At 42.4% G+C, this 70,838-nt stretch overlaps 4 protein-coding genes and 1 pseudogene across 12 annotated transcripts in view; 2 read left to right on the forward strand and 3 right to left on the reverse strand.

The window, feature by feature from the left end:
- Positions 1–3,328: 3,328 nt before the first annotated feature.
- Positions 3,329–19,465, reverse strand: Ddx25 (DEAD-box helicase 25). 6 transcript variants are annotated; one of them, XM_087563509.1, is made up of 12 exons: positions 19,262–19,465; positions 18,625–18,668; positions 18,328–18,372; positions 17,716–17,851; positions 15,357–15,449; positions 15,087–15,189; positions 13,544–13,658; positions 12,573–12,750; positions 7,980–8,217; positions 6,903–7,065; positions 4,782–4,970; positions 3,329–3,531 (listed from the first exon to the last, which is right to left on the reverse strand). In XM_087563509.1, the coding sequence occupies exons 5-12, from the start codon at positions 15,416–15,418 to the stop codon at positions 3,470–3,472; spliced, it is 1,110 nt and encodes a 369-aa protein (XP_087419635.1). In that variant the 5' UTR covers positions 15,419–15,449; positions 17,716–17,851; positions 18,328–18,372; positions 18,625–18,668; positions 19,262–19,465; the 3' UTR covers positions 3,329–3,469.
- A 974-nt stretch (positions 19,466–20,439) lies between these two features.
- On the forward strand, positions 20,440–27,775 carry Pus3 (pseudouridine synthase 3). 2 transcript variants are annotated; one of them, XM_087561861.1, is made up of 4 exons: positions 20,440–20,470; positions 25,581–25,988; positions 26,094–26,659; positions 27,055–27,775. In XM_087561861.1, the coding sequence occupies exons 2-4, from the start codon at positions 25,614–25,616 to the stop codon at positions 27,551–27,553; spliced, it is 1,440 nt and encodes a 479-aa protein (XP_087417987.1). In that variant the 5' UTR covers positions 20,440–20,470; positions 25,581–25,613; the 3' UTR covers positions 27,554–27,775.
- Hyls1 (HYLS1, centriolar and ciliogenesis associated) lies at positions 21,776–30,783 on the reverse strand. 2 transcript variants are annotated; one of them, NM_001398961.1, is given in 4 exon segments: positions 21,776–23,040; positions 24,924–25,042; positions 29,032–29,082; positions 30,563–30,783. In NM_001398961.1, coding segments are annotated over 2 exon segments (942 nt in total). In that variant the 5' UTR covers positions 24,938–25,042; positions 29,032–29,082; positions 30,563–30,783; the 3' UTR covers positions 21,776–22,112.
- On the forward strand, positions 30,262–31,725 carry LOC148004026 (uncharacterized; annotated as a pseudogene). The gene is made up of 2 exons (XR_015628262.1): positions 30,262–30,275; positions 30,367–31,725. The product of XR_015628262.1 is annotated as an uncharacterized LOC148004026, transcript variant X2 (transcript).
- A 36,763-nt stretch (positions 31,726–68,488) lies between these two features.
- Pate4b (prostate and testis expressed 4B) overlaps positions 68,489–70,838 on the reverse strand; it is a 2,740-nt gene continuing 390 nt past the window's right edge. Inside the window, 2 exon segments of the mRNA NM_001402191.1 lie at positions 68,489–69,279; positions 69,605–69,724. Coding sequence (NP_001389120.1) covers positions 69,158–69,279; positions 69,605–69,724 — 242 coding nt within the window. The 3' untranslated portion in view covers positions 68,489–69,157.

Genomic DNA, 70,838 nt, shown 5'->3' on the forward strand with positions numbered 1-70,838 from the left:
TGTGGATTTTAAAAGTTAGCATTCCTCAAAGCATATAGCTAGGCTGTATTTGACGGGTTGTGGAGCAAAATGACACAGGTCTCAGCTATTCCTGATTATTCCGTGGAAGTGGCTGAGGGATGGAGTGGTCAGGACTGAAGAGGACAGAACCTTCTGCAGCTCCCTTGGAAGACTAATAGACACCCAGTGCTAGTTCCGTGAGGCCCACTGAGATTAGCGTGCATAACTGACTGTTTAATGGTGCCAGACAGAAGGAGGACCAGGCCCAGCCTGAGAGGCCCTAGGTCCGCACTTGTATTTCTCTTTTCAGCCCGGCAGCAGAGCTCTCTGCTTGGGTTCGCTTTCTAATCTAGGTACCTGCATGAACTAAGAAGCCCAAGAACCAAATGCAGGTTTGGTACAACCAGCGCTTTCCTGTGTCTTGTAAGGAACTGCTCACTTTCCCACTCCCAACCCGCTCCCACAATCCCCTAAGGCCTCCCATCAATGCTCATATGTGCAGACTGTCAGTGGCTTTCCTGGTGACCAAGCTCCACCGAGGAGGATCAACACTTTCCCTAAAGATAATACTGTGCCTTGAGCTGTCCCTACCAGACCATGGGCAGCTCTTTTACTTCTCCAATTAACAGCTGCCTTGGATCCTGCACCTCATTTCACGGCAGCAGAACCCAGGCAAGGTGATCACTCACCGGGCTCCGGCAAATCACAACCCTGCCACATGTAATCACCAAGTTCTGTAGGCTAACAGTACTGAGCTGGCCAACATAAACCTCCTGGGTTTGGTTCAGTCTCTGGTGCCAAGGAATACACAGCTGATTAAGCCGGCTTACAGATGCCTGAAGACCATCTGGCTATTTCTTGCTTCTCCGTTTATTCCTTCCTCTAGCCAGCATTCAGGGAGATGACCTTGGCCATGCCATTGGGGTGGTGAGAAAACTGTTTACAATTCTGAGCAAGGGGCCGCTCCTGCAAAACAGTCTCTGGATTGTGGACTCACAATGACAGTTTAACAGAGCTGTGACCTTGTTGCCTCCTAGGTGGTGAGACAAGGGGGTGGGAGGAGAGGGACGAAGGGCAAGACAGAAGACTGTCTAGTGTTTGCAGACCCTGTGGGAAGTGCTGCCGCTGAGCTTACCAAAGGCTCTTGTGGTTATGGGGACCTGCTCTGAGATCTACACTGGAAACAGTGTATATGTGGGGTTTATACAGGATACACCAAGGCTGAGCTGAATAGGATGGAGAGCCCAACTCCTTTCTCAAATCCTAAGACAAAAATACTGTATTATGTGTCTCATGCTTATCATGTCTTACTGTTGCGGTTCAAACTAGGAAAAATGCTAATGAATGAGGAGACGGCAGAAGAAGAAAAAATGTTTCCTTATTAAGAGAGTTATGCTCATGGATTTACTATCGTGGGTGCCATCTTGCGTGAGGTACTGAGTTCACAGGAATGACAGTTTCTAATCATAGAGAGGAAAGCAGATCCAGTGTAAATAGTGGAGCGGGGATTCCCGAACCATGATGGCTCCCTTGGCAACCTGTTTCTGAGAAGCTCTCTGACTCCACGTCTTTAAGTTAGACAGTGGTCTTTCTACTCATCACTCTGCCAACTTTCTGCTCTCTACCTAAGCACTTCCGGATCCTGTCCTCGGCATCTGGCTTTGTTTACCCAGGACAAGGGACTGGTAGGGTTTTCCTAGGCTCTCTTAGTAATTCCCAGAATGAGCTGGTCTGGAACATTGCCCCAGGAAACCCATAGTAGGAGACTGACATTACTAAGTATGTCCCACGCCTCTGTTGAAGGCCTGGTCTAGTCTATCTACAGCTGGCCTAGAGGCCGTGAGGGACCCATTGCTGTGACGTCAGATACATGCTCCTCCCCTTTAGCTTTTTTGATGCTGGCTTATACTGGGTCCCCGCCATCACACTCTCTCTGCTCTGGTGTCTTCTGTCTTGTTCATTCCCCTTTCTGTGCTGGTTAGCACAAGGTTGTACGATACATACCAGGTGTTCATGAGGAGTCTGAACCTTAGGGATTAACTCAGGCACATCGATGTCTGAGTGGACCATCCCAGGAGGGTGGCAGTGACACCCAGTGGAGGTACTACTGGCAGTTTGGGGTACGGTGGACCTGTAGGTTTCTGGCACACGTGAAGTGGCTTTGTGAGAATCTAGCCGTTCATGTTTTCAGGCTCATGATTTAATTTCTAAGTAGCAAATGTGGAAACTAAGAACATTTTTGCTCATAGAAATATGTCCATGGAAGATTAAAATTTTTTTTGAAACTAGCTTTTTTTTTTTTTTTAATTTTGGGACAGGTCTTGCTGTGTTGACTCTGCTGGTCTCAAACTTGTGGGAGTCTGCCTGACTGGGCTCTCTAAATGCTGGGGTTACAGGCACACCTCAGCATGCCTTGCTACCATAAGATTTTTATACACAAACTTCTGACTCCCTTCCGTTGTACTCTTAATTTTTTGGTGGATTTGTGTGATGCATGCATGTATGTAGGTGTGCATGTATGTGGGTGTGCATGCCTGCGGGTGGGTGGTCCATGCCTGCAGGTGTGCAGATGCTGTGGGGACGTGGAGGGCAGAGGCTCATGTCACCGCTCTTGACCTTGTTTTCTGGGACAGTGTGCCTCACTGGCCCTGGAGCTTGCCCTATCGGACGCACTGACTTGGTCTCTGGCCCCCAGCTCTGTGCAGTGCTGTTCTGCTAGGTCTGGCTTTTCCATGTGTGCTTGGGATATGTACTCGCACACTCATTCTCGCACCACCGCTGCGCCGTCTCCCCAGGTCCTGCCCTGTTGCTTTTAAAACCTTCATTGCTCACTTTTTGGAACTATCTAGGACAAAGCCACATTTTTAAAGACTATGAGATAACATGACAAAATGGATCTTCTTTTAATCTGAAGTTAGTAACAAGCAGAAGAGGGAAGTATTTAGAGGTTCTGATGTCACCCGAAATATTAAAAGACAAAATGCTCCCTCTTTCTCCAGATGTTTTAGAGTATGCTCTCATCTGAGAACACGGGGTGGGGGTGGGGGTGGGGGTGGGGGTGGGGAATGAAGATGCAGAGAGGGTGGTCTGTGAGTAAGGCCTGGAAATGAATGGCTTTTCTATCTAGCCTGCCTGGTTAAAGTCTAAAAGTTGGTGGCATTCTACTGCCCCCTCGTGGCCAGATTTATAAATAGGAATGATCTACGAAACAGAAAGCCCTGTGGAAAACACTGTTACCTAGAAACAGGTTGGAAGGACTCTTGTGCTCTCATTTAAAAGGATCCCATGCTGCAAATCAATTTACTTTCAAAGAGGCCCAAGTCCGAGGTGAGGAGAGCCATGGCATTTATTTGTTATCTGTGACAGTTTCACGTGACAGAGCCTCAACATAGACCATTATCTTCAAACTCTGCTCAAACATTCTCACATCAACTAGGACAGCCCACAAACAACAAAGGCCTCTCTCTCTTCAATATTCGATCTTTTCAATCTCATCCATGTCTTCTGGGTCCAGCTGCTTAATACTGCTATCTGAAAGGATGAAAGAGAAGGAAACCAGTGTCATCCTAGCTCCCGGACCTTCATTCTGCCAGTGATGTTTCTGAAGAGAGGGACCCCTTTGAAAATACATGTTCTTAAGCAGGGTGCCGTGGTGCATGTCTCTAATCCCAGCACTGAGGAGGCAGAGGTGGATCTCTGTGAGTTTCATCTCTGGTCTACACAGAGTGAGATCCAGGACAGCCTAGGCTACACAGAGAAATCCTGTATAAGGGGGGAAAAGGCTTCTGTGAATTTTGTATAGACATCCCAAGATAAGTAAGGGACACTCACCAAATAGCTGGCCCTAATAAACTAAAACAGCATCAAATGGACTGAGTCCGGCATGTACATATCTAGACACCTTGTACAAAAGACAGGCTCAGAGAAAAAAGCTAGTGAGGACTAGGCCTATTCACTGTAGTCACTTCCCAGGGCTCAGATAACAGTAGTGGCCTTCACGGGTACTTCTCACCCTGCCACCCCAAGTAGGTTAAGATGGTGCCCAGGCCTGTAAACCTTTATAAATTCCATTCCAAACGCTCTGTGAATCCACTTCTTGGGGAGCATTTCCACTGCTTCCGACAGAGTTCCATCTGAGAAGATGGTACCTAATGCCTCTTTGCCATGCTCCTACCCTACATCTGTGCTCTCTTGGGCTTGGGGGGATTTTTTGTTTGTTTTCTTTCAATGCAGAGTCTCAGTATGTAGCTCTGCCTGTCCTTGAACTCACAGACTCCTGCCTCTGCCTCTTGAGTGCTCTCATTAAAAGCCTGTGCCACTACACTTGGCTTTTGAAAGCACGTGCAGGGGAGGAGGCAAGCTATCAGGTGGTGAAAACCTTGAGGCTCCCATGTGTGCATTCTGCTAGTTTGGGGCCCCAGAAGGCCAGCTGAACCTGCTTGTTTAGGTGTGGGGCTTTAAAAGGGTTGCAGAGCTCAGAAGTCAGGCCTGTCCTATCTGAGAGGGTTAGACAAGAGGAGGGGAACTATAAATGAGAGGAAGTTGGGACACAATAAATCCTACTTTGTAGTACCATTCACTCTACAGGCATAAAATTCTACAGATTGCAGAATGAGCTTCTGTGAATTCTACTTGACCCTTACCTTCTATTTAACAGGCAGAAAGGAATCATGTAATCCCTCGGCCTGTGCTATGGCTCTGAGCCTATGAATTAGCAGCGTTTCCCTCACTGTCCGCACAGCCTCTGAGCTCCTCCTGGGATGTGCAAGCCTGCTACTTACTGAAGTGGTCTTGTATTTTCATGAGCAGGGGCAGCTTATCCACTTCAATCATGTTGAAGGCGAGACCTTTTTTCCCAAAGCGTCCCGTCCGCCCTATACGGTGGAGGTAGGTCTCATAGTCTGGCTCTTCTGACTGGTTTACAGGGAGGTCAAAGTTCACAACGATGGTGACCTGCTTCACATCGATTCCTAGGGGAGGAAAGACACTGTGACGTGTTGTGATATTTTCTTTAGGACAAATCCACCAAGAACTGGATTTGCCAAAAGAATTTTTGCTTGTGGGAAAAAAAACCTGGAAATCAAAACTGGTTTTATGACATAAAATATGTCAGTTTGCTTATACACTATAATGTCTGTGATGCTGGTAAGACTGTTAATAAAGGCTAATTCTGCAGAAATCTAAATGGGTACAAAGCACGTTATACATATAAATGAACGGGGACGGGGGAGAAAGAGGGGACCCCTCACCAAGCCTACAGGCCAAGCTCTTCCCTACTTCAGTGGGGCTGAGCCATGGGTCCAGGGTCTTCTCATCCATTTCAGGGTGCGGCTCCCTCCCTTCCATGGCTAGGTTCTCATCAGGTCTTTTATTTATATTTTAAATCTCTTGCCTCCACCATTACAACTTCCAGAATGTTTCCCCCACTATCTCTTCTCCCACTCTTCTAAACGTCTCATGGGATGGTCACCACAGCTAAGGCCAGGCCACTTGGGCTCAGGACCTAGGTTACAAGTTCCTCAAGCCACCTCTGGGCTCACTTCTTCATGTTCTTCAGTTACAAGGGCTAGTCATGTTCCTACCAATTGAACTGTTCTCCTGGCTAGGGACATTGGATATGTGGTCAAGTGCCCACCTAGCAAGCACAAGGCCCTGGGTTTTGTCCCCAACAGAAACCAAAACCAAAACAAACAACAGCAATAACAACAACAACAATAACAAAAACAACAACCAAACAACAAACCCCAAACAAACAAACAAAAACCCCTGAACTGTTTTCCTTTCTTCAATACCTATCCATCTAGTGCTGCCTAGGAGACTTCCTTGCTCTCTGAGCCTCCCATCCCCACACTGACGGGCTACCCATGTAAAGATCCTGCCCTCTCTACTGTCAGCTTTCACCCCACCTTTTACCCCAGGGTCTGAGATTGTTCTGTCCAGAAAGGAAACCATGAAACTTTATATGGCCATTCACATTTAAATAAGTCAAACTTAAAAAAAAATCCAGTTCCTCTGTCATACTATGGTTGTTTCAAGTGGCCAAGAGCTGATATAGTTAATGGCCACCATCTGAACAGCCCTGAGTCCCTCTGGAGAGCCCAGGCAAGAAGTCCAGCCAAGGGCCATGTGCTTCACCCCTTTTCAGGCAGGCTATGCTTCCAGAAGACAAAGGCTGTACCTGCTGTGAATACAGCAGGCCTTTCGTTCTGCTTGTTAAACTCCCAATGACCTAGAGAACATGGTTTGAGTATAGGGTCCAACCAAGGACATGGGAAGGATGAAGAAAACAGCCATTCCCTTTCTTAACACTCCCCGTCCCACGGCTGTAGATTTAGAACTTGAAACTCTGAGATACTAACAATGTTGACATTGTCAGTGAACTGCAGATCAAACCATGTGGACATACTATACATGTCCATCTGAATGGATGAAACAAGGAGCTGATGTGCTTAGTGAGTGCCAGGGATGTGGGACGACTGCTATGGGAGAGCACAGTGGTGGAGACACAGTCAAGAGCTGTGCAGTTTCTTAGAAGGCCGTCCCACTGCTGGTATCCACCCAAGAGAAGTGAAAACGTGTGGACACAGGACCTGCACATGAGTTTCCATTACAGATGCATTCAGAGTTAGCCCCTTGCTGTAAGCAACTCCAACAGCCAACTGGTAAGTGACTGAACTATCAATGGAATCCCAAGGAAAGTTCCATGTAGCAAAGCTGGGGAAATTCGGCAGCAGCATGTCAGGTGAAGAAGTCAGACACACAGGCTGTACACTGTGTGAAAGGTAAGGCAAGGCAGGGGAGGCGGCAGGGCTCTGATTACAGTTGTGTCACACGACTGCACGGCAGTCAACTCCAAAGGGCACTGTGCATACGTTTCACGGCCGCACCTAACTCTGACATACCTCGAGCACAGACATTGGTTGTTATGAGAACCTTCTCTTTGCCATCTCGGAACCTCTGAATGATGGAAGCCCGCTGCTCCACCGTGAGTTCTCCACTTAGCAGGGACACCTGGTGGCCATCCTGCATCATCTCCACTGTCAGCCACTTGGCATTCCGACGCGTCTGTGTGAGAGAGGCAGGCAGTGGTCAGAACTGGCTACTCCTGTTCTGCCCATGGGTGTAGAGCTGTGGAAGGATTTTTGCTTCCTCCCTTAGCTTGCCAAGAAGTCTCAGATCATTGCACGGGATTCGCCAACTGTGTTTCTCAGAGTCATGTTCTCTTACACCCGGACAAGCTTTGGCCTTCTCTTCCACAAGCTGATGACAAAACCAAGCCAACAAACACTGCAAGAGTTCTTTGCAGGAGCCATCTGACTGACATCTTTATGTACACAATGAAACAGCTACTCAACTTCCGGCTCCTGCTCCTGCTCCTGCTCCTGCTCCTGCTCCTCCTGCTCCTCCTGCTCCTCCTGCTCATTCTCCTGTTCCTCCTCCTGCTCCTCCTCTTCCTCCTCCTTCTGCTCCTCTTCCTGCTCCTCCTCCTCCTTCTCCTCCTGCTCCTCGTCCTTCTCCTGTTCCTGCTCCTCCTTCTCCTGCTTCTCCTCCTGCTCCTGCACCTCCTCCTCCTGCTTCTCTTCCTCTTCCTCCTCCTCCTTTTGTTAAGTGGACAAAAAAGAAGACAATTCTAAAGCTAAGTATCTCTCCTAGTTTACATGGCTATCCAGGAGCAGAGCTGACCTTGTTTTTATGCTACAAAGGATTTCAGTTCTGTCCACATGCCAACAGATGCCAGTCTAGTGCAGGAATATGTCTCCAGATCCTGCTTATGAGGCTTGGCATGTTCACGTGGTAGGGACAAAACCAAAACATATCAGCATGTGACATGACACCAAAAAGCACAGCACCCCTCAAACTCACATAAAATAAAGATGGTGGGAGGTCAGTATTAAGCAACATCCAGGAAACCTTGATAGGAGCAGGAGCTTCAGTTTAAGGTCCTGTCTCACACTCCCACTTGTCTGCGGCAGGCTTACCTGGCAGAAGATGATGGCTTGGCCAATGGTGATGCCACCGTAGATATTACAGAGGGCTTGGTATTTGTCTTTCCTGTTCTCACACAACACGTAATACTGCCGGATGTTGTTCAGGGTCAGTTCCTCTTTTCGCAACTTGATAACATTGGGGTCAGGAATGATTCGTTCAGCAAACTGCCACACAGAGTCCTCAAAGGTTGCTGAAAAGAGGAGCATCTGGCATTCAGAGGGTAAAGCTCTGAAAGAGAGGAAGGAAGATGGCTGTCACCAGCTACCAGACAGTCACTCTTCGGCCACTGCCATTAGCTGCTCTATGCAGACTTGTGGATACGCAGGGCTGTGTGCTGCGATCAGCTCCATGTTCATGCACAGCGTCAAACGTCCTGTCAACCACCTGAATGTGAACCTCAGAGCAAAAAGCTTAGGCAAACATTCTGGAAAGTCAGCAGTCATTCAAGTCAATCTCCTCCTACTGTACGATTTAGCAATCTCACCCTGGATATGCATCCAAACGGAATGAAATAAATCACTTATTTGTTTTACGCAAAAGGAAGGAAAATGGGATGGGGTGTGGGTTGTGCAGCCAACATAAATACTTGTTATACAGTATTCTCATGAGTAGAAAGTAAAAGGGACCGATTCTGAAGCCCCCCTTGACTCTCAAACCTTTTACTCTAAGCTGGACCACACTAACTTACTGGTTAGAAGACGGCAAGAGGGGAGTCACCCTTGACCTCTGGCCATAAGGAACAGCTGGATCCCTTACACTGGGCAGCTAAGGTATGAGTGGCCAATGACCATCAATTAATTCAAAATCAAACATGTAATGAACCAAAGGTGTTTCTAGCAGATCCTGCCTGTGTTGCATAGTGTGACTTCACTGGAGTGTTTCCAAGCACGTGGAATGTGCACTTTTGTGCTGTGTGTGCCACTGAAGCCATACGAGGTGCCTACGCATGCTACTTGAGGTGCTCAGCTGGAACTGGTCACCACTGTATGTGTACGAGCTCTTACAGAGATTTCTGCTCTTATAGGAACATCCCTTAGCATGTTCTCATCAAATTAGCATGTTGTAATTGCTGCACTGTTTGATTTTAAAACTGCCGAGTTGCTGATTTGAGTTTCATGAGAAATCATTCTAGCAATTTCCAAAATGGTATGAGATACATTCCTGCTATTTGTACCACACACTTATACAAAATGTATGTCTAGCACTGACAATTTAATAAAAAAAGCAACTGATCCCAGAAAATATTGAATATATTCTGTTGCAGACAAGATTAAATTCCTGATATAAAGATAGGAGGCATGTCCATCTCATCATTATGTAAATTGTCTCATATGCACTATTAACAAACTGTTTAAAATAAATCTGTTTATGGTTCATTTTCAGTAAATACTTGATATGCATGGTATTATGTATGCCATGTACCTAAATATCTGGGAGTCATATAAAATTTTCTTTGGTGAAAATGAGTCCAAGTAGAGAAAGTCTAAGACTTGGTTCAAACTCTTAAGTGGGACATCTCCATCAAATCTGTCAGCTCGGAGTTTAGGGAACATTTCAAGAGAGGATGTAGAAAGAATGTAAGGCTGACAGGGACAGAGGACACCGGGAGAACAAGGCCCTCTTGAACGAGGCTCACATGAACTCAGAGACTGAAGCAGCAAGCAGGGCTAACACGGGTCTGCTCCAGCCCCTCTGGGTGTGTATTACAGCTTTCGGCTTAGTGCTTTTAATGGGACCCCTGAGCATGAGGACAAGTGTCTCTGGTTCTTGTGTCTACACTTGGGACTCTTTTCCTTCTGTTGGGCTGCCTTGCTTGTCCAGCCTCGATGTGATGTGTTTTACTTTATCCTATTACATTTTATTTTGTCCTGTTTGGTTGTTCTCTCTTTTCTAATGAGACAGAAATGGAGTAGATGGCTGGGGGTGGGGGGCAATGAACTGGGAGGGGTATATAGGGGAAAAACTGTCATCAGGATAGACTGTGTGAGAAAAGAATCATTTTCAATAAAAGGGAAAAAGGAGACCTGACTTATAGGTCTAAATAAAATGTCCTTCGAGTAAATGCAGAAGTGCTGGTAACAGATGGCCCAGGTCTTCCAGTGTGGAAGCTGACTCTTTCAAATCTATACTCATCAATAGACCACACTTCAGACATGCTTATCTCATGCACACATATCCCAGCAACAGGCACATGCCCATGTCAAGCATACTGGTTCATGCCTGTACTCTTAGCCTTAAGGAGGCTGAGGTAGGACTGCCATGAGTCTGGAGTCTGAGGTTAGGCTGGACTACATAGTTAGTCCTGGTCAGCCTGGGCTACAGAGAAAGAGTCCTTCTCAATGCACGTATGCATGCACGCACAGTAAGAGACTTCAGCTTTAAAAAAATGGAGATGATAGCTATGAAATTCTCATAAAGTAAAATAAAACACAGATCTGCTCATATCTTATCCAAATATAGACTAACAGTAGATTATAAATATAAAGTCTGGCAAATTCTATTTGTCCCATAAACCACTTATCAAAACAGAACAAAAATGGTGCCAACAGCTCCATGGTTTGCATACTTTACAGCTGACACCTTACAAAGCAAGTAACACCCAACCCACATTCCCCACAGTCCTGAGCCTTTCATTAGCAACGTCTTCGGCTACTTTCAGGTTTCAAGTCTGCTCTTTGTAAGACCTTTAGCTATGAAGACATGTGCTCGTATGGTGACCATCATTGTTGGTGGCTCTGGAAAGATGCACAGCAAATGAAAACCCATGTTGTCATCCACACTGGAAACACGGAGAGATGAGACTGGAGAACGGAACAGCAGAACTTGCACCCTGCCTTAGTACCAGGTGCATAGTTACTTCCATTTCAGATGCTCATTGCCTGTGCTGACTGTGCCTACGACTGGCTCTCTCGACAGGTGGTCACTCAAGGACAAGAAACAACTCAGAAAACTTCCAAAACTTGCAGGCACAAGCTTTGAAAATGAAGGCCCAACAAATGTTAGTGGGAAATTGCAGGACATGGAGAAGCAGGGTACCCCAACAGTGGGCTAAAACACTCAAACCCGGGAGAGCAGGGTGACATGAAACCTCTCAGTCACAGAAGTGGAAGCTAATAGTGTTGCTTGCATATAAAGTAACCGAGGAAAAACTTTTGTTTCCAACACTGCAGGGGGGAAAAGGAAAAGGAGAAATAGTGTAATTATACTATAATCTCAAAAATAAAAGAAATTAAAAATTATAAACATAATAATCCATGAATTGACTACATGAAGAGACCACTTGATGTGATGAAATGGTTAGGGAAAAGCTACAGATCCCCACACAGGGTAATGCATGGGAAAGGACAATAGAGAACTCTAGAGGAAGAGTGTGTAATAAACACTACACTGCTTGGCCCAGAAGTGAACAGTGTGTTTGTGGGGGAGGGAGGAGGGGTGCACGCACACACGTGCACGTGTACTCAGAACGATATGACCCGTGTCTGTGCAATCAAATTCTTATGATTTAAGCACTGAGAGGAGACAGAGGGAATGGGTAAAGGCAGAGTGTAAATGAACTCAGGCCTACTTTCTAAACTGGGAAGTCAGGGGACAGTAATGTGAGCATATTATTTAAGGTATGAAAGGTCACCATCAGAAAAGACGGGCACGTTCTGGGAATGGGCAGGGCAGGGGATCACTGTTCTTCAGTATAAGCATTCATTACTCTTGAGTTTAACATTGAGTAAATACTACTTCATTTAAAAAAAAGAGCAATGCGGACTGCTAACTTCCTTCCGCAAACACCCTTCAGTGCATGTGAGGAGGGGCCCAGAAACGTGTTAGCTGAAGACTTTCAGGTGACTTGAGTTGAGAAACCTGGGGAACTGGTAAGATTTACTCACAAATTAGAAGTAGATACAGGCCTAGACCTGTTCCAACAGCACTGTGTTTCTAGTCTACCCCATTAGCCATCACACCTCCAAGGCAGCTATGATGGTTTGCATATGCTCGGCCCACGGGGTGGCACTATTAGAAGCTGTGGCTCTGTTGGAGTAGGTGTGTCACTGTGGGTGTGGGCTTTAAGAACCTCATCCTAGCTGCCTGGAAGTCAGTCTTCCACTAGCAGCCTTCAGATGAAGATGTAGAACTCTCAGCTCCTCCTGCACCATGTCTGCCTGGATGCTGCCATGTTCCCACCTTGGTGATACTGGACTGAACCTCTGAACCTGTAATCAGCCGCAATCACGTGTTGTTGTTTCAGGAGTTGCCTCAGTCATGGTGTCTGTTCCCAGCAGTAAAACCCTAACTAAGACGCAGCCTTCAGCAGATCCTGCCTAGGATGTAAAACATGATTGGCAAATCTTGGTGTGACTCGGGACACACCTTCATCTGGAAGCTTGTGCTGCAAAGGTAAAGCCAAGAGGCAGGAAGCACAGTGGTCTGAAGGCTCCCTGGGCTAGGGGAAATGGTGTCTACCCACAGTCAACGTGGAGGTGAAGACAGCAGGAACCTTAGCAGGGAACACAGTTAGGAGGAGTGGAGACCCACAGTTCGTCCTTTGGACTGGAAATCTGGGAGGAGAGGATAGATGTGAAGATTACCTTTGGATACGGATGCTCTGATCGGAGAATCCTTGGGTGTCAATCATCACATCTGCTTCATCCAGGACAAACACACGGATCTTTGTCAAGTCAATCAGTTTCCGCTTGAAGCACCAGTCTAGGACAGTCCCAGGAGTGCCGATGACAATCTGTTTGGTGACGTCGGTGCCCCTAGGAACTGTGGAGAAAGAGGTTTTAAGTCTCCTGTAGATATAAACAGACCCCCTCGCTCTAACAGGACATGGGCCAGGGTGACGCGACGTATTCCTTGGTGACAGGATCATAGTACAGTATCATTTTTCAAGTGCAGACCCTGAGAGTCATGGTTGTATTTAGAGTATGCAGAATTTCAGGCTAGATCCCAGAGTTCTAGGTGTATGGTGACAATGGCTATATATATTATATATATAAAATGGTACTCTCTGTGCTCTTTAAAAACTGTACTTGGCTGAGCTGGATTCAGTGCAGTCCTATGGCTCAGGCATTTAGGAGGCAGAAGTGAGATGATTGTGCTCACGTGAGTTCAGGACCAGACTGGGCAGCATAGTGGGACACTGTCTAAAACAACCAACCAACCAAACCAAAGCAAACAAACAAAACCACAGCCAGCATTTCTGTTGGCCCATGGAACAATGGCACAGTCGTGGTAAAACTGGTTAGGTGTGGGAGCACAGGCAGGGACTGGCAGGGTGGGTGAAGCTGGCCCTGCTATTGCATGAGCTGGGCCAAGTCTCAAAAAGCAGAATGTAAAAAAAAAAAAAGGCCTCTTCTTACAAGATGTGGACATGGGACATGTTGTACTGTTTGCTGTGTCCTCATTATATTCCGGCCTGCACCACTGCTTAGCCTGGACCACTTCCTTTACTATCTCCCCCACTTTAGAGATGAGAAGGCCAAGGAGTTACAACAGCCTTGTTAGGTGTGAAGCCAGGATTTAACAGAGAGCCATGACAGGCTAACTGGGTACATACTTCGGTTTCCTCGAATGGCGTACATCACTTCAACATCCACACAGAATTTCCCCATTCTTTCAACCACGCGGCCGGTCTGCAGAGCCAGTTCATAGGTGGGAGCCAGGCAGAGGCACTGGGAGATAGAAGAGAGGAGGAAGAGGAGGGTTCATACAAGCTGCTGTTCAGATCTGAGATCAATTAAATGTTGCCCAGGAGGAGGCATACAATTGACGTTCAAGATTTTGGCTGAACGAAACATTTTAATTTGAACATAATTTGGCAGACTGGAGATGGGAGGTGCTGAAGGACTAAGAAATAGTTACTTTATTTTGGGCTATATAGAAGTACAAGTTACCGCTCACTGTCTTTGGTTGGAGAAAGGGATAGAGGAAGCTAGGATATAAGGAAGGCAAGAGAAATCACAGCTGGTACAATATATATCACTTCTTGCTTACTCTTAAGAGTCTGCCTGCTTCTAGCATGCTCTGCTCAAATCATATTACGAAGATATACGATCCTGCTAGAATGATACACGCCCCCCCCCCCCCCATTGGCTAGGCCATCTCCCACAGAAGCGGCGATTGTTGAATGAAGATGCTGTTGGTAGAAACTCGAGATACTTAATGGGTCATGCGCAGGATATACGGTAGAGAAGGCCACTACAAAAGTGCTAAAAATAGTTTCCACACATTTTCAACACATGGGCTCAAGCACGGCTCTCTTGAATAATTTTGATCGACACCACACTTGAAATATAAATTTCAGTAGCCTTATCTGGAAAGTATATTTTGTGCTTGGCCTCCGCCATATGCATCTACAGTCTATGGGAGTCACCGGAAGCTTCTTGAGAAAGACTTTTATTTATTTATTGTTTTAAGCACATGTGAAAGTCAGCCTGTGAAAGAGCTTGATGAGTGCCCTTTGGAGGGAAGGAGTATCAGATTGTTTTTGTGAAAAGAAATGAGGCCAGGAGAACGGTGAGTGGAGTGCCTTGACCAGCCACTCTGTGTGACCTCAGGAAGACACTTTTCTCCCCAAGAGCCTTTGACAGAGCAGTGGGGTGCACTGGATGCCCTTCTTGCCCTGGAACCAAGCAGTCACCATCACTATGTGCTTACTTATCCCAAACACAGTACTGAAACTGTATGTGGCTTCTCTGAATCCACACGCTTACCTTAGGAGATGAGCATTCACTCACTCATTCAATGCCTAATGAATCATCTACAATGTCGGCTCTCTGCTAGGTGTGAGGAGTGAGGTGTGAACAGTCAAGGGTGAGCCATGCCTTTGGAGTGCTGTCTTTACAGACAGGAAACAGACTCACATTTACTAACGTGCCCCAGACACTTGGCTCAGTGGGCAGTGGTGGCAAGGCTGGGATGGGAGGCAGTGGTACCTGGCCAGCGCTGGGTACCACTATCCCATATTCTACCCAGTGCTCTGGGATTTTATGAAGCAAGGCCTATTCTACATTTCACTGCAGTAATCATATATTTGTAGAAGGACCAGGCCTTGCTTAAACATTGTAGTTACAATCATTTCCACCACAGCCCTTCCTTACCTGTGGAAACAATTCCAAGGCATTCACTCTGCTTAGCATCGCTAAGACAAAGGCAGCGGTTTTTCCTGTGCCGGACTGGCTCTGTGCTATGAGGTTCTGGGGACTGTGAAAAAAAAAAGAGAGAGAGAGAGAGAGAGAGAGAGAGAGAGAGAAAGAGAGAGAGAGAGAGAGAGAGAAGACAACTGGGCATAAACTGAATACAAGATCCTGGCTATAAACAGAAGAAACGAAAAACAACCAACTTGGAAGACCACTACCCTGTAAACTCACGGATGTGCGAGCATCATGGGGAGGGCCATCTCTTGGATTTTGGATGGTCGGTTAAATCCCATTGCATAAATCCCTTTTAGTAACTCTTCCTTTCTGTAAAAATAGGTAGGTAGGTAGACAGACAGACAGACAGACAGACAGACAGACAGAATTAATTCCTCAGCACTTGAAAGGTGCTCTTCTGAGGAGCCACTTTGCAACTGAGCATTGTCACTGTTCTGTGACACCGTGCCTGACACTTAAGAAGGAGCAAAGTAGGGCTGGAGTGATGGCTCTGGTTAAGAGCACTGACTGCTCTTCCAGAGGTCCTGAGTTCAATTCCCAGCAACCACATGGTGGCTCACAACCATCTGTAATGAGATCCAATGCCCTCTTCTGGTGTGTCTGAAGACAGCTACAGTGTACTTATATATAATAAATGAATAAATCTTAAAAAAAAAAAGAAGGAGTAAAGCCCACTGCGGTGGGGAGAGCGTGCTGGTGAGTGTAAGGCTGCTGGTCTCATTGTGCCTGTGGTCAGAGGACGGAGAGCGACTCTGCTTGTGCTCGGCTTGCTTCCTTCCTTCTTGTGTTTTACTCAGGCAGAGACTGCAGGCTGCAACAGTGGCAGCCACATGTAGGATGCCCTTTCTTCCTCACTGAAACCTTACTGCAAACACCCTCAGAGACACACCCAGATGTGTGTGACCTGGGCCATTCCAAATCCAGTCAAGCTGGCCATCAAGATTAATGCTTTATAAGCACGGAAAGTAATGCTTAGAAATACATTATTTATACATCAGCCCTGTCCCCAACTATATACAGTCATGCCTCTAAGTTGGACTACTAAAATAATGACGTAGGCTAGAAGCTTTGGTCAAGGGAAGGAGTAATGGCCGGAAGCAAATGTTCTGTTAAAGAGATGTGGGGGGGGGGGGAGGATGAGGATTCATCTGATAAAAGGAACATATCCATTTACTGCAAGCGTTTTTTTTTTTTCCCATTAACCTTGGAAACCAAGTGGCATTTTTGGTTTAATTCCTTTTTATGAATGACAGAAATTTTCAGAAAAGAAAAAAAAAGATCAAGGTGACTCTTTTATCGTTTCTCTTTGATTCAGTATCCTATAATCCCATATTGCTGATGCAGAAACTTTTAATGCCATCATTCCTGTGCTCTTCTGCAAAAATGTGAGAACAGCCCAAATGGGCTGGAACGTTTACACTTTTCATGAGTCACTGGTACATCTGGGTGTTCTTTTCTCATTTTTTTTTTCTTTCTAGATAGGGTTTCTGTGTAGCCAGTCTGGCCGTCCTGAAACTGTCTGTAGACTGGTCTGGCCTTGAATACAGAGATCACCTCCTAAGTGCTGGAATGAAAGGAATGCAGCACCATACGCCTGGCTACATTGGATGTTCTTAATTTGGTATACTACTTGGTGGATGACTGGAAGCCATGTTTGAATCATAGGCCTCTCTACCACTTAGAAAACATCTGGGCATCGGGATGTTGGATATTTTCCTTTATATAAGTTCATATGTTACTATATCTTCCTCTTGGAAACCAAATATTGGGAGTTCGTGATTGAGAACCTCGCAACAAGGGTCAAACAAGCATCAGAAACCCAATCCTTCGTAACCAACGAAGACATCCATAAACCATTTGTCTACTACAAAGTACAACTGTGTGCTATGTACGGATAAGTAACACTGAGCCACAGCAAAGTCCTGGGACGAGTACTCCAGAGCCGTTCACTCACAGGCTCTTGACTCACGCAATGGGCAAAGGGGTTGTCTAGAGTTGTCTAGGGTAGCTAGCTGGCTGCTACTAACTAGGTCCATTCTGCCTAGGTACACAGCAAGCAACGTAAGCCAGGTTTGGCCTCACATATCTGTCGCCTCTTCTTTTCTTTTCTTTCTTTTTTGTTGTTGTTAGAATATGTTCTGTTCATGGCAATCTTAACCCGAGGGGATGAAAACTCATTTGAGAAAGTCACTCATTGTAATACCACTTGGAATAAAGTATGGCTGGAAAAGTAAAAGCTTGTCACTTTTTAAGAAGTGCTAAGGGGATAATGTTTAGGCCATCGATGCCTGTGTCTGGATTCTGATATGCAGAGAGTGACTCCATGGCTGTGCTTGGCTGGGTATCCCCAACTCCTGCAAGATTAAAATATTTTCTACCCAAAGGTGCTCAGGTTGCTAGACAACCTAGGTATCCAAGGGTTCCCTGAGATATACTTTAATTGCATGTAAAATTATACCATCTACTTTAATATGACATGCTAAAAATGAAGGAAATGCTGATGGTAAACTAGCAGAGTCATTTATTAATGTTAGTAGCATAAGCATACTTCTACACCGAGAATTAAGATACTCACAGTCGTAGCTCTTCAAATGTTTTCACCGAGTAGAGTGGAGAGCTGGGATCCTTTTGTAAGACTTCCACTCGGTGGCTGGATTCTACTAAGGACTGGCGGATTAACTTGTTTAAGAGTGAATTGGCTGCCAAATCCACTAAAAAAAAAAAAAAAAAAAAAAAAAAGGAAGAAAGAAGGGGGGTCATCAAACCTCCAGAATATCATCTAGTTAATTGTTATCTCCTATTGAGTAGCAGTATACATAAAATGACAGCAGCCTACTCTCATCTTCCTTACAAAAGAAAGTCCTAGAAGGAATGCCATAGCACCGAGATCGTTTTGTAAAGATTGTTTCTTATGCTTTGTCGTACCAACCCCTGACTTTGTGCAAACCAACATCTAATTGCAACATTGTCCTTGCCAAACTGAAAATCCTTAATCTACACCTTGCAGTTTTCAATGTAGTCTAAAGAAATATACCCTCTCCTAGTTTCATTTTTTTCTCCGATAGCATTCATTCAGAAAGAAAACAAAAATAGTGCTTTCTCAAGGAAATTCTATTAACACCGTTAGCGCGATCATAAAGTAAGCAAGCGAAGCTAGTAGGTACGTTCAATCAAACTTGCGTCCTACCTACATCGTCTTCGTCATCATCTTCTTCCGTGTTAAGAGAGCCGTCTAAGAGGGTAAAAGAGAAATAAGAAGCATAAAGAAAAATGTTGAGCAAAAAATATAAAATGCACTCTTAGAATGTCCCACAGATTCTACAGCGTATGCAAACAGAGCCATCTCCTGGAAGAATAAAGTGACTTGATCGAGGAGGTGGAGGATTTTCAGTGTAGAGTAACGAAGCCAAAGCTATTTCAGCTGGCAGACGCATGGGGAAGGCAAAAAGTGTTTAATTAAGCCAGGCTTGCTTACAACACTCACCTATGTTTGGGACTGTGGTACTCCTAATACCACGAAGGTTCTTCCTGGGGTGGACGAGATTTGAAAACTATTGAAAGGCACAAATTTCAACCAAGGTTAGGAAGCAGGACATCAAGCAAGAAGCATGGTGCTATCCTACACCAGGGGCCGGGAAGACCACCCCAAACTGCTTCCTTTGCAATGTTAGGGATTAATGATTTCATTTTAGGTATCCTTGTAATTTTATGAATTATCATATAATTGGATGGGAGTTATCATAGTCTCTCTTTTTAAGAGCTCTTAGTCTGAATATGGGCAATATCTGGGTGATGGGTGGTTTACAACACCTAAAAGGGATAGGAGGCTATGAAGATGAGAAGCCTGCTAAATGGTCAAAAATCAGGATAGGAGAAAACTCATTCCAGCCAGGACTAGCAGCTGCGCATTCTCTCAGGATTTCCAGGGGTCTCTGCCCTTTCAAATCAAAGGTTGGTCCTTTTTGGGAGTCTCCTCTTCTATGGCTCTTCCACCCCAGCCCCCCATCACTTGACACCCCGCTCCAAATGCCAGCGGGGCGCTCCCCTTCCCAGGGGATTTCCCTCGGGAGTCCCTGTTCTAGCCCCCGCCCCTGGGCCCTCCCCTGCTCAGCGGCAGTTACGTGGCTGTTCAGCCGCTCGCTCTCCGCCGCCCCAGCGTCGCCTCCCCAAAGTAACGACGCCATAGCTGCGGTCTCTGCTCTCGCCCCCGGCACGTGCTGCCACCCCCGCGCGGGGTAGCGCCGGCTCGGCTCAGTGGCCAATGGTCAGGCTCCGGGACCGGCGTCCGCCTCGCGACCACCCGTGGCGCGGCGCAGTGCGCAGGCGCGGGCCTGGCGCGGGGCGGGCGGAGGGAGAGAGGTGCGGGGCGCAGCTGTGCGGGACACCCGCGAGCTTTCCGTTTGACCAGCCGGCCATCCGCACAGCAGAGAGAAAGAAAGTGGGCACGGAGGCGGTAGACACACCGCGCTGCAGGTTCTCTCTCATGCCGCTATTTCTCCTGACAGCCCTGCTTGGGCATCACAACATGTGAGATTGCACCGTGGAGGGGCAGATGGCCTTGAGCAGAGAGAGGTTCGGAAAGAAAACAGAATTCAAGTGCGGACATCTGTTTCAGTCCTGGATACCGGGGATATGCCCACATACACGCGTATTTTAATTTTTGTTCTGAGGTGTGGAGCCTTTTTAAAGCAACCTGGACCACCACTACCTATGACGTACATTGCACACAGCTCTGGGTTAGATACCTTATGCTAAGTTTGAACCAAAGAACCAGGATTTTCAGTTTTTCCGACTGGAATTTTAAGAGTTGGGGTAATATTTCTAGAATTGTCAAAAACAGAAAATCAAAACTGTAGCCATGATCTCTCCGTGGTGCTGAAGCAAAATTCCTTGTCCCTGTACCGTCGTAAACTTTCAATGTTTTCAGGACATAGAATTTCCCTGTAGCCCTTACATTACATTCTAATAGTAAATATTTTCGACTCTCAAGGTTAAATATCTGGTAATTAAACGATGTACAAGGTTGGGACAGGATCCTCAGTCTCTTAGTTTTCATATAGGATAGCCAGCATTTCAAATCGCTTTTCTCTCATTTTAGACCAGATTATAATTTCGCCATTTGTTCCTTATTGATTTTGCCTTGCGGTGAAGAGGAAGCTGCATCAGAAACCTGCGCATTCCGTGGGTTTCGGCTTAAAGCCCACACCCGGCCTTCGGAACTACATTTCCCAGAACCGCAGGCGCACTTTTAGTGAGGCTGCGCATGCTTACTGGAGGCGAAAAGTAACAGCTTCCGGCTAGTCGCGTGGCCGCGCACTGAGGATCGGGAGGTAAGTGTGGACTGTGAAGTGGGCAGCTTTGAGTTCTAGAGAGGAATGAACAGATGGAGGGAGGCTGAACAGCCACCTCCTACCCCCCGGTACTTAAGTGCTTCAAGAAGGCCTTGGTGCATAAAGTGGGACTTAGGCCAACGTGTGTCGTGTCTGAAACTTCTTGGAGCTAAGGAAGTCCCACCGGCGGGGCTTAGATTCTGTAACTAGTTTAGAGGGCCTTTACTGCACCAGAATTGCTCAAATATATACAGTAGTAGCCCATTGAAGATACTATGGGATGAAGGGGTGGCGGGAAATTATTCTGGGTTTTACACGATACCTTTCAGAGTTAATGATTGAAGTGGGTTTTGAATCCTTTATTACAAAGGAAATGTGTACCCTTACCATTTTAAAAAAATTTTAAAGAAGTTTTGTACATTTGGGGCTTGTTATTTTAGGGTGGATGCTTAGTGCGCCCAGGAATTGCCTTTGTGGGTATTTGGTCACCGCCACAGTTTCTGCCAACCATCTGAATCTCACTGATAAACCTAATGTGCTGGAGCAAACAGGACTGGGCCACAAGTTTTGGGGTCTGGTAACTGATCCCAAATCCGTGTGACTGGATTTATCTCCTGCCCCAGTTCATGCTTATAAGGATACATAGTAATACTGGGATTCTTACCTTGAAAAACCTTTTGATTTTGGTAATTTGAACTCTGAAGTCCTGGTAAAGGTAAATCTTTTTTTTCCAAACCAAGTGTTTTGAAAACCTAATATATGTTTAATCCTACACCTAGAATTAAGTTTTAACTCTTCCCTGTGCTCTACATGTATGACAGATCTGGCTGTTTGATTTACAACATCTTTGTACCACTTAATATGCATTCCCAGGCATTTGTGGCAGAGTTCTGGCTCTGATATACCATTGAGTATGCAGTTTTTACTTTCTTGGAGTGAATGTACTCAACAAGCAGTCCTGATTATATTTTCCTCTTAATGTGTTTAGAGGTGCATGGAACTGGGTAAATATATTCTATCTATAGCATTAAATATTCAGAAAATGTTTTAGCAGCTAGTAACTGCCAGTGCTAATCACGTGTTTCTCCTTACACAAGCAACTCTTTCAGGCCTAAATTTAGTGCTTGAAATAGACAACTGACTTTAAGATATTCTTCACTGGATTGTACCCAGTTTAGTTCATTTTTGTATCTGTTTTTCATGTCAGGCTGCATACAAAACCTTTTTGAGTATCATTAGATGGTGAGAGAGAGAACCATGGCCTAGATCTAAGTTTTCTTATATTGGAAAGTACTTAAAACAAGGTTCATTTTTCAAACTTCTTTAATAGATGAGCTTAATACGAAATTAAAAAAAACAAAACACCACAGTTTACAAGTCTTTTCAAAATGGCACTTACTGGATTTCAGTAGTTTTTGACCTCCCCGCCCCCATTGCTGTATTTGAGAATGGCAATTTAGAATTCAAGTGGTGTATGAAATCTATGTGACATACCAACAATACTAGGAAGAACACTGAAGTCCTTATTCTGTGTTCTGCCTGCTTTTCATGGTAGTTGTATTTAAAGGAGAGATAAAGAACTAGGTTATCCTAAATCCTTTGTTAGGAGAGACAGGTTTTTTTTTTTTTTTAAAAAAATGACTTAAGAAGGAGAAAGAGGGAAGGGAAGCTTCTTGGGTATGACACCATTTGCAAGGTCACAACGGACACCCCAACGAAGGGCAGATCTTTTCTTCTCCGTTGGTACTAGATAACTGTTTGGAACATATAAGTGTTGAGGCTTGGACTGAGGTTCTGGTCGGGAAAGCATTTGCCCTCGGACACTCCAGCGTAACTCCTTTCTGTTATCTTCACCAGGAAACCGCATTGAATCCCAATCCCTTTTGTACTCAAAATATCTGGCTACTCTGTCTATCTTGCCTCGGTTGCGGCTTAATTGATCCAGTCTGGGGAGAATAAAGGACTTGGGTCTGCTGGCAACAATCAGGTCTTGTTCATAAACAGGAGGGCCCATTTCTTCCCTTTGTAGATAGCAAATGAGCTGATCTTGTGAAATTCCTTGGTATTCACATGGTAGGTTAAGTTTTTGTGAAGTGTCAACTGGGGATGCTGTGCCTTCTTGGAATTGCAAGTTCATCAGCCTGTGTCTCAAGTCCCAGAGATCCAAATCGCTTTCTGTACCAGACTCAGACTCACTGATAATAGACTCATCTGTCACCAGCACTTCCCCATCTGGCTTTCTACGCAGCACCTTCCTCTTCATTACTGGCTTTCTGCATTTTTGGGAAGTCTCTGAAACTGTTGATGAAGTGACACGGCTTCCTGTATATGGGAAGTGCAGGTGCATAGGAAGAGCAGCTCTTTTTCCTGGTGTTATTGAGGCTTTACTGTAGGGGTCATACTGGCCAGCCTGCACTTCTCTCCTTGAATCTCCTTCACCCTGTCCTGCACAGATATGTGTAAATGCCGTAGCAGCAGCTAACATTCGCTCTTCTGGATCCATATTGGACCATTTTTGTCCACCTGGTCCTTTCAGTTGCTCCATTGCTTCCTCTACACTATAAGCTTGTCTGTAAGAGATAATATGGGTCAGTTTCTACCTAATTGCTCTTTGTCTTGATCTTACAGTTAAATGGAAAATGGCAGATAGTTGTAGAAGAGAGATATCTTATTTCTTACATTCATTTCTACTCATTTTTTATACTTTCTATTGTCTTATCACATTTAATGGTTCCTATGGTAAGGGCTCAGTTCTGCATATGTAAAGCTCGAGACTACATGTAATGGAGCATGATGCTTAGTGAACATTATATAACATGCTTAGAGAATGCTGTAATCCTTTTATTTTAGGCTTAGTTCCTTTTCACAGGAAGCTCCATGAAGTTAACTTTCCAAAAGGTAAATAGCTCTAGTAAATAGCAGAGCTGGACTTGTAGCTCAGGCAGTCTGAATTACACTTAGTCCTTGCTTTTATTCCCAAGTAATGTAACCCGAACACCACAAGAGTAACATTATACATGCATACAACACACATGTGAATGCATATACTATGAGATAAATCTGTTCTAATAAAAATAGCTTGAATATACATTATCTTCAGCATCCAGTGGTTGGTTTCCTGACTGCTTTTAAGGTAGGTAATCTATTGCCTGCTACTTGGTTTCCTTTTTCTCTTGAAATTGAAAAATCATGCATAATTTTAAGCCTGGATTTCCCCACCCTGATGAAATTTCTCTAGAAGGAAATTTCTTAGTAGTTTTCTAGAATTTTCCATATTCAGACTAAATTTTTTGCCCCACTATAAAGTAGCATGGTGTAAGGCCTCTCTGAACTTTAAAGACTTGTGATTTAGCTGTCAGTACAGGAAAACTTACTTCATGTTTTGCCAAATTCATTTGGTCCCTTATTGATATAATCTAGACCTATAATCACTTGTTAAAAATTAATGTACAATGAGTATCTTGTAAAGTCTTACATACTTGCACAAGCACAGGTTAAATTTCCAGCATGAAATTACCTCTAAAGTTTTCCACCCCTTCCTCCAGTGGTGTGCTATCAAATTTTCTCATCCTTGTAGACTGTTCCATAATCAACTGTCTTCTTATACTAGAACATATTTTCATAAACCTTTCCTCCTTTTGCACAAAATAGCTGGTCTTTGCTCCTTTACCTCTCAGTTTGTTAACATTTTATTATCTTTATATTAAAACTGATTATATTTATAAACTAATTTTATACAAGTTCTAAGTGAAATCAGGCAGGTGTTCTACTGCTGTGCTGCACCCTCAAGTCGTGTTTGTGGCTGACCTTTAAAATCTATTCTTGCTAGCCTAAGCGCTTTAGTTTTTAGGTAGTCACTTTTCTTTTTCTTATAGTTCTTGGGTTTTATGGTGTTTTACTTAGAAATTACTTTCCTCTAGGGTAGCTTAGTGACAAGAGTGATTGCCTAGCACACAGGAGGAGGCTGCAAGTCCAGTTCTTCGTATTGCTCTCCCCAAAATCTTTCTCATGATTTATATAAGAAAAGGCTTCCTTTAATCCCAGCAGGAGGCAGAGGCAGGTGGATCTCTGAGTTCAAGGTCCGCCTGGTCTACAGATTGAGTTCCAGGTTAGCCAGGGCTACACGGAGAGAATACTGTCTCAAAAACCAAAAGGGCATTTTCCTATCTTCTAGTAGTTTTAGTTTGACTTACAAGATTTAAATGTTTAACCTTCTATCATAAATTAATTCCAAGGATTAAAATGGAACTTTTAGACAGAGCCTTAGATGCTAACCAAATAACCACAGTCACAGGTTAATTAGAACCACCTCAGTGTTGAAACTACCCTTTGGTTACTGAAATGCATCAGAAACTTCACCTTCTAGATCCAAATTATGTCACACTAACTTAACTGTGATAGAAATATTTTATAAACACATGAAATTTGGTTGTAAAAAGTCAGTAATTATTACCTTTTTTCTGCCATTAAAACTGCTTAAAGCAAGGAAAATTTGTCTCCCGGTTCTACTCCCAATGGGAAATAAAGTCATGGATAGTATTTCTTCAATTAAGATAGCTTCTACTGTGCCACCTTTAGAACAAAACAGAACATTAGATAACAATGTATATAGGCCACGTACTTGAAATATTATAAACAACAGAAACAATCATAAGTAGCCCACATAATTCTTACCATTAAAAATACTGGACAAATATACCAAGAAATCATGAAGAAATGTTATAGGGAGAAAACAGCTAACCTAAATGTTATAGGGAGAAAATAGCTAACCTGAGTCTTCAGTCATCTTGGCTAGTGACAAAGAAATGAATTGAGACATTTCTACAAATTTAAAAAAATTCAAAAATGGGTGTATGTTTTTCCTTTTATGAAGTGGCCATATAGACTATGACAGAACAGAATCTGAGCGATGAATCTATAATAATTATTCTAGTAATTAGCCCTGGCTAGCCTCCTGGAACTTGTCCTCCTGTCTCTTAAGTACTAGGACTCTAATCTTGCACTACCATGCTTAGTCTAGATATTTAGTCATGTGACACTGACATTACCAAAGGAACCAGCACTGAAAATGATATATTACTTCACTATCTTTTCCACTATCTTTCCACAGGGTGGACCTGCATGATTTCTTCCTGGGGATGCCATGGCTGAAACCACAGACAGAAATCAGATTGAGAAACTTCTAAGCAGAGTAAAGGAACTGGAGCAGGAAGTGGAAAGACTTAAGAAAGAACAAGCCAACAATATAAAAGACGCAAGTGTCAGAGAAAATTCTTTAGGCTGTGGAAAAGCTAAGCGTGCTTTTGATTTTAGTGCTCATGGCCGTAGACATGTAGCTCTAAAAATAGCCTATCTAGGCTGGGGATACCAGGGCTTTGCCAGTCAGGAAAACACAAGCAATACCATTGAAGAGAAACTGTTTGAGGCTTTAATAAAGACCCGACTAGTAGAAAGCAGACAGACTTCCAACTATCACCGGTGTGGTCGAACAGACAAAGGAGTTAGCGCCTTTGGACAGGTAAGGGCCAATACATGGTTTCTCAGAGCCAGTAATAACAGGGAAATCTGAGTGTACATACTGAGTCTTGCTAGCTCTGCAACAGTTTCTCTCTGAATTCCACAGGTAATTTCTCTGGACCTGCGTTCTCAGTTTCCAAGGAGCAGGGATTCAGAAGATTCTAATTTAAAAGATGGAGCTGATGATATTGCTAAAGAGATCCGTTATGCTCACATTCTCAATCGGGTGCTTCCTGCAGATATCAGGGTATTGGCCTGGGCCCCTGCAGAACCTAGCTTCAGTGCTAGGTTTAGCTGTCTTGAGCGGACCTACCGCTACTTTTTCCCCTGTGCTGATTTAGATATTGCAACTATGAATTATGCAGCTCAGAAATACGTTGGCACTCATGATTTCAGAAACTTGTGTAAGATGGACGTGGCCAATGGCGTGACTAATTTTCAGAGGACTATCCTGTCTGCACAAGTGCAAACAGTGGCCCAGAGCCCAGGTGAGGAGGGAAGGCAAGGGCCATTCCAGTTATGTCAATTTGAAGTGATTGGCCAGGCATTCCTGTATCATCAAGTTCGGTGTATGATGGCTATCCTCTTCCTGATTGGCCAAGGAATGGAGAAGCCAGAGATTATTGATGAACTGCTGAACATAGAGAAAAATCCCCAGAAACCGCAATATAGGTAAGTTAAATCAAACTAGTATGTCCTTGTCCCTCCCATTATTACTCACCGATCACTCTGCCCTCATTAAACTTTATACTTTTTGTCTACATGTATGTCTGAGAACTATCTATGTATCTGGTAACCACATAGGCCACAGAAGGTGTCAGATATTATGAAACTGGAGTTACAGAAGGTTGTAGGTCACTATGTGAGTACTGCGAATTGAACCCAGGTCCTCTGGAAGGACTTAACCACTGAGCCATCTCCCCAACTTTCTCTATAAATTTGTAATTTATAGAATGTTATGAATATGTAAGAGGGGGTGCTATCTACTAGTTTTCTCATTGTTTTTTTCCCTATTAGTAAGAACCACTGGCTAACTGCTGTGTATTCTCATACTTGTTTCTCTTTAGCATGGCTGTTGAATTTCCTCTAGTCTTATATGACTGTAAATTTGAAAATACCAAGTGGATTTATGATCACGAGGTTCACGAATTCAATGTTACTCACCTACAACAGCTATGGGCTAATCATGCTGTTAAAACTCACATGCTATATAGTATGCTACAAGGACTAGACTCTGTTATGGTAACATGCGCAGCAGGAACAAAGACTGGTGAAGCAACAGAATGGAGAAACATTCGACCCTCTGTCATAAAGCACACTAGTGCCTTTGTAGAAGGAGTGAGAATGCGCACATATAAGCCCCTCATGGCTCGCCCCAAATGCCAAGGACTGGAATCCCGGATCCAGCATTTTGTACGAAGAGGACGAATTGAGCACCCACATTTACTCCATAAGGAAGAAAAAAAAGCAAAGAGGGACTGTGCTGACAAAGAAGAAAATATTGTTTTAGAGAATCCAACGAAGAGGGTTTGTATAATAGATGCAGAAATTAACAGCATTGTATAATTCCAGGAAGCTAGCATCTCTAGCAGGATCCAGGGAGCAACAACGAATTAAAATTTTAATGACTAGCAAAAGACCTAACAAGTTCTTAAATATTAAGGGTGTATTCTTTAATCCCTGTCCAAAAATATTAGGAAATGAAAGATGCAAAGACCACTTGTCAGTTATATGCACCTGGAAATCTGTGTTTTTCGTTCAAATCCATTAAAGCCTGGTCTACAAATATATTTGTTGTTCTTTTTCAAAGATCTTTGCTAAAAGTGTCTTTTCTAAGAATTCATAAATTATAGATGTGTCTGTGCCAGGCATAAAGCTGCCCAGAATCCACCTAACTCAAGGCTACACAGCATGTTTTAATGAGACAGCTAAGAACAGAGGCTGACAAACCTTCTTAAGGGTAGAAGTAAATATTTTTAGGTTCTGAAAAAAATGATATATTGAACCTATCTTAGGATCCTTTGAGTTGTAAAAACATTTTAGGTTCTTGTTGACCAAGTTCTGGAAGGTTCAACCTAGCAGAACTTGAAGACAGAGGAAGGAAAAAAGTTTTGAACCTCGTGGTGTAGATGCACACACTACTCCCAGCTTTTGGGTGGACACAGGATCTAGAGTTCAAAATTTTCACCACAGAGTGACTTAAGGCCAGCCTGGGCTATTAGAAACCCTTTCTCAACAACCAAACATGAAAAGGCTTTGAGTCTAAGGTGGAAAATACAAGTTAAGGGTTGGAAATTAGCAAATAGTATGGTTAGAAATTGACAAAAGCTTAATTTAGATAAGCATTGTGTCATATTTTCTAGAGCCACTGAGAAGTTTTAAAAGAAAATTATGTAGCAAAAGCATTGCTAATATTTAGAAATGCTAATATGTATTCAAGCATACCCAATTCTTGTCCTTTGTAACAATAAATACCATAGCAAAATTACTTAGGCTTCTACCTTAGTAACTTGTCACTACAGCAGTGTTATGCAGATTTACTAGACAAAAGCATTTTATTACCAAGCAACAAGTAACTACTTCTTATGTTCAAGACCCAAAACACTGAAACTGCTAAATAAAGGAACATGTAAACAGGAAAACAGTATTTACAATATTCTGGTGCTGCCTAAGTGCCAGAGCCCCTAGGGTGGAGCACAGTATAGAATCAAAGACTTCAGGGTAAGAATCCCAGTTTAGAAGATTAAAGAACTTAAGTGAGGTAGCTTGTGCAGAAGTGACACAATACAGTACTAGCTTTCACAGCCCAGCACAGGAGCCAGGAGAGCAGTGACACAAGTCAGTTGTCACATAACATTCTAAAAAGGACTGTTTTGTCCTTTTTAAAATTCTGAAAAATTTTATGTGCCGTGTGTGTGTGTACATGGGGGTCTACAGGGGTCAGGAGAAGTAATCTTTAGATTTCTTGGAGCTGGAATTAGGCATTTGAGAGCCATCCATTGGGTGCTGGGATCCCAACTCTGGTCGTCAGAGCAATTTCTTACCTTATTTTGGTTTGCACTGACTGGCTGTATTTGAGTTAACAAACGGGAAACCTAGAAAAGAAAAACTGACTTTAAGAAACATTCTTATTTAAAAAATCAACTCTACATTGAGGGAAAAACCCAACTAAGGAGTGTTATATTCCAGGAGGCTATAGAAGCAAGAGTTCAAGGTGAGGCAAATCCTTTCAAGAGGTTCTCTGGGTATGAATATAAAGGAAAATGGAAAAGTTATCTTATTGGTTGTCAGTCACCACAGAAGCAGCAAATGACAAACTCCTAAATGTGTCTTTACAAAATTACTTCAGAGGGGTAATATTCATCTAAAAAGTGGAATTATGGGCTGGAGAGATGGCTCAGTGGTTAAGAGCACCGACTGTGCTTCCAGAGGTCCTGAGTTCAAATCCCAGCAACCACATGGTGGCTCACAACCATCTGTAAAGCTCACAACCATCTGTAAAGAGATCCGATGCCCTCTTCTGGTGTATCTGGACAGCTACAGTGTACTTATATATAATAAATGAATAAATCTTTTTTAAAAAAAGTGAAATTATTTCAAAAGGTTTTGAAGTTTAATTGAGACATGTATGTATCTCTTCTGGAGTTGGCCTGGGGTGATTTTAGACTAAAGCCAAGATGATTTTTAATGGCATCCTTACAGTGATTAAGTCCTGTTCCTTGTGTTTGAATTATGTCGTCTTCATTTTTACACTTCAAATATACACTTACAAAGTGAAATGTGACTTTTCACTTCTACAGGTTATTCTCAATCCTTTTGCTTTCTAAATAAAACAATCTCACGAGAACGGTCTTATATTTTGTGGATAAATATGTGTAATATTGACTAAAATACCTCTTATCTTTCCTTGAACAAAACGAACGAACAAACAAAACCAAACTCAGTTTAATGTTCCAGGATTACCTAGTTTCAGCTAAAAAGATTCAGAGGGTAGGATATTTAACCCTTTAAATTTCTGGATTTGTATACAACTGAAATCATGGTGCAATTTAACTTCTAAGTCAAATGACAAACTGCTCTCTCGAAAAACTCATTACCTCGACCCACGCGTTAGAGTGCTATTTTCTCACTTTCATCAGCACTGAAAAAACTAACCAACCTGAAAGAAAGGGCACTGTATTATATTTGTATTGTATAGCTTTTATCCCTGGGTTAGAATCACCCACAGGGGTTCCTTCAGTTTTACCTGCTATCCTAAATCCTAAGCAAAGGGTATGGACAGCTGGTTGTACGCATGAATCCACGGAAGGTGAAACCCAAACTTGAGGCTACTTCCCTGCTCTTCCAACAATAACACCAGTCGCACCATCTGGCCATAGGCGTGCTGGGAGCTCGTCTTCCCCAGGGACCCGTCCCCACTTCCACGCTAGCAGGGAGGGCTCAGTCCGCTCGCTTGCCCACCGGGCAAAAGTGGCGCAGGCCGGGTGTACATCACATTGTGACCTGCAAGGGTATGAGCGGCCTGTATCCCGGCAGCAGGTTAAAGGCGTCCGAGCAGCTCACGCCGACATTTACCTTGAACGCAAGAGCCTGGAAGGGAAGAAAACGCGAATCCACGTGCAGTGGCCGAGGGAAGGAGCGAGGGTCTCCGCTGCACCCTCTTTCAGGAAAAGTCCACCCGCTTCGCGATCCTCACCAGCCTTAGCCGCTGCAGCTGAGGGTCTGGCAGTCTTGTCGCAGCTCACTGCGAAGCACTGCTTCCAACCAGCGCAGGCGCACAATTCCAAGCTCTGAGTAGTCGTTAACGGTTCACTGTTCAAGTTTAAATCCCGGAGCGAGCCCACGCCCTTGGCTCCGCCCACCAGCTCTCTCGTTGGTCCAGAGGCCAAACGTTCTCTACGTTTACATAAGGATTGGTGCACATTTTCTTTAAGCCCTCCCCCTCGGGCCCGGAAGCGGGGCTTGAGGCGTGGAGCTGAAGTGGGATCCCGCCGTGCTGTGGCGCGGTAGCTGTTTCCTTTTTGTCTGAGTTAGTCTGGCGGTTGGGCGACGGGCTGTCCTTGTTCCGTGCCGCAGCCGCTCTTGGTTGTGGTCGGAGGGGAGCGGAGGGGAGCGGAGGGGAGAGTTCTGGGGCCCGGCTGGGCTGGCTCGTGAGTCGGCTTCCTCTGCAACCCGCGGTAGGACCGCCTGACCAATGCCAACTGCAGCGGTCCCGCGGCACAATATGCGCCCTTCCAGAATGCACTATTATTATTTTTCTTTTCTGAGCGTACTCTTAAGAAAAAAAATATATGCCTGATGTTTAAAATGTTTTGTGTACGTACCTGGAAAAAAAGTGCCCTAGTGCTTTGGGGATTGTTGAGGGTAAGATTGGAAAAGAGGCCCCCATAGTTTAGCTTTCTAGTCACTGGTATGCATCGAATCTAGAGAATTTTGTCCAAATTCTAACGGTTGTATTTTCTAACACAGATAGGCAGAAATGTTTATTTCTTAAAAACCTAGAAAGCTGGGCTCATAAAGGGATCTTATGCCCTCTTCTGGCATCAGGTGTTCATCAGACAGAGAATACATACCCCCCCACCCATCCTCTCCACCTGCCCCCCCTCCCCCCCAGGCTAGAATGCTTAACTCTTCCCAACATTCTTCTTTTTCTCAGGCCTTTGCTCTACCTCTAGGGCAGTTGAGGACTTATTGAAGAAAACTGAATGGCTGCCTCTTGATGGACAATTTAGCACACATTCTTTTCTTAGGACTTATTACATGAATATCCCGTCTTCATGTAATGCTTGCACGGATTTTTCTTTAAGTATAGAACCTCTGGCTAGTGTGTCATCAAACAAGTTTAGATGATTCATTTTCTTACCTACTTTTGGGCATTCAGCTTTATTTCTATATCTCAAGTTAGGAGCGTGTCATGTAGCCCAGCCTGGCCTTGATCTCAAGAGCCTTTTCCCTCTGGTCGGAGGACTGCTTTGCTGCCCAGCAAAGGAAGATACATGTAACTATAGTACTATAACTACACTTGCTTCATACTCAATAGCTCATATGATTTAATATCCAGTGTCTAATTTTTCACTTGCTTCTCCGAGTCAGAATTCAGAGTTGCACATTGTGATTGGTCAGTTTATTCCCCTTATAGTTTACTTTTAAAGGAGCCAAGCAGTTGGATTTTGACGAACCCCTCTAGCGAGTGTCTTCCTTACCTTTTGACTGCCGAATAGTTCTCTTTTTGGTTCCCCCTAATTAGGTGTAGTTAATTTTAACCCCTCAGCATCTTCATTTATAGGTTTGGATATTTTCAACTGGTTATATATAGGCCATACTTAAGTTAACCAGTCTTTGGTGTTATCTTTGCTTACCTTACCCCTTTGTTGACATTTTAAATCCCCCCCACCACAGTTCTCTGATAATATCCTGTCTCTGTAATTTTCAGTTTTTTTCTTCTTTGTCTTCTCAGTACAGGGGAGTAACAGTAAAGACAAAAAACAGAAAAATGAACATAAGCAACTTTCTCTCGACACTGCTGCTGTGTTCTATCGACTTGTTTGCCCACACATTTATTTCATTCTTTTGCTCAGTTGCTCCTTAAGTTTCTACATTCTGAATTCTGTATCATCTGTAAACACAGTGCTACTTTTGATGGTCACCAGATCTTAACAGTCATCAACTTCAAATATTCTGTTTAGTCCTATGAGTATCTTATAATTTATCCAATTAAATATTTATTAGGCACTTATTTTTTGCATTTTTATTAAATATATTTCTTTTTTTGTTTTTGTTTTTGTTTTTTTTTGAGTCTATTTTTTTTCCATCTTTATTTTTTTTCTTTTTTCTTTTTTTTTTCTTTTTTTCGGAGCTGGGGACCGAACCTTTTTCCATCTTTATTAACTTGGGTATTTTTTTTTCTTTATTAACTTGAATATTTCTTATTTACATTTCCATTGTTATTCCCTTTCCCAGTTTCCTGATCAACATCCCCCTAGCTCCTCCCCCTCCCCTTCTGTATGAGTGTTCCTCTCCCCATCCTCCCCCCATTACCGCCCTCCCCACAACAATCACATTCACTGGGGGTTCAGTCTTGGGAGGACAGAGGGCTTCCCCTTCCACTGGTGCTCTTACTAGGCTACTCATTGCTACCTATGCGGTTGGAGCCCAGGGTCAGTCCATGTATAGTCTTTGGGTAGTGGCTTAGTCCCTGGAAGCTCTGGTTGCTTGGCATTGTTGTTCATATGGGGTCTCAAGCCTCTTCAAGCTCTTCCAGTCCTTTCTCTGATTCCTTCAACGGGGGTCCTGTTCTCAGTTCAGTGGTTTGCTGCTGGCATTTGCCTATGTATTTGCTGTATTCTGGCTATGTCTCTCAGGAGAGATCTACATCTGGATCCTGTCGGCCTGCACTTCTTTGCTTCATCCATCTTATCTAGTTTGGTGCCTATATATGAATGGGCCATGTGGGGCAGGCTCTGAATGGGTGTTCCTTCTGCCTTTGTTTTAAACTTTGCCTCCCTATTCCCTGCCAAGGGTATTCTTGTTCCCCTTTTAAAGAAGGAGTGAAGCATTTGCATTTTGATCATCTGTCTTCAGTTTCATGTGTTCTGTGCATCTAGGGCAATTCAAGCATTTGGGCTAACAGCCACTTATCAATGAGTGCATACCATGTGTGTTTTTCTGTGATTGGGTTACCTCATTCAGGATATTTTCCAGTTCCCACTATTTGCCTATGAATTTCATAAAGTCATTGTTTTTGATAGCTGAGTAATACTCCATTGTGTACATGTACCACATTTTCTGTATCCATTCCTCTGTTGAAGGGCATCTGGGTTCTTTCCAGCTTCTGGCTATTATAAATAAGGCTGCTATGAACATAGTGGAGCATGTGTCTTTGTTATATGTTGGGGAATCTTTTGGGTATATGCCCAAGAGAGATATAGCTGGGTCCTCAGGTAGTTCAATGTCCAATTTTCTGAGGAACCTCCAGACTGATTTCCAGTCTGCAATCCCACCAACAATGGAGGAGTGTTGCTCTTTCTCCACATCCTGGCCAGCGTCTGCTGTCACCTGAGTTTTTGATCTTAGCCATTCTCACTGGTGTGAGGTGAAATCTCAGGGTTGTTTTGATTTGCATTTCCCTTATGACTAAAGATGTTGAACATTTCTTTAGGTGTTTCTCAGCCATTCGGCATTCCTCAGCTGTGAATTGTTTGTTTAGCTCTGAACCCCATTTTTAATAGGGTTATTTGTCTCCCTGCGGTCTAACTTCTTGAGTTCTTTGTATATTTTGGATATAAGGCCTCTATCTGTTGTAGGATTGGTAAAGATCTTTTTCCAATCTGTTGGTTGCCGTTTTGTCCTAACCACAGTGTCCTTTGCCTTACAGAAGCTTTGCAGTTTTCTGAGATGCCATTTGTTGATTCTTGATCTTAGAGCATAAGCCATTGGTGTTTTGTTCAGGAAATTTTCTCCAGTGCCCATGTGTTCGAGATGCTTCCCCACTTTTTCTTCTATTAGTTTGAGTGTATCTGGTATGATGTGGAGGTCCTTGATCCACTTGGACTTAAGCTTTGTACAGGGTGATAAGCATGGATCGATCTGCATTCTTCTACATGTTGACCTCCACCATTTGTTGAACCAGCACCATTTGCTGAAAAGGCTATCTTTTTCTCAATTGGATGGTTTTGGATCCTTTGTCAAAAATCAAGTGAACATAGGTGTGGGGGTTCATTTCTGGGTCTTCAATTCTATTCCATTGGTCTATCTGTCTGTCTCTGTACCAATACCATGCAGTTTTTATCACTATTGCTCTGTAATACTGCTTGAGTTCAGGGATAGTGATTCCCCCTGAAGTCCTTTTATTGTTGAGGATAGTTTTAGCTATCCTGGGTTTTTTGTTATTCCAGATGAATTTGCAAATTGTTCTGTCTAACTCTTTGAAGAATTGGATTGGTATTTTGATGGGGATTGCATTGAATCTGTAGATCGCTTTTGGTAAAATGGCCATTTTTACTATATTAATCCTACCAATCCATGAGCATGGGAGATCTTTCCATCCTCTGAGGTCTTCTTCAATTTCTTTCTTCAGAGTCTTGAAGTTCTTATCATACAGATCTTTCACTTGCTTTGTTAAAGTCACACTGAGGTATTTTTATATTATTTGGGACTATTATGAAGGGTGTTGTTTCCCTAATTTCTGTCTCGGCTTGTTTCTCTTTTGTGTAGAGGAAGGGTACTGATTTATTTGAGTTAATTGTATACTCAGCCACTTTGCTGAAGTTGTTTATCAGGTTTAGTAGTACTCTGGTGGAACTTTTGGGATCACTTAAATATACTATCATATCATCTGCAAATAGTGATATTTGACTTCTTCTTTTCCAATCTGTATCCCCTTGATCTCCTTTTGTTTTCTGATTGCTCTGGCTAGAACTTCAAGAACTATATTGAATAAGTAGGGAGAGAGAGTGGGCAGCCTTGTCTAGTCCCTGATTTTAGTGGGATTACTTCAAGTTTCTCTCCATTTAGTTTAATGTTATCGACTGGTTTGCTGTACATGGCTTTTACTATGTTTAGGTATGGGACTTGAATTCCTTATTCTTTCCAGGACTTTTATCATGAAGGGGTGTTGAATTTTGTCAAATGCTTTCTCAGCATCTAATGAAATGATCATGTGGTTCTTATCTTTGAGTTTGTTTATGTAGTGGTTTATGTTGATGGATTTCCATTTATTAAACCATCCCTGCATGCCTGGGATGAAGCCTACTTGATCATGATGGATGATAGTTTTGATGTGTTCTTGGATTCAGGTTGCAAGAATTTTATTGAGTATTTTTGGGTCAATATTCATAAGGGAAATTGGTCTGAAGTTCTCTTTGTTGTTTCTTTGTGTGGTTTAGGTATAAGAGTAATTGTGGCTTCATAGAAGGAATTTGGTAGTGCTCCGTCTGTTTCTATTTCGTGGAATAGTTTGGACTGTATTGGTATGAGGTCTTCTATGAAGGTCTGATAGAATTCTGCACTAAACCCATCTGGTCCTGGGGTCATTTAGGTTGGGAGACTTTTAATGACTTCTTTTATTTCTTTAGGAGTTATGGGGTTGTTTAACTGGTTTATCTGTTCCTGATTTAACTTTGGTACCTGGTATTTGTCTAGAAAATTGTTCATTTCCTCCAGATTTTCAAGTTTTGTTGAATATAGGCTTTTGTAATAGGATGTGATTATTTTTTGAATTTCCTTTGATTCTGTTGTTATGTCTCCCCTTTCATTTCTGATTTTGTTGATTTGGACGCACCCTCTGTGCCCTCTGGTTAGTCTGACTATGGATTTATGTATCTTGTTGATTTTCTCAAAGAACTAGCTTTTGGTTCTGTTGATTCTTTGTATAGTTCTTTTCATTTCTACGTGGTTAATTTCAGCCCTTAGTTTGATTATTTCCTGCCTTCTACTCCTCTTGGGTTTATTTATTTATTTTTGTTCTAGAGATTTTAGGTATGCTGACAAGCTGCTGACATATGCTTGACATGCTCTCTTCTGTTTCTTTTTGCAGGCACTCAGAGCTATGAGTTTTCCTCTTAGCACAACTTTCATTGTGTCCCATACATTTAGGCATGTTGTATCTTCATTTTCATTAAATTCTAAGAAGTATTTAATTTCTTTATTTCTTCCTTGACCAAGTTGTCATTGAGTAGAGCGTTGTTCAACTTCCATGTGTATGTGGGCTTTCTGTTGTTATTGTTTTTGTTGAAGACCAGCCTTAGTTCACGGTGGCATGGGATTATTTCTATCTTCCTGTATCTGTTGAGGCCTGTTTTGTGACCAATTATATGGTCAATTTTGGAGAAGGTTCCATGAGGTGCTGAGAAGAAGGTATATTCTTTTGTTTTAGGATGGAATGTCCTACAGATATCTGTTCAATCCACTTGGTTCATAACCTCTGTTCATTTCTCTATGTCTCTGTTTAATTTCTGTTTCCATGATCTGTCCATTGATGAGAGTGGGGTGTTGAAATCTCCTACTATTATTGTGTGGGGTGTAATATATGCTCTGAGCTTTAGTAAAGTTTCTTTTATGAATGTAGGTGCCCTTGCATTTGGAGCAAAGATATTTAGGATTGAGAGTTCATCTTGGTGGATTTTTCCTTTGATGAATATGAATTGTCCTTCCTTATCTTTTTTAATGACTTTTGGTTGAAAGTCAATTTTATTTGATATTAGTATAGCAACTCTAGCTTCTTTCTTCAGGCCATTTGCTTGGAAAGTTGTTTTCCAGCCATTTACTCTGAGGTAGTGTCTGTCTTTTTTCTCTGAGGTGTATTTTCTTCATGCAGCAAAATGCTGGTACTTTTTATGTATCTAGTCTGTCAGTCTGTGTCTTTTTATTGGGGAATTGAGTCCACTGATGTTGAGAGATATTAAGGAATAGTGATTGCTGCTTCTTGTTATTTTCACTGTTAGAGGTGGAATTATGTTTGTGTGTCTCTCATTTGGTTTCGTTGCAGGAGACTATTTTCTTACTTTCTGTATGGTGTAGTTTTTCTCCTTGTGTTGGAGTTTTCCACCTATTACCGTTTATAGGGCTGGATTTGTAGAAAGATATTGTGTAAATTTGGTTTTGTCATGGAATATCTTGGTTTCTCCATCTATGTTAATTGAGAGTTTTGCTGGATATAGTAGCCTGGGTGGGCATTTGTGTTCTCTTAGGGTCTGTATGACATTTCTCTAGGATCTTCTGGCCTTCATAGTCTCTGGTGAGAAGTCTGGTATAATTCTGATAGGTCTGCCTTTATATGTTACTTGACCTTTTTTTTTACCTTACTGCTTTTAATAGTCTTTCTTTGTTTTGTGCATTTGGTGTTTTAACTATTATGTGATGAGAGGAATGTCTCTTCTGGTCCAATCTATTTGGAGTTCTGTAGGTTTCTTGTATGTTTATGTTAACCTCTTTCTTTAGGTTAGGGAAGTTTTCTTCTATAATTTTGTTGAATATATTTACTGGCTCCTTAAGTTGGGAGTCCTCACCTTCTTCTATACCTGTTAAAGGTTTGATCTCATTGTATCCTGGATTTCCTGGATGTTTTGGACTAGGACTTTTTGCATTTTACATTATCTTTAACAGTTGTGTCAATGTTTTCTATGAGATCTTGTGCCCCTGAGATTCTCTCTTCTATCTCTTGTATTCTGTTGGTGATTTTTGTAACTATGACTCTTTGCCTCTTCCTTAGGTTTTCTATATCCAGGGTTGTCTCCCTTTGTGCTTTCTTTGTTGTTTCTATTTCCATTTTAAAACCCTGAATGGTTTTGTTCAAATCTTTTACCTGTTTGGTTGTGTTTTCTTGTAATTCTTTCAAGGATTTTTGTGTTTCTCCTTTAAGGGCTTCTACTTGCTTAGTTGTGTTTTCCTGCATTTCTTTAAGGGAGTTCTTTATGTCCGTCTTAAAGTCCTTCATCATTATCATAAAATGTGATTTTTAAATCTAAATCTTGCTTTTCTGGTGTGTTTGGATATCCAGTATTTTCTTTGGTGGGAGAACTGGGCTCTGATGATGCCAAGTAGTCTTGGTTTCTGTTGCTTAGGTTCCTACACTTGCCTCTAGCCATTGGGTTGTCTCTGATGTTTGCTTGTCTTGCTGTTTCTGAGAGTGACTTGACCCTCCTGTGGTCCTCTGTGTCAGCACTCTGGTAGAATGGTTTCCCTGTTTTCTTTTAGCCTTTTCTGAGAACAGGTGTGTAGGCGCTCCTGGAAACTGTCTTCAGCTTTAGGCATGGGCAGAAGGGTCCTGCCCCTGATTGCTCCTAGTTCCCTGCACTCAGGGGCCTCAGTTGGCACTAGGTGATTCCCTGTTGGGTCTGGAATGTGGGCAGAGGGTAGTCTCCTCTGACTTCTCAGGAGTGTCCACACTTTTGAGGTCCCAGCTCTCTCCCCCACAGGATTTGGGTACAGGGAGCTGTTTGGCCGGTTCAGTTCAGTCCTGGGTGCAGACCAGAACTGCAGGAACCAGTGGCTGACTGTTCCTATATTTCTGTGTCCAGAGGCACTGTGCAGTTTCCCCTTGGACCAGGGATGTGGGCAGAGGTCTGCAGAAGTGGCGGTCTGTCCTGCGGTCTCAGGATGTCTCTTATTAGGCACTTATACAGTTTACTTCTATATGTTTTGATGATTTGATAATTGAATAAAAATTCCAGCAAGTGGGAGACTGATAATGCAGGATCTTGTCTCAAAACACATGAGGCTGATAATATAGCTCATGGTAGAGCTCCTGCCTGGCATGTACAGGACTCCCTTTGAAGGTTTAACCCTCAATACCGAAACCAAAAGACATGCACTCAGTGCAAGCGAAACTTCTTCTTAGGAGTAATTGACATTGGGCCAATCAAAATTAAAATTATAGTCCATCAGCACTGAGGAGAGGCAAATTGTTCAGAGAGAACTTCTTAAGCAAGAAGACTAGTGTTATGTCCTGGAACCAAAAACTAAAGGAGAAGTAAGGAAAAGAATGTGGAAGGCAGAGATATGGCGAGAAGTATCTTATAGGTAGTTGTAAAGCATATGCAAAGATCTAGGCAGTTGGCAGACTTAGATTTGAGAAACAGAAAGAGGACCAGGAAAAAGGTAGGTAGTAGAGATAAGCTTAAGAGGAAGGTCATGTAGGCCAACAAGAGTGAATCTGACTTTATCCAAAGACCTATGGAATTGTGTATCTGAAGCAGAATTGGGGCATGCTATGAAACACTCAGGTTTATTCTTGAAATTATATTCTTTCCTTGAGAATAATGGATTAGAGGAATGCATGATTTTATGTAAAATCTGAATGGGAGATAATCGCATATTCCAGGCTTAGGTTGTAGTACTTTAGGCTAGGATGGTAATGGCCAGGATATTAAGAAGGGGAAAGATAGATATATTTTGTGTCTATAACCGGAACATATATTACATGAGTCTGAGGTATGAGAGAGCAAGTGTGGTTTATTCGTTCATAGGTTTCTGGTTTGTGCAGCTCAAAGCTCTCTTGTGGTTCCAAGTTTGAGCTCATATTCATTGAGCTCTACTGTTCTTGGGTGATGGCAGGGCAGAATATCATGGTGGGTACACATAGCAGAACATAGCTCATCTTATGGCAATGGGAAGCAGAGAGACAGAGGGGCAGATAAGAAGGGGTGGTGGCAGGGGTTGGGGATTTAGCTCAGTGGTAGAGCGTTTGCCTAGCAAGCGCAAGGCCCTGGGTTCAGTCCTCAGCTCCGGGAAAAAAAAAAAAAAGGAAGAAGGGATGGGGGCATACTTGATTACCTACTTCCTCTAACCAGGCCCCACCTCCTAATAATGCCACCAAATTATGAACCTTCACTGGGTTAGTCAACCAATGAGGTTGGAGCTCTCTGATCTTGTCACCTTCCAATGAATGGATTCATCCACTGGGGACCAGTCCTTCAAATCATTGAGCTCAAGGTGGGCTGTGTATCCAGAAGATACCCTGAGATATCCTGAGGAAAGAAGAGTGAGTAGTTAGATTTAAAGGAAAAAAAAATGTGTTGACAGAGAGTCGACTAAGTGGTTAAGAGTACTTTTTGCTCTTGCAGAGGACCCGGGTTTGATTCCTAGCATCCATGTTCAACTATCTATAACTTCAGTCCCAGGGGATCCATACCTTCTTCTGACCTCCGCAGGTATCAGACAGACATGCACATACACACACCAGGCAGAACACCCATATGCATAAAGTAGTAAAATAAGTAAATGATAGTGTGTTGAGTAATGTTTGAGCTGAGAGAAAACTTGCTTTACACAACAATCTTCATCTGAAATCTTGGGAAACTTGGAGTGATTTGTAAGTGAGAAAATGCACATTAGCATAGCACCTACCAAATAACCCAACACATTATACATATGTTGCGGTATTGTTATTCTTTATTCTCATTAGATAATGGCTCCATGCTTTTTCTTATACTTTGAATCAATCTATCCTCAACGTCATTGCTACATGAGGTTTCCTGAAATTATAATCAAGTCACTCTGTGTACATACCTGCAGAGTAAGCTCTGTGCCTGGATCCTATATAATCTGAACCCATGTAATGGTTTGAATAGGAATGGCTCATATATTTGAATGCTTAGTTACCAGGGAGTGGTGCTGTATGAGAAGGATTAGAAGGTGTGGCCTTATTGGAGTAAATGTGAAGTAGTTGAATGAAGTGTGTCTCTGGGAGTGGGGTTTATGGTTTCAAAAGCCTATGCCAGGCCCAGCGTCTCTTTCTTGGCTTACAGATCAGGACCCAGTTACTAACTACTTCTCCAGCACCATGTCTGCCTGCTCTCCACTGTACTCCCTACTGTGACATCAGGGTAACATTTGAAACTGTAAGCAAGACACAAATGCTTCAGTAAAATGAGTTGCCTTGGTCATGGTGTTTCTTCACAGCTATAGGACAGTGACCAAATGTAGAGGACTTGAAGTTCACTGACTTACAGGTAGCAGTAGAGAAACCAGGAGTTTTTTTTTGGTTGTGAGCCTAGCCTTTTTAACGGCTGAGCCATCTCTCCAGCCCGAGAAACCAGGAGTTTTAAACAATCCTGTTCTTTCTTTTTCTTTTCCAATGGAAGAAATTGACACCTGTTCATCCAGAAGGTCAGAGTGGACGTTATTTATTACAAGTGACTGTGTGATGCCCAACATGGTTGCCATGAACAGGACTCAGGTTCTTAAAAGAGTAGTATGTGCTTTTAATCTTACAGCCATCTCTCCAGCCTCTAGTTGTGTCTTTTAAAAAATTATTTTTTTTACATATTCACTTTACATTCTGTTCACTGTCCCTTTCTCAGTCACCCCCTCCTGCAATCCTTCTACCATCTCTCCTCCCCATCTCCTTTGAGTGAGCGAAGGTCCTGGGTTTCCCCCTACTACGGTACTTCAAGTCTCTGTGAGGCTAGGCACTTGCTTCCTCTCTCACTGAGGCCAGACAAGGCAGCCCAGCTAGAAGAACATATCCTACATACAGGGAACAGCTTTTGGGATAGTCCCCATTCCAGTTGTTTGGGACCCATATGAAGACCAAGCTGCACATCTGCTACATATGTGTGGGGAGGCCTAGGTCCAGTCCTTGTATGTTCTTTGATTGGTGGTTCAGACTGAGAGCCTTAAGGATCCAGGTTAGTTGAATCTGTTGGTTTTTTTGTGTATCTCCTATCCTCTTTGGGGCCCTAATTCCTTCCTCCTATTCTTCCATAAGAGTACTCAAACTCCATTCAGTGTTTGGCTCTGGGTATCTGTGTTTGTCTGAGTCAGTTGCTGGGTGAAGCCTCTCAGAGGACTACATATTCCTGTCTGCAAGCATAATAAAATGTCAATAAGAATGTCAGAGGCTGGTGTTTGACTGTGGGTTGGGTCTGAAGTTGGGCTGGTTATAGATTGGCCATTCTCTTCATCTCTGCTCAATCCCCTGTGCCTGCATTTCTTGTAGATAGAACAAATTTGGGGTTGCAAGTTTTGTGGGTGGGTTGGTGTCTCTGTCACTATACCAGAGTTCCTGCCTGGCAATAGAAGGTGGCTTTGTCAGGTTTCATATCCCCAATGTTGAGAGTCACATCTGGTCATCTCCATTGATTCTTGGGTGCCTCCCTTTTCCCAGGTTTCTGTCTCATCCTGGAGATATCTCCCACCTCCTCACCTCTATCAGTTGCAGATTTCCATTCGTTTTCATGGCCATCTAGCCATCTCTCTTGTCCTTCCCCAAACCTGATCCTGACCACCCCATTTCCCTTTCCTTCCCTTCCCTTTCAGTTCCATCCCTCCATCTGCCTCTTATGACTATTTTATCCCCCCTTCTAAGCATATTTGCTTGGGCTTTCCTTTTTGTTTAGCTGTTTTAGATCTGTGGAGTATGTAGCATGGTACACGTATTTTATGGCTAATATCACTTATAAGTGAGTACATACTATGCATGTCTTTTTTGGACTGGGTTACCATACTGTGATGATTTGTATATGCTTGAGCCAGGGAGTGTCACTATTAGGAGGTGTGGCCTTTTGGAGTAGGTGTGTCACTGCAATTGTAGCCTTTAGTACCCTAGTCCTAGCTGCCTGGAAGTTAGTCTTCTCTTAGAGGCCTGCAGATGAAGATGTAGATCTCTCAGTTCCGCCTGCACCATGTCTGTCTGGGTGCTGCCATGATGACACTGGACTGAATATTTTAACCTATAAGTCATCCCCAATTAAATGTCCTTATAAGAGTTGCATTGGTCATGGTGTCTGTTCACAGCAGTAAAACCCTACCTAAGACACTCACTCAGGATGATATTCTCAAATTCCTTCTATTTACCTTCAAAATTCATGATATCTTTGTTGTTTTTTTTTTAATTTTTTTTTTATTAACTTGAGTATGTCTTATATACATTTCGAGTGTTATTACCTTTCCCGGTTTCCGGGCAAACATCCCCCTCCCCCCTCCCCTTCCTTATGGGCATTCCCCTCCCCATCCTCCCCCCATTGCCGCCCTCCCCCAAACAGTCTAGTTCACTGGGGGTTCAGTCTTAGCAGGACCCAGGGCTTCCCCTTCCACTGGTGCTCTTACTAGGATATTCATTGCTACCTATGAGGTCAGAGTCCAGGGTCAGTCCATGTATAGTCTTTAGGTAGTGGCTTAGTCCCTGGAAGCTCTAGTTGCTTGGCATTGTTGTACATATGGGGTCTCGAGCCCCTTCAAGCTCTTCCAGTCCTTTCTCTGATTCCTTCAATGGGGGTCCTATTCTCAATTCAGTGGTTTGCTGCTGGCATACGCCTCTGTGTTTGCTGTATTCTGGCTGTGTCTCTCGGGAGAGATCTACATCCGGATCCTGTCAGCCTGCACTTCTTTGCTTCATCCATCTTGTCTAATTGGATGGCTGTATATGCATGGGCCACATGTGGGGCAGGCTCTGAATGGGTGTTCCTTCTGTGTCTGTTTTAATCTTTGCCTCTCTATTCCCTGCCAAGGGTATTCTTGTTCCCCTTTTAAAGAAGGAGTGAAGCATTCACGTTTTTTTTTCTGTATATATATATTTATATTTATATAAAAAGACCAATAATAGCAGTGTGTTATGCATCAACAGCAGCAACAGCTTTTCCAGATTCTGCAGTCATCTGAACAAAACTGTAGAGACATCCAGCACACTCCATTAAAAAAAAAAAAAGTAAAAAAAACAAAACCCGAGAAAACAGCACAGTTCTGTTACTCTTGTGGTACCTGGCACCATTTTTTTTTTTAAATTAGCTTCTCAATCATCATCTGGAAAGAAAACATTCTGAGCAACATCATTAAAAACAGCTCTGATAAAGCACGGTCACTACTACGTATCATAAAGCAGGTACAAGCTATTTTACATCCACAGAGGTATGATACATTACTGTCCTACAACTATAATACTAGAGGATACAATTTAAAAGGCATTATTTGAGACTTGATTCTACTTTTCCTGCAGAGGGCCCAAAGGATGGTGTGACACAGCTTTGTAAAGAAACATACTCTAGACAGGATTTCCTTTCACTAGTGGCACAGTTCTAAGGATTCATTCTCTCCATGAATGTCAGCTAAAACCGTTATTAAAAAAATGAAATATCCCTAGAACAAAACCGTATAACCACCGGATTCACATGAAGATGACCTAGTGGAGACAAGCTGGACCTCACCTTACCAACAAGCTATCAAATCTGTTATGTTTAAACAGTGAGACCTCCAAGGAAGGAGATGCCAAGTAGTGCTTCAAAGCTTCGGACCACAATCAAACACAGCATCCTTTTCAACAGAAGCAGAAGCTCATCTGAATATGCTCAAGGATGCTGACATCAACATTTAATCATCTCCTCACTCATCCAGGAAGAAGGGGAGATCAGTTACTACTGTACTTTATTGTGTTCAACCAAATCACCATGTTACAAAAATAGCAAGCTGCCATAATAAAAAATAAGGCTCCTCTATCCAGCACCAGATAGCATCATTTTACTTTCAAGCCTAGAAATTGCACACTTGTATATAAACCAACCGAAGATGAGGATTGAGAGTTCATCTTGGTGGATTTTTCCTTTGATGAATATGAAGTGTCCTTCCTTATCTTTTTTGATGACTTTTAATTGAAAATTGATTTTATTTGATATTAGAATGGCTACTCCAGCTTGCTTCTTCTGACCATTTGCTTGGAAAGTTGTTTTCCAGCCTTTCACTCTGAGGTAGTGTCTCTCTTTGTCTCTGAGGTGTGTTTCCTGTAGGCAGCAGAATACAGGGTCCTCATTGCGTATCCAGTTTGTTAATCTATGTCTTTTTATTGGGAGTTGAGGCCATTGATGTTGAGAGATATTAAGGAATAGTGATTATTGCTTCCTGTTATATTCATATTTGGATGTGAGGTTATGTTTGTGTGCTTTTCTTCTCTTTGTTTTGTTGCCAAGATGATTAGTTTCTTGCTTCTTCTAGGGTATAGCTTGCCTCCTTATGTTGGGCTTTACCCTTTATTATCCTTTGTAGTGCTGGATTTGTAGAAAGATATTGTGTAAATTTGGTTTTGTCATGGAATATCTTGGTTTCTCCATCTATGTTAATTGAGAGTTTTGCAGGATACAGTAACCTGGGCTGGCATTTGTGTTCTCTTAGGGTCTGTATGACATTTGTCCAGGATCTTCTGGCCTTCATAGTTTCTGGCGAAAAGTCTGGTGTGATTCTGATAGGTCTGCCTTTATATGTTACTTGACCTTTTTCCCTTACTGCTTTTAATATTCTTTCTTTATTTTGTGCGTTTGGTGTTTTGACAATTATGTGACGGGAGGTGTTTCTTTTCTGGTCCAATTTATTTGGAGTTCTGTAGGCTTCTTGTATGCCTATGGGTATCTCTTTTTTTAGGTTAGGGAAGTTTTCTTGTATGATTTTGTTGAAGATATTTACTGGTCCTTTGAGCTGGGAGTCTTCACTCTCTTCTATACCTATTATCCTTAGGTTTGATCTTCTCATTGAGTCCTGGATTTCCTGTATGTTTTGGACCAGTAGCTTTTTCTGCTTTACATTATCTTTGACAGTTGAGTCAATGATTTCTATGGAATCTTCTGCTCCTGAGATTCTCTCTTCCATCTCTTGTATTCTGTTGGTGAAGCTTGTATCTACAGCTCCTTGTCTTTTCTTTTGATTTTCTATGTCCAGGGTTGTTTCCATGTGTTCTTTCTTGATTGCTTCTATTTCCATTTTTAATTCCTTCAACTGTTTGATTGTGTTTTCCTGGAATTCTTTCAGGGATTTTTGCGATTCCTCTCTGTAGGCTTCTACTTGTTCTCTAAGGGAGTTCTTTATGTCTTTCTTGAAGTCCTCCAGCATCATGATCAAATATGATTTTGAAACTAGATCTTGCTTTTCTGGTGTGTTTGGATATTCCGTGTTTGCTTTGGTGGGAGAATTGGGCTCCGATGATGCCATGTAGTCTTGGTTTCTGTTGCTTGGGTTCCTGCGCTTGCCTCTCGCCATCAGATTATCTCTAGTGTTACTTTGTTCTGCTATTTCTGACCGTGGCTAGACTGTCCTATAAGCCTGTGTGTCAGGAGTGCTGTAGACCTGTTTTCCTGTTTTCTTTCAGCCAGTTATGGGGACAGAGTGTTCTGCTTTCGGGCGTGTAGTTTTTCCTCTGTACAGGTCTTCAGCTGTTCCTGTGGGCCTGTGTCTTGAGTTCACCAGGCAGGTTTCTTGCAGGGGAAAAGTTGGTCCTACCTGTGGTTCCAAGGCTCAAGTTTGCTCGTGGGGTACTGCCTAAGTCCTCTCCACGGCGGCAGCAACCGGGAAGATCTGCGCCGCTCTTTCCGGGAGCCTCCGTGCACCAGGGTTCCAGATGACGTTTGGTGTTTTCCTCTGGCGTCTGGATGTGCACAGAGTGCAGTCTCTTCTGGTTTCCCAGGCGTGTCTGCCTCTCTGAAGGTTTAGCTCTCCCTCCCACGGGATTTGGGTGCAGAGAACTATTTATCCGGTCTGTTTCCTTCAGGTTCCGGCGGTGTCTCAGGCGCAGGGGTCCTGCCGCTCCTGGGCCCTCCCCTACGGGAACCCAGAGGCCTTATACAGTTGCCTCTTGGGCCAGGGATGTGGGCAGGGGTGGGCAGTGTTGGTGGTCTCTTCCGCTCTGCAGCCTCAGGAGTGCCCACCTGATCAGGCGGTGAGGTCTCTCTCCCACGGGGTTTGGGAGCAGAGTGCTGCTGCGGGCCGGGATCCGCGGTTTGGGACTTCCGGTAAACACAGGAAGTGCCCAGTCCTAGAGGAACCCTGCCTCTGTGTGTCCTCAGTTCACCAGGCAGGTCTCCTGCAGGGGAAAAGTTGGTCCCACCTGCGGTTCCTAGGCTCAAGTTTGCTCGTGGGGTACTGCCTAAGTCCTCTCCGCTGTGGCAGCAACTGGGAAGATCTGCGCCACTCTTTCCGGGAGCCTCCGCGCACCAGGGTTCTAGATGGCGTCTGGTGTTTTCCTCTGGCGTCTGGATGTGCACAGAGTGCAGTCTCTTCTGGTTTCCCAGGCGTGTCTGCCTCTCTGAAGGTTTAGCTCTCCCTCCCACGGGATTTGGGTGCAGAGAACTGTTTATCCGGTCTGTTTCCTTCAGGTTCCGGCGGTGTCTCAGGCGCAGGGGTCCTGCCGCTTCTGGGTCCTCCCCTACGGGAACCCAGAGGCCCTATACAGTTGCCTCTTGGGCCAGGGATGTGGGCAGGGGTGGGCAGTGTTGGTGGTCTCCTCCGCTCTGCAGCCTCAGGAGTGCCCACCTGATCAGGCGGTGAGGTCTCTCTCCCACGGGGTTTGGGAGCAGAGTGCTGCTGCGGGCCGGGATCCGAGGTTTGGGGAGCATTCATGTTTTGATCATCCGTCTTGAGTTTCATTTGTTCTAGGCATCTAGGGTAATTCAAGCATTTGGGCTAATAGCCACTTATCAATGAGTGCATACCATGTGTGCTTTTCTGTGATTGGGTTACCTCACTCAGGATGATATTTTCCAGTTCCGACCATTTGCCTATTTCATAAGGTCATTGTTTTTGATAGCTGAGTAATATTAGTTCAGAGACAGACAGATAGACCAATGGAACAGAATTGAAGACCCAGACATGAACCCACACACCTATGGGCACTTGATTTTTGACAAAGGAGCCAAAACCATCAAATGGAAGAAAGATAGCATTTTCAGCAAATGGTGCTGGTTCAACTGGAGGTCAACATGTAGAAGAATGCAGATCGATCCATGCTTATCACCCTGTACAAAGCTTAAGTCCAAGTGGATCAAGGACCTCCACATCAAACCAGATACACTCAAACTAATAGAAGAGAAACTAGGGAAGCATCTGGAACACATGGGCACTGGAAAAAATTTCCTGAACAAAACACCAATGGCTTATGCTCTAAGATCAAGAATCGACAAATGGGATCTCATAAAACTGCAAAGCTTCTGTAAGGCAAAGGACACTGTGGTTAGGACAAAACGGCAACCAACAGATTGGGAAAAGATCTTTACCAATCCTACAACAGATAGAGGCCTTATATCCAAAATATACAAAGAACTCAAGAAGTTAGACCGCAGGGAGACAAATAACCCTATTAAAAAATGGGGTTCAGCGCTAAACAAAGAATTCACAGCTGAGGAATGCCGAATGGCTGAGAAACACCTAAAGAAATGTTCAACATCTTTAGTCATAAGGGAAATGCAAATCAAAACAACCCTGAGATTTCACCTCACACCAGTGAGAATGGCTAAGATCAAAAACTCAGGTTACAGCAGATGCTGGCGAGGATGCGGAGAAAGAGAAACACTCCTCCATTTTTGGTGGGATTGCAGACTGGTACAACCATTCTGGAAATCAGTCTGGAGGTTCCTCAGAAAATTGGACATTGAACTGCCTGAGGATCCAGCTATACCTCTCTTGGGCATATACCCAAAAGATGCCCCAACATATAAAAAAGTCACGTGCTCCACTATGTTCATCGCAGCCTTATTTATAATAGCCAGAAGCTGGAAAGAACCCAGATGCCCTTCAACAGAGGAATGGATACAGAAAATGTGGTACATCTACACAATGGAATATTACTCAGATATCTTTGTTTTTAATAGCTGACTATTATTCCACTGTGTAGATGTACCACATTTTCTTTATCCATTTGTCAGATGAGGGACCTCTAGATTGTCTCCAGTTTCTGGGTATTGTGAATTAAGCTGCTATGAAAATAGTTGAGCAAGTGTCTTTGTGGGATGTTAAAACATCTTTTGAGTATGTCGCCAGGAGTTGTATAGCTGGGTCTTGAGGTAGAACTATTCCCAGTTTTCTGAGAGACCACCAAATTGATTTCCAAAGTGGTTGTAGAAGTTTTACTGCCACCAGCAATGAACAAATGTTCCCCTTTATCACATCCTTGCCAGAATGTGCTGTCACTTGAGTTTTTGATCTTAGCCAATCTGATGGGGGTAAAATGAAACCTCAGTGTTGTTTTGATTTACATTTCCCTGATGACTAAGGACTTGGAATATTTCTTTAAATGTTTCTTGGCCATTCAAGATTCCTCTGATGAGAATTCCATTTAGCTCTGTATCTCACTTTTTTTTTCTTTTTTTCAGAGCTGGGGACCGAACCCAGGGCCTTGTGCTTGCTAGGCAAGTGCTCTACCACTGAGCTAAATCCCCAACCCCTGTACCTCACTTTTAATTGGGTTATTTGGGTTGTTGGTGTGCAACTCTTGAGTTCTTTGTGAATTTTGGATCTTAGACCTCTGTCATACATACGGTTGATGAGGAGCCTTTCCCAATCTGCAGGCTTCCAATTTGTCTTATTGACAGTGTCCTTTGCCTTACAGAAGCTTTTCAGTTTCATAAGGTCCTATTTATCATTGTTGCTCTTAGAATCTGTGCCACTGGTGTTCTGTTCAGGAAATTGTGTACTGTACCCATGCATTCAAAGCTATTTCCTACTTTCTTTTCTATGAGATTTAGTGTATCTGCTTTTATGTTGAGGTCCTTGACCCACTTGGACTTGAGTTTTATGAAGGGTGATAAATATGGATCTAGTTTCATTCTTCTACATGTAGACATCCAGTTAGACCAGCACCATTTATTGAAGATGCTTTCTTTTTACCACTGTATGCTTTTGGCTTCTTTATTAAAAAATCAAGTACCCATAGGTGTGCGGGTTTATTTCGTGGTCTTATTCCATTGATTATCATGTCTGTTTCTGTACCAATACCGTGCAGTTTTTATCACTAGTGCTCTATAGTACAGCTTGAGGTCAGGGATGGTGATTCTTCCTAAAGTTCTCTTATTGTTCAGGATTTTTTTGGCTATCCTGGTTTTTTTCATATGAAGTTCAAGGTATGTAAAAATTGTATTGGAATTTGCATTCAATCTGTAGATTGCTTTTGGTAAGATGGTCATTTTCACTATGTTAATCCTACATATTCATGAACGTGGGAGATCTTTCTTTCTTCTGATATCTTCTTCAATTTCTTTCTTTAGGGACTTGAAGTTCTTGCCATACAGATCTTGCCCTTGCTTGGTTAGAGTTGCACCAAGATATTTTGTATTATTCATGGCTATTGTAAAGGATATTGTTTTCCTAAGTTCTTTCTTGGTCTGTTTATCATTTGTATAAAGAAAGACTACTGATTTGTTTGAGTTAATTTTGTATACAGTCATTTTGCTGAAGGTGTCTATCAGCTATAGTAGTTCTCTGGAAGAATTTTTGAGGTTGCTTTTGTATATTCATATCATTTGCAAATAATGATACTTTGATTTCTTCCTTTCCAATATGTTGTCCCTTGATCTCCTTTAGTTGTCTTATTGTTCTGACTAGAACTTCAAATACTATATTGTATGTATGTATATATGTATATATATACATATATATATATGTGTATGTATATATGGTGAACAGCCTTGTCTTGTCCCTGACTTTAGTGGAGTTGCATTATGTTTCTCTCCATTTAGCTTGATGTTGGCTACTGCCTGGTGTAGATTGCTTTGATTATGTTTTAGGCATGTGTCTTGTATCCCTGATCTCTCTAATAGTTTTTTTTTTATTAACTTGAGTATTTCTTATATACATTTCGAGTGCTATTCCCTTTCCCAGTTTCCGGGCAAACATCCCCCTCCCCCCTCCCCTTCCATTTGTCGATTCTTGATCTTAGAGCGTAAGCCATTGGTGTTTTGTTTAGGAAATTTTTTCCAGTGCCCATGTGTTCCAGATGCTTCCCTAGTTTTTCTTCTATTAGTTTGAGTGTGTCTGGTTTGATGTGGAGGTCCTTGATCCACTTGGACTTAAGCTTTGTACAGGGTGATAAGCATGGATCGATCTGCATTCTTCTACATGTTGCCCTCCAGTTGAACCAGCACGATTTGCTGAAAATGCTATCTTTTTTCCATTGGATGGTTTTGGCTCCTTTGTCAAAAAACAAGTGACCATAGGTGTGTGGGTTCATTTCTGGGTCTTCAATTCTGTTCCATTGGTCTATCTGTCTGTCTCTGTACCAATACCATGCAGTTTTTATCACTATTGCTCTGTAATACTGCTTGAGTTCAGGGATAGTGATTCCCCCTGAAGTCCTTTTATTGTTGAGGATAGTTTTAGCTATCCTGGGTTTTTTGTTATTCCAGATGAATTTGCAAATTGTTCTGTCTAACTCTTTGAAGAATTGGATTGGTATTTTGATGGGGATTGCATTGAACCTGTATATCGCTTTTGGTAAAATGGCCATTTTTACTATATTAATCCTGTCAATCCATGAGCATGGGAGATCTTTCCATCTTCTGAGGTCTTCTTCAATTTCCTTCTTCAGTGTCTTGAAGTTCTTATTGTACAGATCTTTTACTTGCTTTGTTAAAGTCACACCGAGGTACTTTATATTATTTGGGTCTATTATGAAGGGTGTCGTTTCCCTAATTTCTTTCTCGGCTTGTTTCTCTTTTGTATAGAGGAAGGCAACTGATTTATTTGAGTTAATTTTATACCCAGCCACTTTGCTGAAGTTGTCTATCAGCTTTAGTAGTTCTCTGGTGGAACGTTTGGGATCACTTAAATATACTATCATATCATCTGCAAATAGTGATATTTTGACTTCTTCCTTTCCAATCTGGATCTCTTTAATCTCTTTTTGTTGTCTGATTGCTCTGGCTAGAACTTCAAGAAGTGTATTGAATAAGTAGGGAGAGAGTGGGCAGCCTTGTCTAGTCCCTGATTTTAGTGGGATTGCTTCAAGTTTCTCTCCATTTAGTTTAATGTTAGCAACTGGTTTGCTGTATATGGCTTTTACTATGTTTAGGTATGGGCCTTGAATTCCTATTCTTTCCAGGACTTTTATCATGAAGGGGTGTTGAATTTTGTCAAATGCTTTCTCAGCATCTAATGAAATGATCATGTGGTTTTGTTCTTTCAGTTTGTTTATATAATGGATCACGTTGATGGTTTTCCGTATATTAAACCATCCCTGCATGCCTGGGATGAAGCCTACTTGATCATGGTGGATGATTGTTTTGATGTGCTCTTGAATTCGGTTTGCCAGAATTTTATTGAGTATTTTTGCGTCGATATTCATAAGAGAAATTGGTCTGAAGTTCTCTTTCTTTGTTGGGTCTTTGTGTGGTTTAGGTATAAGAGTAATTGTGGCTTCATAGAAGGAATTCGGTAGTGATCCATCTGTTTCAATTTTGTGGAATAGTTTGGATAATATTGGTATGAGGTGTTCTATGAAGGTCTGATAGAATTCTGCACTAAACCCGTCTGGTCCTGGGCTCTTTTTGGTTGGGAGACCTTTAATGACTGCTTCTATTTCCTTAGGAGTTATGGGGTTGTTTAACTGGTGTATCTGTTCCTGATTTAACTTCGGTACCTGGTATCTGTCTAGGACATTGTCCATTTCCTGCAGATTTTCAAGTTTTGTTGAATATAGGCTTTTGTAGTAAGATCTGATGATTTTTTGAATTTCCTCTGAATCTGTAGTTATGTCTCCCTTTTCATTTCTGATTTTGTTAATTTGGATACACTCTCTGTGTTCTCTCGTTAGTCTGGCTAAGGGTTTATCTATCTTGTTGATTTTCTCAAAGAACCAACTTTTGGTTCTGTTGATTCTTTCTATGGTCCTTTTTGTTTCTACTTGGTTGATTTCTGCTCTGAGTTTGATTATTTCCTGGCTTCTACTCCTCCTGGGTGTATTTGCTTCTTTTTGTTCTAGAGATTTTAGGTGTGCTGTCAAGCTGCTGACATACGCTCTTTCCTGTTTCTTTCTGCAGGCACTCAGAGCTATGAGTTTTCCTCTTAGCACAGCTTTCATTGTGTTCCATAAGTTTGGGTATGTTGTACCTTCATTTTCATTAAATTCTAAAAGGTCTTTAATTTCTTTCTTTATTTCTTCCTTGACCAGGTTATCATTGAGTAGAGCATTGTTCAATTTCCACGTATATGTGGGCATTCTTCCCTTATTGTTATTGAAGACCAGTTTTAGGCTGTGGTGGTCCGATAGCACGCATGGGATTATTTCTATCTTTCTGTACCTGTTGAGGCCCGTTTTTTGACCAATTATATGGTCAATTTTGGAGAAAGTACCATGAGGAGCTGAGAAGAAGGTATATCCTTTTGCTTTAGGATAGAATGTTCTATAAATATCCGTTAAGTCCATTTGGCTCATGACCTCTCTTAGTCTGTCTACGTCTCTGTTTAATTTCTGTTTCCATGATCTGTCCATTGATGAGATTGGGGTGTTGAAATCTCCTACTATTATTGTGTGAGGTGCAATGTGTGTTTTGAGCTTTAGTAAGGTTTCTTTTACATATGTAGGTGCCCTTGTATTTGGGGCATAGATATTTAGGATTGAGAGTTCATCTTGGTGGATTTTTCCTTTGATGAATATGAAGTGTCCTTCCTTATCTTTTTTGATGACTTTTAGTTGAAAATTGACTTTATTTTATATTAGAATGGCTACTCCAGCTTTCTTCTTCTGACCATTTTCTTGGAAAGTTGTTTTCCAGCCTTTCACTCTGAGGTAGTGTCTCTCTTTGTCTCTGAGGTGTGTTTCCTGTAGGCAGCAGAATGCAGGGTCCTCGTTGCGTATCCAGTTTGTTAATCTATGTCTTTTTATTGGGGAGTTGAGGCCATTGATGTTGAGAGATATTAAGGAACAGTGATTATTGCTTCCTGTTATATTCATATTTGGATGTGAGGTTATGTTTGTGTGCTTTTCTTCTCTTTGTTTTGTTGCCAAGACGATTAGTTTCTTGCTTCTTCTAGGGTATAGCTTTCCTCCTTATGTTGGGCTTTACCATTTATTATCCTTTGTAGTGCTGGATTTGTAGAAAGATATTGTGTAAATTTGGCTTTGTCATGGAATATCTTGGTTTCTCCATCTATTTTAATTGAGAGTTTTGCAGGATACATTAACCTGGGCTGGCATTTGTGTTCTCTTAGGGTCTGTATGACATCAGTCCAGGATCTTCTGGCCTTCATAGCCTCTGGCGAAAAGTCTGGTGTGATTCTGATAGGTCTGCCTTTATATGTTACTTGAGCTTTTTCCCTTACTGCTTTTAATATTCTTTCTTTATTTCGTGCGTTTGGTGTTTTGACTATTATGTGACGGGAGGTGTTTCTTTTCTGGTCCAATCTATTTGGAGTTCTGTAGGCTTCTTGTATGCCTATGGGTATCTCTTTTTTTAGGTTAGGGAAGTTTTCTTGTATGATTTTGTTGAAGATATTTACTGGTCCTTTGAGCTGGGAGTCTTCACTCTCTTCTATACCTATTATCCTTAGGTTTGATCTTCTCATTGAGTCTTGGATTTCCTGTATGTTTTGGACCAGTAGCTTTTTCCACTTTACATTATCTTTGACAGTTGAGTCAATGATTTCTATGGAATCTTCTGCTCCTGAGATTCTCTCTTCCATCTCTTGTATTCTGTTGGTGAAGCTTGTATCTACAGCTCCTTGTCTCTTCTTTTGGTTTTCTATATCCAGGGTTGTTTCCATGTGTTCTTTCTTGGTTGCTTCTATTTCCATTTTTAATTCCTTCAACTGTTTGATTGTGTTTTCCTGGAATTCTTTCAGGGATTTTTGTGTCTCCTCTCTATGGGCTTCTACTTGTTTATTTATGTTTTCCTGGAATTCTTTCAGGGATTTTTGTGTCTCCTCTCTGTAGGCTTCTACTTGTTTATTAATGTTTTCCTGTGTTTCTCTAAGGGAGTTCTTCATGTCTTTCTTGAAGTCCTCCAGCATCATGATCAAATATGATTTTGAAACTAGATCTTGCTTTTCTGGTGTGTTTGTATATTCCATGTTTGTTTTGGTGGGAGAATTGGGCTCCGATGGTGACATGTAGTCTTGGTTTCTGTTGCTTGGCTTCCTGCGCTTGCCTCTCGCCATCAGATTATCTCTAGTGTTACTCTGTTCTGCTATTTCTGACCGTGGCTAGACTGTCCTATAAGCCTGTGTGTCAGGAGTGCTGTAGACCTGTTTTCCTGTTTTCTTTCAGCCAGTTATGGGGACAGAGTGTTCTGCTTTCGGGCGTGTAGTTTTTCCTCTCTACAGGTCTTCAGCTGTTCCTGTGGGCCTCTGTCTTGAGTTCACCAGGCAGGTCACTTGCAGCAGAAAAGTTGGTCTCACCTGTGGTCCTGAGGCTCAAGTTCACTCGCGGGGTGGTGCCCACGAGCTCTCTGTGGTGGCAGCAACCAGGAAGATCTGCGCCGCCGTTTCCGGGAGGTTCAGTGCACCAGGGTTCCAGATGGCGTTTGGTGTTTTCCTCTGGTGTCAGAGATGTGTGCAGAGTGCAGTCTCTTCTGGTTTCCCAGGCGTGTCTGCCTCTCTGAAGGTTTAGCTCTCCCTCCCAAGGGATTTGGGTGCAGAGAACTGTTTATCCGGTCTGTTCCTTCAGGTTCCAGCGGTGTCTCAGGCTCAGGGGTCCTGCCGCTTCTGGGCCCTCCCCCACGGGAACCCAGAGGCCTCATACATTTTCCTCTTGGGCCAGCGATGTGGGCAGGGGTGGGCAGTGTTGGTGGTCTCTTCCGCTCTGCAGCATTAGGAGTGCCCACCTGACCAGGCGGTGAGGTCTCTCTCCCACGGGGTCTGGGAGCAGAGAGCTGCTGCGGGCCGGGATCCACGGGTGTGGGACACCCGGTAAACACAGGAAGTGCCCGGTCCTAGAGGAATTCTGCCTCTGTGTGTCCTGAGTTCACCAGGCAGTTCACTTGCAGCAGAAAAGTTGGTCTTACCTGTGGTCCCGAGGCTCAAGTTTGCTCCTGGGGTGCTGCCCACGAGCTCTCTGCAGCGGCAGCAACCAGGAAGGTCTGCGCCGCCGTTTCTGGGAGCTTCAGTGCACCAGGGTTCCAGATGGCGTTTGGTGTTTTCCTCTGGCGTCAGAGATGTGTGAAGAGTGCAGTCTCTTCTGGTTTCCCAGGCTTGTCTGCCTCTCTGAAGGTTTAGCTCTCCCTCCCACGGGATTTGGGTGCAGAGAACTGTTTATCCGGTTTGTTCCTTCAGGTTCCAGCGGTGTCTCAGGCGCAGGGGTCCTGCCGCTCCTGGGCCCTCCCCCACGGGTCTCTAATAGTTTTAACATGAAGTCGTGTTGGCTTTTGCCAAAGGCATTTTCAGCATCTAATAAGATGATCATGTGGTTTTTTCTTTCACTTTGTCTATATGGTGGATTATGTTGATGGAATTTCATGTATTGATCCATCCTTGCATATCTGGGATGAAGCCTACTTGATCATGATGGATGATGTTTTTGATGTGTTCCTGGATTTGTTTTGCGAGTATTTTATTGAGTATTTTTGCATCAGTGTTCATAAGAGAAATCAGTCTGAAGTTTTCTTTCTTTGCTGACTCAGTATGGTTTAGGTATCAGGGTGACTGTGCCCTCATAGAATGAGTATGGCAGTGATCCTTCTGTTTGTATTTGTAGAATAGTTTGAGAAGTATTTGTATCAGCTCTTCTTTGAATGTCTGGTATCAAAGTCTATTTTATTAGATATTAGATTGGATTCTCCAGCTTCATGGGTTCATTTGCTTGGAAAACTTTTTTCTAACCCTTTACTCTGAGGTAATGTCTATCTTTATGTCTGAGGTGGGTTCTGTTAGCCTTTTTCTTTTTTGGGGGAATTGAGTCTGTTGATGTTGAGAGATATTAATGACCAGTGATTGTTATTTCCTGTTATTTCAATGTTGTTGTCGGCGTTAGTTTGTGTTAGTGTGCGTGTGTGCGTGTGTGCGTGTGTGCGTGTGTGTGTGTGTGTGTGTGTGTGTGTGCACATGTTTGTGTGTTTATGTGTGCTGTCCTTGTTTTTGCTGGTATAGAATTACTTATTTCCTGTGTTTTCTTGGATGTAGCTTTTCTCATTGGTTTGGAGTTTTCCTTCTAATATTTTCTGGAGGGCTGGATTTGTGGATAGATATTGTTTGAATTTGGATTTGTCTTGAAATGTCTTGTTTTCTTCATCTATGGTGATTGAGAGTTTTCCTGGGTATAGTAGTTTAGGTTGGTACCTGTTGTTTTTTAGAGGTTGCAAGATATCTGTCTAGGCACTTCTAGATTTTTTAGTCTCTGTTAAGAAGTCAATCATAATTCTGATAGGTCTGCCTTTGTATGTTACCTGGCCCTTTCCCTTGCTGCTTTTAACATTCTTTCTTTGTTCTATAGAATTATGTTCAATTGTTATGTGGCAGAAGAATTTTTGGTCTAGTCTAATTGTTGTTATATAAGCTTCTTGTATGCTTATAGATATATCTTTCTTTAGGTTGGGAAAATTTTTTTCTATGATTTTGTTGAGAATATTTTCTGGTCCTTGGAGCTGGGAGTTTTCATCTTCTTCTATTCTTATTATTCTTAGGTTAGGAATTCTCATGGTATCTCAGATTTTCTGGATATTTTATGTCAGAAATTTTTTAGATTTAATATTTTCTTTAACTGATGCATCAAATTCTTCTATTGTATCTTTTGCATCTGAGATTCTGTCTTTCATCTCCTCTGTTTTGTTGGTGATGCTTGCATCTGCTGTTCCTGTTCTCTTTCCTAGATTTTTAGTTTTCAGGATTTCCTTAGTTTGTGTTTTCTTTACTTCTATTTCTACTTTCAGGCCTTGCACAGTTTTATTTATTACCTTTACAAGTTTAATTTTATTTTTCCTGCACATCATTAAGGAATTTATTTGCTTCTTATTTAAAGACCTTTTTCTGTTTGATTATATTTTTTAAGGGATTTATTCGTTTCCTCTTTAAAGGCCTCTACCATTTTTATAAGATTGGTTTTAAGGTCATTCTTGTGTTTTGGTTGCATTAGGGTAACCAAGATTTGTGGTAATGGAGTAGCTTTGGAGGTGTCATATTGACCTTTTTTTTTTTTTTTTTTTGATTGTGTTCTTTTGTGGGCCTTTAGCCATCTCAGTGGTTTTGGTTCCTGGGTGTTCTTGTTGTAGAAGGTATTGGCAGGAGATGAACCACAGTGGTCCTGGTGTGGCAGGCCTCTGGTAGGTATCTTTGGGCTGTATGGTTCTGGGCATGTAGGTCTGTATGGTCCCAGACCTGCAGGTCTGATTTAGGTGCCTCAGGTCTGATGAAGTTGGCCAGAGAGGTGGCAGGAGAATGGAGGTCCCACTGGGTTAGCAGGCTGCTCAGGGCAGCGTGGCTTGTCTCAGAGGTCTCACTCAGAGAGCAGGGAAGATGAGTGGGGGAAGAGAAACTAACCTGTGTCATTCACGAGTCTCAGGTCTAATGAAGGTGTAGGGAGAGGTGGCAGGAGAATGGAGGCTGGAATAGTAGGCTGCTCAGGGCCTAGTTGTATCTTTTTTTTTTTTATTTATTTTTTTTATTTATTTTTTTTTTATTAACTTGAGTATTTCTTATATACATTTCGAGTGTTATTCCCTTTCCCGGTTTCCGGGCAAACATCCCCCTCCCCCCTCCCCTTCCTTATGGGTGTTCCCCTCCCAACCCTCCCACCATTGCCGCCCTCCCCCCAACAGTCTAGTTCACTGGGGGTTCAGTCTTAGCAGGACCCAGGGCTTCCCCTTCCACTGGTGCTCTTACTAGGATATTCATTGCTACCTATGGGGTCAGAGTCCAGGGTCAGTCCATGTATAGTCTTTAGGTAGTGGCTTAGTCCCTGGAAGCTCTGGTTGCTTGGCATTGTTGTCTAGTTGTATCTTTTAGTGGTCCTGAAAAAGTCTTTTATTTTTGTATTGTTTTTTTTAATGCAAAGTCGACAATCATAAGTGACACCATAAAAATGGAAAGTAAGCAGCATTTATAGTCACAGTGTCATCTACTACCACAGTATAAATGGCAAATTTTGTTTGATAGATTTTTTTCCATCTTCTTCAATTCACCCAGCTAAAGTCTGATGAGACAAACTGCTTTTTATGAATATTGATTCTTTTTAACTAGGCACATTATCTTAGTCTGGGTTTTATTGCTGTGAAGAGACACCACAACCAAGGCAACTCCTATAAAGAAAAGCATTAATTGGGGATGACTTATAGTTTCAGAGATTTAGTTCATTATTGTCATGGTGGGAAGCACGGCAGCGTGCAGGCCAGCATGGTCCTGGGGCAAGCACAGAGTTCTGCATCTTGATTCACAGGCATCAAGGAGAGACTGAATTACTGGGTGTTGCTTAAAAAAATATATAAATTCAAAGTGTGCCTCCATAGTGATACACTTCCTTCAAAAAGATCATACCTACTCAAATAAGGCCATACCTCTTAATAGTGTCACTCCCTATGGGCCAAGCAGTCAAAAACATGAGTCTGTGGGAGCCATACCTATTCAAATCACCATACACATTATATCTGTGGTGCTCTTCATACATTGCATAATAAACTCATCATCAGTATAATCTTCCTGTTATTAAATATAATACTATATAACTAGCTTTTATAATCTGAATTGAATAACTGACTCAATATAATTAGAATCTCAATTGTAACCTTTAAAAAGATTATTGTTGGTGAGAAGACAAGTTTACTTTTCTGTTCTGCTACTTTGTCTTGATGATACAGTCTTTGATACACCAAATCTCTCATCATGTTATTGCATACTGCACATTTTCAAATGAGTCTTTGAAAACATGAACAAATTCCTTCCATACTAAGCAGAGTGCCTCATAATTTGCCTTGAAAAATAGTAGTCATCTGCCACGTTTTGTTGAATAATCTTTCTTCATCCATAATTTTTCTTTGTTAGAGTTCTGTTTTTTTCTTCACCCAAGTATATATTTAGAAAATACAAGGGAAATGATACGATTTTTTAAAATAGAAGTTCACTCAGTGATAATGTGCATTATATAATATAGTTTGCAGTGAAATTTACATTTGATAGTTTGACAGCCCTAAAATATGAGTCATACTATAGGACTGTAGAGGTGGGTCAGTGTGTCAGAGCATATACTGCTCTTGAAGAAGAAGACATGAATTTGATTCCCAGCACCCACACTGGGCAGCTTATACATGTAACACCAGTGCTAGTAGATCCAGCACTCTCTTCTGCACTCCTCAGGCACATTCATTCACAGGTGCATAAACTCACATGCACACATATACATAAAATTAAAAATGACAAATCTTTTTTGAAAATGAGTCATGTTTAGAAAATGAATCTTTAATTAGAAATTCATGGTTCACAAAAATCCATGCATTGTCGACGATGTGCCAAAAAGTACAGAACAGGGTGGAGGGGTACAGCAAAATGCTTAGTGTTAGAAAAGGTGTCAAGACTTTAACAGGTCCTTGGTATGACCTCATGGCTGATAGGAGTGGGGAGGAGAAAGAGAGGGAGGGAGGGAGAAAGACATAAGGTGGGGGGAAAGAGGGAGAGAGAGAAAGAGGGAGAGGAAGAGAGAGGAGGGAGAGGGGAGAGAAAGAGAGAGAGAGAGAGAGAGAGAGAGAGAGAGAGAGAGAGAGAGAGAGAGAGAGATATTAATCAGACTATTTCATCTGTAGCAAAGTTCAGCAAGACAGTCTCCAGGTGTAGGAGATGTGTTTTCTCTTTAAGTATTTTAAGGATTATTTGCTGTTACATTAAAGATCCCAGTTAATCACCTCTGCAAAACACTTTTTTCCCCCTCAAATAAAGTACTTTTTGCAAGATACAGTAATAAATGTATACCACTCACTTTTCCATAACCTCTTCCATTTCTGAAGTTTCTGCCTGGCAGACTTAGAGTGAGAAGAGTTTCCAGCAGATGGCTCTGTGCATCTGCAGTGTAAGAGGGTGAAAAACCAGGGAGAATATCAGTGAAGATTCTGCAAACTTAGTGGCTCAACATGATTGTTTGTTAATGATTCATTAATTCCAAACCCAGCAATGACTGCGTTTCTTCACAGTGTGTCACTCTCACACTGTCTCCCTTCCTTGTTATTACATTGTGACCACCCACAAGATCTCCCCTAATCTCCACTTCAAGGCAGCTGACTAGCAGTTTTAAGTCCTACTTGTAATGTTAACTCTGCCTGTGCCACACAACAGGAAGGACACATAGGTAGTTGTTATATGCCTTCTTTCCTTCTCCATGATTACCTTACTAGAAATGTATCAGGTTTATGAATTTTAAACATTTCCCAAATCCAGCATTATTGATTTAGCTGTAATTTGTTACCTTGTTTAAAATTAATTTATCATTCCACTTTGCTTTTTTGTACTTTACCTTCTCTCTGTGTACAAGTACATGCATGATGGATGAAGCAAAGAAGTGCAGGCTGACAGGAACTGGATGTAGATATCTCCTGAGAGACACAGTCAGAATACAGCAAATACATAGGGTGAATGCCAGCAGCAAACCACTGAACTGAGAACAGGAGCCCCCGTTGAAGGAATCAGAGAAAGGACTGGAAGAGCTTGAAGGGGCTTGAGAGCCCATATGAACAACAATGCCAACTAGCCAGAGCTTCCAGGGACTAAGCCACTACCCAAAGACTATACATGGACTGACCCTGGGCTCCAACCTCACAGGTAGCAATGAATAGTCTAGTAAGAGCACCAGTGGAAGGGAAGTCTTGGTCCTGCCAAGACTGAACCCCCAGTGAACGTGATTGTTGGGGGGAGGGTGGTAATGGGGGGAGGATGGGGAGGGTAAGCCCATATAGAAGGGGATGGGGAGGGGTTAGGGGGATGTTGGCCCAGAAACCGGGAAGGGGAATAACAACCGAAATGTAAATAAGAAATACTCAAGTTAATAAAGATTAAAAAAAAAAAAAGGGAACAAGAATACCCTTGGCAGGGAATAGGGAGGCAAAGTTTAGAACAAAGGCAGAAGGAACACCCATTCCGAGCCTGCCCCACATGTGACCCATACATATACAGCCACCAAACTAGATAAGATGGATGAAGCAAAGAAGTGCAGGCCGACAGGAACCGGATGTAGATCTCTCCTGAGAGACACAGCCAGAATACAGCAAATACAGAGGCGAATGCCAGCAGCAAACCACTGAACTGAGATCGGGACCCCCGTTGAAGGAATCAGAGAAAGGACTGAAAGAGCTTGAAGAGGCTTGAGACCCCATATGAACAATAATGCCAAGCAACAAGAGCTTCCAGGGACTAAGCCACTACCCAAAGACTATACATGGGTTGACCCTGGCTCCAACCTCACAGGTAGCAATGAGTAGCCTAGTAAGAGCACCAGTGGAAGGGGAAGCCCTTGGTCCTGCCAAGACTGAACACCTAGTGAACGTGATTGTTGGGAGGGTGGTAATGGGGCGAGGATGGGGAGGGTAAGCCCATATAGAAGGGGATGGGGAGGAGTTGGGGGATGTTGGCCCAGAAACCGGGAAGGAGAATAACAATTGAAATGTAAATAAGAAATACTCAAGTTAAAGATTAAAAAAAAACCAAGTACATGCATGTATATAAGACATATGTATGTATGTGACTATGGAGGTTGATGTTGGCTCTCCACCTTAGCTTTTGAGACAGGGTCTCTCACTGAATCTCAGGTTCTCTCATTCAGCTGAAATAGCTGGCCAGAGAGCTTCCCAGGAGCTGTCTGATTCCACCAGGGCCCTAGGATTACAATGTACTGTGATGCTTAGCTTTTACATGGGTTCTAGGGAACTGAACTAAGGTTCTCATGCTTAATCAGATACATTACCTACAGAGCCATTTCCCCAGCTTTTTTTTTTTTTTTTTTACTTTTCTGTTATTTTTTTTCCACACTTGATTTGATGATTTATTAAAAAACCCCAACAACTTATGAATTCTCAAGTTGTTGCCTTTTCAACCTTTCTTTTCTACTATACACAATGTAAACATCTTTCAATTTTGACTCTCATAAGTAACAGGTTTTTTAACATGTAATTTTGATTTTTTTTAAAAAGTTATTTATATAGATGTTTTGTCTGTGTGTGTTTCTGTGCACTACATGTGTGTCTGGTGCCCATGGTAGCCAGAAGAGGGTGTCAGGTCCCCTCAAACTGTACTTATAGATGGATGTGGATGCTGGGACTCAAAACACTGTTGCTCTGCAGGAGCAACAAGTGCCCTTATTAATGAGCCATCTCTCCAGCCCCAGATACTTTATAATCTCTCTTGTGGGGAGTGGAAGAAGCCCTGAATGAATGTGTGCTGTTGACAGAGCTGGCCATGTCGAAGACCTTAGCCTCAGACCTATGAGAAAATGGCAGAGCCTCCCTACCCCAGTGTAGTAGCTTGGATTAGAATGGACCTCACCCCCATAAGCTCAATAGATTTGGATACTTGGTTAACCAGGGAGTGGCACTGTTTGAAAGAACTAGGAAGTTTGACCTTGCCAAGGAATGTCACTGGAGTTGGACTTTGAGGTTTCAAAAAGCCTACTCTAAGTCCAGAATCTCTCTCTTCCTGCTCCCTTTGGATCTGCATGTAGACATCTCAGCTGTTTCTCTAGCATCATGTCTGCCTGAATGAGACTGTGCTTTTCACCATGATTACAAAGGAATCAACTTCTGAAACTCTAAGCAGGCCCCAACTAAATGCTTTTTCCCCTCCATAAGAGTTTCTGTGGTCATAGTGTATGGTGAGAATTCTGGAATTTTGGTTTCACAAACAAACAAACAAACAAACAAACAAACAAACAAACACACAAATAGAAGATTGTATTTTCATTTTAGTCCCAGCTGTGGAGATATTGGGCTGCTATACAGCAGCTATGATTTGCCTCCTGCTTTAGCAGGGGCATGGTTTTGCCGGCTGCAGATTGTTTGTGAGATTGTGTGATGTTTAGAATTCTGGGAGCTTTTCAGAGGTTACATAAATGTTAGAGGCCTGATGGGATGGGGTCATTTGGTGGCTGGTCATTCAGGGAGGTTGGCTGCACTTTGTTAGTAGTTGTGATCAAAGAAGAAACAAGAATAAAGAAATTAGGGGTTGGGGATTTAGCTCAGTGGTACGGCGCTTGCCTAGGAAGTGCAAGGCCCTGGGTTTGGTCTCCAGCTCTGAAAAAAAGAAAAAAGAAAAAAAAAGAATAAAGAAATTAGGTTCAAGGATCTCTGTCACTCTTTCTCCCCTCTATCCTTCTTTCCCTCCTATCTCGTGAGTGATAGGGGGTGAGATTGGGGTTGTGGGGCAGGGTAAAGTGTGGAAAAAAGAAGAACCTACAAAGAAACTAAGACCGACTACAATGGTGTCTCTTCATAGCAATAGAACACTGCCTAAGACACCCAAGGTGAGGCTCAGAAGGACAGCAAAACCTTCCTCTGGTCCATATGTGGATGTTGACGGTCTATGTAGAAAATGTCTGACATCGCTTTCTTCCCTAGGATGTTTGCAGCCTTAAAACTGCTGCCCTTTGGAGACTGCTCTTATAAGCTTCTATAAATCTGTCTCCTTGTTCACCTGCATTTTTATTTGTTAATCTGTTCTGTCTAGTAAGGGCACTGTTGGCCCATTATAGGACAACTCACAACTACATTTAAACTGTCTCTGTCTGTACACACACACACACACACACACACACACACACACACACACACACACACACACTTTAAAGAAACTTCTATATTAATAGACCTCTAATGACTTTTTCAAAAGGCCTCTAGTGTTAGATATTCCCCCCAACTAAGAAGACAGCAATAATAGACAGGAAGGAAACTGTCCATGTGAATAGGAAATACCCTACACAGACTGATATAGTCAAGACTAGGTTACTAGGGCAGGTCCTTGGGAGTAACTTGTCTCTTGACTCTTCCTGTCTCTTGATCTGCTCCTGTTTGCAATGAGATAAATAGACCTCTGTTACCATATTATTCATGGTTCCATGATGCTGTGTCTTATATGGACATCAATGAGGCCAAGGGTCTGTGGACCAAATCCTCTGAGACTGTGAGCCAAAATAAACCTTGTCACCCTTAAATTCCTATCATGCATTTTGTCACAGTAACACAGAACCTGACAGTAGACAAAGAGATTCCTAGCATGTGAGTGTTTATAATCAGATATAGAAGACATCCTCAGAGCCTCAGGGATAAAATGGTATAATAGTTATTTAAAAATAAAATTATCTTAAATGGCTTGGGCTGCTGTCACAAGAATATCAGAGCATGTGTAATATAGATAACACACATTTGTTGCTCTCAGTTCTGGAGGCTGGATAGTGCAAGATCAAGGCACAGCCAGGGTTCAAACATTCTTATGCCTAACGTGTGTGTGTGTGTGTGTGTGTGTGTGTGTGTGTGTGTGTGTGTGTGTAAGTAGTGCCTTCTTGCTGAATTCTGCTATGTTGGAAAGGACAAAAAGCTCCTTCTGGATTCTTCTATAAGACCACCATCCCTGCTCATGTAAACCCCACTCTTAAGACATAATCCCCTCCTCAACTATTATTGCCTACTAGGTTTCAACATATGAATTTTGACATGTTTAGACCACAGCACAAATAGACAATAGGACAAGACAGTGTATCTAGTGATACAACACAAAATCCATACAAATATTTTCCCATGCTTCATTGCTCAACTTAGGATTTTTTTCTTTACTGTTTGACAATGTCAGAAGAAGACATTTGATAGACATCCAACTTTGAATATTGAATATTGTTTCTCTGGGTGAATGACACAAACTTTAATACTGTTTTGGAGTGCTGAGCAGTAGCAGGAAATCATAGCCTCCAGCTAGCACTACACTTAGAAGGCAAATGTTGGACACTTTATAATGCACTGTGTTTCTGTTTTTGGTATAATTAAAAAGAGGCATGAACAATTCCCCCATGTCACCATTACATGCTGGGCCCTGGTACTCTCAGACCCAGGCAGCCACTCCCTGGTGTTAGTTCTGGCACCATAGGGCCATATAGAACTAACCTTAATTTATCTCAGTGATGGCTTCAGTGAGGCACCATGACACGTTAGCCTAGCTATCTTCTGGCCCCAGAGGTCTTTCGACTCCCATTGCTAGTCACCCTGGCCAGCTCTGGCCAGTCAGGAACTCTGGTCCCAGCTACCCGATAATATCAAGACTCAACAAACTGTAACCCAACAACCAGATTTATATGTTAAATGCTCAATGTACAATACATCTACACAATAAACTTACAACCAATTGATAAGAATATAAACCGCCCACCTAGATAAGATAAATTTGTCTACAGAAATCCATCCCAGCTGCCTTGGCAATTCAGGACCATCCTTCTCAGTCTCCATTTTGATTCCCCCCCTTCTTCTTCTCTCTCTCTCTACAAAAACTTTGTCCCTGCCTTATTCTTTTACTGTCCAATCATGGCCTTGATCTAACTTGTGCCAGCCCTCACCTGGATAATGACGTCAACCTACATTTCTGAGATGTCTTAGTTTGGTTCTACTGCTGTGAAAAGACATCACAACCACAGCAACTCTTATAAAGTTAATTTATATATTTAATCGAGGCTGGCCATTCAGAGGTCAGTCCATTGTCATCATAATGGGGAGCATGTCAGTTTGCAGGCAGACATGGTATTGGAGGAGCTGGGAGTTCTGCATATTGATCTGAAGGACCTCAAAGTCCTTGCTCACAGTGACAAACTTTCTCCAACATGGCCACACCTACTCTCACAAGGTCACTCCTCCTAATGGTGCCACTTCCCATGGGCCAAGCATATTTAAACTACCACATGAGCTATTCTGCTCATCAGGCTAGGCATAGTAAGTTCATTTTTAGCTGCATGATATTTCCAGTTTGCAGTAGTAGGTCTGTTGGGAGTGTTTCCTACTATAATTTGAAGAACAGTTTATTTTGTATTTGTGCATGTATTTGTACAAAATAAACTTCTATGATCTCCTAAGTGATAAAAATAGCAGGAATACTTTCGGTTACAGTATTTGGCCTTTTGTTCTCAATTCCTGAAACATTTCTATGTCTTTCACTATTCATGACAGACTTCAGTCACACCCTGAGTTTGGGGAATTACTTGGAAAACTGTAGAATCGGGATTGGTCATGAGGGAACCAACTAATATATGATTGAGATTTAGAACCTTCAGCCTTCTTCCTCCATTTCCAATCTCTGGGAAGATAGGAGAGGGACTAGATAATGAATTAATCATCAGTTGATGACTTATTTAAAATCATCCTTGTCTTATGAATCTTCCATTAAAATCCCTAACAAAAAAGTGCTACTTTGGGTGTTACTGAGCTGGTGAATAAGAATGCACTTGTGACCTGGCTTCTTTCACACACGGTAGGAATAGAAGCTGACAATTCATGTCAGAGTGAAATTGTAGGATACTCTACCAGTGTCCAGTGGAGATGTGGAGAATTCATTTACTCATACCTTTGGAACAGAAATTTTGTGTGAGAGAGATTAGTAGATAGCAGTGCATTTTTCTTTTTCAACATATTATAAAATAATATCTCAAAGTGATACATTCTTTTATAGCAAAACATATCAGATAAGTTTACTCTATGGAGAAAAATAATAACGGATATTTTTATTTAATAGCATATTGTGAGTGACTTCCCATAATAAACTAGGGACTTGAATATGCAAACACAACCATTGCAAAAATCAAACCAAAACTATGCATAGAAACTAACACTCAGGAGAGCTAGAAAGGTGCAGTCAGTATATGAACTGGTGAGAACCTGTGGATTCACTTCTTAGAATACATACTTGATTGCTTTAGAAAGTGGTAGGGTCAGGCTGACCTCAGTGGGAGAAGATGTGCTTAATCCGAGAGAGCCTTTAGGTCCTAGGGAAGGGGGAGGCCTGGTAAGTGTGTGGGAACACTCTCTCTGAGGCAAGGGGGAGGAGTAATAGGATGGGGAACTGTGGGAGGGGAACAGGGTGTGTTTGTCAATGACTGGAATGTAAATAAATAATATAATTTCAATAAAATCTATATAAAAAAAGAAAGCCATAGGGACTACTAGCTTCAAAGTCATATCTGCAGGGTTGCCTGCAGCACCCAGGTGGAACTTTCACCCACTAACCTTTCATTCACTCACAGCACTTAACTACACATTGCTTTCATTTTGCAGGACACCCTAAGTTTACCCTCCTCCCCTACCCCCGTTGGGGGTTAGGATTACCAACACTTTCATTTCCTATACACTTATTGGAATTTCCCATCACTGGTAGGACAAATGACTACAAACATAGTTGCTTAAAACAACACGCATTTATTCAATTTGTAGAACTCTGAAGTAAAAAATAAATCTGGTGAGGATAAAAATCAAGTTGCAGCGTGGTGGGTTTCTGGAGGCATTGAGAAAAATTAATTTCATTGCCCTTCTCAGCTTCTAGTGGCCTTTTATATCTCTTGGCTCCTGGCTGTTTGATTCCCCTTCAAGGGATATCACTCCAATTCTGAATCACCATTACACAATCATTTCCTCTTCTATAGTTAATTCACACAACCCCCTCCCCCCACATTTTATAAGGACATTTGTACTTAGGACTAAGACCCTTCCTGACAATCCAAACACAACCTTTCATCTAGAGATTATTCCCTTCTCCAATGTCTCTTTTGCCACTTACAGCAGCATTCATAGATTCTAGAGATTAAAATAAAAGTTCTTGGGACACTATTACAGGGCTTAGACGTTGAAAATTGGAAGAGTAAAATAACATGGTAAGCATGGGATTGTTTTTTCTTTTGCAGTGGTCCAATGGTGTGGTCGTTAGAAATGAGGACACAGCCTTTGTTGCTGCTGTCTCAGTGATCTCAGGTCGGTGTGGAAACAGAGTAGGAAGCAAGTTCCTCATCTCGGTTCATTTGTTAAGTTTGGATCTTGAACCGAAGATGATCTTCAAGAGATTCTTCTCCATCTAGAAACTATTACACAAGTTTTTGGAACAGCACATTACCTAAATCATGTAGTCTCCATTGTAATGCGGTTTTTCCTCGCAATGACCCAAGCACATTTGCTTTGAGAGTACATGCCGTTGTCCTAAAAATAGAGAAGCCTGTTATACATGTTGGAGGAATTTTATCACAATACAACTTTCTAAAAGTCACCACCAAGAGGAAAACCCCTTCGCACACTAAATTCCCTTCCTCGTCTTCTCAGGAGGCCACACTCCCATATTGACTCTGACTCTGGATGCCAAGCCTCTTACTGGTAAATTTGAAAGTACTCTTTCCCTCCCTTCTCAAATTTATTCACTGTCTTACCACTTATCAGGGGTAGACAATGTTACGTTCTTTAAGCCAGGCACTAGCAGGAGGAATAGTAGTTTGAAGGCATTTTCGGAGTCTGTATCGGCCCCACTTACCGTGATAGATTGATATGGTTGAACACGATCCACCTTCCGGTGCAGTGCATTGGCCAGTTCCGTTTTTACATTCTGAATTTTCTGAGCGATTACAGGTATTACAGATGAGATTTGTATTTGCTGGATAAGGAAAGAGTAGGATTTTTAGGATGAACTGTGGGGCTATGGGACAGTTGATTACAATGTCAAAGAGAGGCTCAGTGTTACGCATAGACTGTGCTGTCTGCTTACTTCATCAGCTGGTATTCAACCTAGCTCTGTGAATTAAGCTAGAGGATGGGTGAAAATAATAATGACGCTATTCATACTACCTAGTTAGTACCTACTTATATTTGAAGATGAAATAAAAACATATATATATGTATATATATATATAATGTATAAGACAATTCTTATCTCTCTATAACCAGATCACTCTATCATGTTATTCAGTTTGTGAATGTTGACTTAATATGTATTTCTCTTGCTATATAAAGAATGAGATTGAGCACATTTTTGTATATTTAATACCTACTTGTATTTACTCTATGGTGAAATTTTGATTTCTTTAGCTTATTTTTCTGTTAGATTATTAGTGTACTTAAATTTTACTGGAAGTCATTATAGAGTAGGAACATTAGCCAGTTGTTCATGACATGAATTGACTTTTTTGCTTTTTGCTATGAAGAATTAAAATTTTTTTCTTATATTTTTATTTTTTGAGATTATAACACAATTACATCATTTCTGTCTTCCCTTTCTTCCCTTCAAACCTCCTATATGGCCCCCCTTGGTCTCTTTCAAATTTATGTGCTCTTTTTTTTTTTTAGAACTCCAGCTTTTTGAGGTATAGTTAGAAACATCTTTTTCTAATAGGTGAAGAACCCTACATTTTCAATAATGCTTTATGACTTAATATTTCTTAGTATCAAAGTGGTCAAAATAGAAATGACATTGTACTTCAAGTCCATTTAACAAGTAGAAAGGGTAGGAACTAGCCATTAATTTTCATTTAGTATGAGGGAGAGTTATATGTCAAGGCTGACTTTCAAGGGAGGTGTGCATCCACTGATATAAGACAGAGGCAAAGAAGAGAGATCTCCCTGGGGAGTGAAGCTGGGTATTTTCAGCTACAAGTTATAATTGGAGCCTTGGAAATGACAGGGAATCTGTGAGTAGTATTAAGCTTTGAAGAGCTTGCCTGAGTGTAATCAGCTAAATAAAGATCCCTGCAAAATACATGGAGAAGAAGTGA

The sequence above is a fragment of the Rattus norvegicus genome, chromosome 8 (assembly GCF_021556685.1).
Source record: "Rattus norvegicus strain SHRSP/BbbUtx chromosome 8, alternate assembly SHRSP_T2T, whole genome shotgun sequence".
In the NCBI taxonomy this organism is placed as follows: domain Eukaryota; kingdom Metazoa; phylum Chordata; class Mammalia; order Rodentia; family Muridae; genus Rattus; species Rattus norvegicus.

Excerpts from the sequence above, each read along its gene's own strand:
- Ddx25 (XM_087563508.1), bottom strand. The coding sequence starts at position 19,324 with ATGGCGTCGTTACTTTGGGGAGGCGACGCTGGGGCGGCGGAGAGCGAG. Across the intron at positions 8,218-12,572 it reads CAGAGCATCCGTATCCAAAG|AGCTTTACCCTCTGAATGCC; the intron begins GTAATCTTCACA and ends CCTCTCTTTCAG. Across the intron at positions 7,066-7,979 it reads AAGCCATCATCTTCTGCCAG|ACGCGTCGGAATGCCAAGTG; the intron begins GTAAGCCTGCCG and ends TCTCTCACACAG.
- Pus3 (XM_087561861.1), top strand. The coding sequence starts at position 25,614 with ATGGCTGAAACCACAGACAGAAATCAGATTGAGAAACTTCTAAGCAGA. Across the intron at positions 25,989-26,093 it reads GAGTTAGCGCCTTTGGACAG|GTAATTTCTCTGGACCTGCG; the intron begins GTAAGGGCCAAT and ends TGAATTCCACAG. Across the intron at positions 26,660-27,054 it reads CCCCAGAAACCGCAATATAG|CATGGCTGTTGAATTTCCTC; the intron begins GTAAGTTAAATC and ends GTTTCTCTTTAG.